The sequence below is a fragment of the Lissotriton helveticus genome, chromosome 3_1 (assembly GCF_964261635.1).
Source record: "Lissotriton helveticus chromosome 3_1, aLisHel1.1, whole genome shotgun sequence".
NCBI lineage: Eukaryota > Metazoa > Chordata > Amphibia > Caudata > Salamandridae > Lissotriton > Lissotriton helveticus.
In genome coordinates this window covers 1,918,487,874-1,918,557,507 of record NC_136061.1, presented here as the reverse complement: position 1 = coordinate 1,918,557,507, position 69,634 = coordinate 1,918,487,874, and the positions used below count along the sequence as shown (strand labels likewise).

General features: G+C 46.0%; 1 protein-coding gene across 1 annotated transcript; it reads right to left on the bottom strand.

Annotated features, from left to right (window-relative positions):
* Window positions 1-22,380: 22,380 nt before the first annotated feature.
* Window positions 22,381-52,021, bottom strand: MESD (mesoderm development LRP chaperone). The gene is made up of 3 exons (XM_078682927.1): window positions 51,800-52,021; window positions 32,254-32,486; window positions 22,381-28,422 (listed from the first exon to the last, which is right to left on the bottom strand). The coding sequence occupies exons 1-3, from the start codon at window positions 51,944-51,946 to the stop codon at window positions 28,155-28,157; spliced, it is 648 nt and encodes a 215-aa protein (XP_078539053.1). The 5' UTR covers window positions 51,947-52,021; the 3' UTR covers window positions 22,381-28,154.
* Between the last annotated feature and the right edge of the window lie 17,613 nt (window positions 52,022-69,634).

Sequence of the window (69,634 nt, the reverse complement as noted above, 5' to 3'; positions counted from 1 at the left end):
TGATAATGCGCCAAATGACCTAGCAAAATTCAATGCGACTAACAAAAAATGCGAAACACGAACACCAAAAAGGTTGCGATGCTCCAAAGCGCGACACCAAATTAACCGAAAACCAGCGACAGCCCTGCAATTCCGATGCGTCGTGCGGGAAAATGCACTATAAAAGCCCCAAAAAAACCACACCAAAACCTATTCAAACTGCGTAGAACCATGGATGCACCCTGACCGAGTGCAGAGGCCAAGCCGAACCCCACAAGCCCCACGGAGGACCAGCATGGAACCCTGTGTGCAGGGAAGGGCAAGGAGAAGAGGAAGACAGGGTTCAGTCTGCTGGAAACCCGGATCATAGTCACGGAGGTGATAGAAACCTACCAACAACTGTTCGTCACCTCCACTGCGGCACTGGCAACACAAACAGAAATATGGCAGACCATTGTCAACAATGTCAATGCAATTGGAGTGTCGAGGAGGTCAATCAGGGAGGTCAAGAGGCGCTGGCAAGAGGTGCAGAGCCAGACCAAACAGAAACTCGCCGCCAACAGTAAGGCAGCAACGGCGACTGGACGTGGGAGTCCTGCACCACAGGAGGAGCTGGATGAGCTGGAGGAAATGGTCACCAGTTTGGAGACAGTGGCAGTAGTCGGGGGCCTGGACACAGCACAATACGACCTGACGCAACAGCAACAGGGTGAGTAACGACCAGGGACTAGGGGGACGGGGGAGATGGGCACAATGGCACACATGCCCAACGATGTGTAGCACACTGCACACGCACACAATGACTATGGAACATGTCCCTGATACCCTTGGCACACTGCAGCACACATGCACACACCAAGTAGGCCCCCATCCACCATGTGCACATATGGGCCCCTTCCGAATAACCAACGACACCACCAATCCATGCAAATGTAATGAATCCAGAAAAGCAGCGGCTCTGTGAGCCACACTGACTAAGCAAGTGACACTGCATGACGGATAGCATGGCAGCAGCCAAAGTACATGGCATGGTGCAAGAATCGACATGGAGGTGGCCCAGTGTGGATCACATCCGTAAAGGAGCAGGTCACACTCTGACATATCTACGTGCACCTACAACCCATGCTGTCCAATACACGTAGTAGACAAACAATGCACAAGGCCACAAATTCTGTCTAAGAGCACAAATGACCCAAGTCACAAACATGTCAGCCCCCGAAAAGCACACAATTCAAAGGCACACCATCTCAAAGGGACAAGAGTCCACGAAATCAGAGCTGCAGGGTCGACTCCCCCACATTGCAGCACAAACACATAGCAACCACAGTACATCACCAATGATGGCAATGTGGGACAAAGTGCAACACCTACACCACAGGACAGAGGACACAACAGGTTCCGCTTGAGTGTAGTAACTGGCCACTCACATCTGACATTGCCTGACACTGTGTGATGACAATGTGCAGGTACTACCACACATCTGTCATGTACTCGAAAAACCCACTGTCTGCCATCAAATAGTCAGGTCCACTAAAACAGTCACAATGTGGAGTGTCATGCAGTCTGTATGTAAACGTCTGCAAAGCAGGCAACATACATGGGAAACTCTGTTAACCTGCATCTCCCCTTAACATTGCAGGCGGACAACCAACACTTACTGCAGAGCAGAACACAAATCCCATCAGTGATGATGAAGAGGACAACCTGCACATATGTTCAGACACCCTCCAATGGCTAATGGACAGCCTCCCCACCCCCACGAGCAGGGCAGCCCAGCTGCCTCGAGGTGACCCGACCACCTGCACAAACCACACAGCAGGAAACACACACCACCACGGCTGTGTCCCAGGACCACCATGAACAACACATGGAATGTCAACGCCGTGTGTTGGGTTGCCAGGTGGAGTTGGCTGATCAGCTGCGGGTGGGTTTCGAGCTTGTGGCAGCCAAACTCGATGCCATATGTGGGAGTCTGAGTCCCATCAGGGGTCACTTACAGTCCCTAACGGACACACACTGTCCTCACCATGCTCCACAACAACCCTTTGCCGACATCGCTGGGGCCATCTCTCGGATACAAGAACTGTCTAGTCAGACAGGCACCAGTGATCACCACACAGAGTTGGCACAGATGCGCAGGACAATTGAGATCATAGAGCAGATGCAGGCTGGAAGTATGGTTGCCACAGCTGAACACCAGCGACATGTAGCTGGGATCTACCATGCCTTGCAGTTCATCATCCTGTCATTGCTCCCAGATGACTGCAGCGGGAACTTTGACACACACATCTCCAACCCCAGATGTGTCAGTGGCACACAGTGATGCAGCCCTATCACCTTCGCACCCTGCTGTGCCAGTGGCACACAGTGATGCAGCCCTATCACCATCACACCCTGATGAATCCGTGGCACACAGTGATGCAGCCATTACCCCTCCACACACACCGGACACAGAGGAAGTATCAGAGGACTGAGATGTGGATGGTAATTACTATGTGAGGAAGGAGGTAGTAGCATCCATCACTGCCATATGACCTGTCCCTGCCTGGTTCAGCCCTATGCATCATGCCCTGGGACAACACCTTCCACAGACCCCTGGAACACTCTGCAACATACACCTGGACAATTACACAGTTATCCTGCAGTGCACTGCACTCTCCCTCTCCTAAATCACTTTTCAATCCCAAAAAGGCTCAGATTGGCCCACCACTGGGTTCTCATGTAATGTGGCTTGGCATGGCCATGTACAGCTCCAGATTTCACCAGAATGTGAAGAAACATTTGAAATCACACAGATGTGTCATGACTATGTTCACTCAAGTATGAAAGTATGGATGGATGTATGTATGGACAATGATTGCACAAGAAGGTACACCCAGGTAAATGACATTAAGGTGCATGTTGAACCCTGAGCCACATGGCCAGACTGTGAAGGTGAGTACTAGCTGTGGCCTCATTGCACATGAATGACAATCTTGCAACCCACTAACATAGGCACATGTCCATGTATTGAATAGGGCTGTGTGTAGGAATGACCAAATCGGTAGCAGGCCAGAAGTGGTGTCCTACATCACATGTGACAAGAAGTTCACTTCGCATACCTAGTCACACACATCTGTGTGGACACATTCTGCTTAGATTCATAGCATTGCTCCACATGGTCAGAGGTTGGACACCATAATCACATTGCTGGAGAAAGATAAGTGCACAGGCTTGCCAGCAACTATCTCACACACAGTGTTTGGCTCACAGAGGTGGAGCAGTCAAAAGGGACCCACCCCCATTGTGCATGCATCACTCAGTCCCTCCCTGTGTAGGGACGATGCTCATTGTGGCACATGATTTTTAAAACTAATCAACACTCATCACAGTTGGACAATAGTGCAGTTGCGTAGACTTTATTGGCATGTGCGTGTCAGTACGGACAAAGCAACGGCCACAACATGCAGGGACATGTTTGAGACACTTACACGCAGCATGGGAACATGTCGAGGTGCAAGACATGGGGAGGCAAAAATGTACCTGAAATCATTACGGATGGCAACGGTCTCAGCCCACCTTGCTTTGCTGGACGAGTCAAGTGATGTTTGGCGTCTGCCCATTGCCCCGTGTTAGGGGACACGACTCTCAGCCAATGGGGTCTGCATAGTGCTGCGCTACCGGACTGCGCCGACTGTCTGCTCTGCTGACAGTGATCAGATAGAAGGGTCCAACAAGGTCACATGTCGTGCTACATTGCCATGTGTGTACACTCCCCCCAGCAGTATGTCCGAATTGGGAACGTTGCCAAACGACGCTGGGCTGCTCAGACCATGGATGTGCATCACCTTGCACAGGTGTGTCTACACATGCGTAGTTCTACGCACATGCATTCTGAGTCCAGACGAAGGCAGACATGTCAACTGTTGTGGTGGGATATGCGACCATTCCCCATGATGCAACAAGGTGTTGGGACCTGTGCTGTGGGTGACAATCCAATGTGTTTGCAGGACGTAGTTACTCGTCCATGAATGCCAGCGCAGCTTCAGGGGCAATGTGTTTCAATAATAAGTCGTTGTCTGGTTCAAGGAACACCAGGATGACCCAATCCATTAACTGGTCCGGGCAGATGTGCTCAGTCCACGCCGTTTCCCCAATCCGCAACAAAGCCGATTAGGGTAGCCCCTCAATGTGGTCACTGCACACGAGGAGTTGTGCAATCTCCCATGCACAACTGCCAGCACATACACAAAAGATCAGTACATCCCATGCTCGGGTATCCCGGTGATACACCTGTTCATGGGCCAACTGGGAGCGCACTGTCAGGTCATAATCCAACTCAGCTACCGTTGCGTTGGATAGGCAGACCTCCATGGGGCACTCGAATGTGCATGATCGACAGTGGAACCAGGGCTGGACGCAGGTGACATAAGCAAGACGGAAACTCAGACGGTAACTGATTTGCAACACTGCCATTGGCACAAATCCCAACAGATGCAGCATTTGTGCACGGTACAGTTCCACGTGACAGGGGTTGTGCATGTGCCCGGGAATGCCTGCCATTGCATTTGTTGGTCTCGTAGCACCGGCACTCCTCAGACCGGCGCCAGTTCTGTGGATGATATGCCGCAGCTCAGGGCAATGAGTTGTTTGTGTGTGCAACGTTTGGATGCATGGGTAGTTTTTGACCAATGTGTCAAAGGTATCCCTTGCAGGTATAGGTCATGCAGGGACAAGTGTGTGTGGGATGTGGGCACGTTGGTTTTTCATTAGCGCCGTTCGTGATGTGGGAGTCGTCGGAGGCTGGTTTGGTATCTCACGCAGGGTGTGCCAGCCGCATTCAGGACCAAGGTCGGAGGGTCGGTTGGCCTTCCGCTTTGTGTGGGGAGACAAAGGAGCTTTCAGTCCTAATTTTAGTCTGACTACAGATTGTATTTCTGAAATGTGATGTGCCCTTTGCGCTGACTTTGATGACAGGCCTGTGATTTGGGGTGCACGAATTTCGAGACACACGCAGCTGTTGGCATGTTTGCATGAGCCAAGGGCCCGATTGGCATTGCGCTCCTTGTTCAGTCTCACTCTTTCGTTCTCTCTCTCTCCCTGTACTTTGATGAGAGCCTGACACACCTTCTTATCTTGGATATTGTCTTGCAGGCTGTGAGTCACAGATTGTCCAGGGAGGCCCGCCATGACTCTTCAAAATAGTTGTTTGGAGACGAATTAGTATGTGACATTTTGTTTGGTCTTTCAATGGTGCATGAATGAATCAGGATTTCTGTACTCACATGTATGTTGATTTCTGCAATTGTGCAACATCAGGTGGGTGCTTTTTTTTCAAGTTTTCGGGCCGTGAATGTGCAGTGTCTTGTTCCGGGGGAGGTGGGGTATGCCTGGAGTGGGGGTGGTCCTGGGTGTGGTGGTGGTGGGTGTTGTGGCCCTCTTGGGTGTTCGGCCCGCATGATCAGTGGCTCCATGTTATGTATGTTAACCTCCATTTATAACGCACACGGCTACTCGGAAGCGTCCCGGCGCGAAGCCAAATGGTGGAGACAGAGGGGGCAGACCCAGCTGGAAGATTAATTAAATAGCAAAGTTTTTAAATGTTTTTAAACAGCCTGAGGTCGCTGATGTTACGCAGTTCAAAGGGCAAGCCATGGCCGCTCTGACCGAGAGGGAGCTACCTCCCATTCTAGCCAGGCGGTCCCTGGGTACAACAGCGAGGCATTGACCTGTAGAGCGTAAATGTCTGGGCGGCACATAGAACGTGAATCGTCTCCTGAGATACTGAGGCTCTATCTTATAGAGAGCACTATAGGCAAGCGAGCCTTAAACAAAATACGTTGGTCAACCGGGAACCAGTGCAGATCCTGTAGAGTCTACCTCGCGCTAGACCTCCCAGGAGTACCCAAATAAGGCTCTAGCGGTCACATTCTGGACAATCTGCAGCTTTTTCAGCTGATAAGCTGGACGACCAATGTACAGGGCATTGGCGTAGTCCAGACATGAAAGGATGAGAGCACGGGTCACCATTTCTTTAGCCACTTTGGGCAATAGGGGCATAAACTTCTTTAGGTGTTTGAGTGTGCCAAAGCACACACCAACTAGTTTATTGATCTGAGGCAGAAATCCTAATCCCTAGCTGAACCAAACCCCCAAATTTTTTGCAAAAGCTCCTCGTAGATTTAGGCATATGGTAACATGCCGGCCAGTTGTCCTCTCTGAAATGCGGGGGAAAGGATCCATAAAGCAGCACCTCAGATTTCTCCTCATTGCATTTCAGTTGGGCCTGCGCTAACCATTTAAAAACTGCTGCAAGACAGTTTTTGGCAATGGTCGGGGAGAAATCAGTTTTCTTCCACGTGAAGAGGAGCTCGGTATCATCCGCATAAGCTATAATCTTAGCGCCCAGCTCCTCTGCCAAATAAATAAGGGGCGTCATATAGACATTAAACAAAAGAGGGCTGTGTTGAGCCCTGCGGAACCCCCGTCGACAGACTTCTCGGTGTTGAGGAGAAAGGAGGCAGCCATACTTGCTGTGCTCTATTGGCTGGAAAGGATTCAGTCGAACTCCCACACCTGACCTAAGATGCCGATGTGAGACAGCCGTGCCAAAAGTTGGCGGTGTGGCACGGTTTCAAACGCGGCAGAGGTCTAATAGCACCAGAGCTGCGCTGCCGCCGGCATCTATAGACCTTCAGGTGTGGCTCTGAGCTGGGCTCCCTTTTGTGGTGCTGACTGTCGTCCGACTTTGCACCAGGTCAGAGCATGTGTTACTTTCCTGCTGCTAATGCGCCTTATCGCATGTTTTGTGATCTTATCGCCGATCTGGCTGGTCGTTGAGAATGTTGCTGAGTGGTGTTGTTGCGGCTTTTGGCACTGGAACACCTACTCTGCATCTCATTAGCGATAGTTGCCGGGGTCGTCAATGGCAATGTTTTTTGTGGCTGCTATCGCTGGTAAACTGGTGATGTCGGCTGTTAGCACCTGCTTGTGAATGGGGTGATAAATTTATCGCGACTTTGTCTGCGATAAAGTGTCGTCAACTCGCCGATAACGCCTTGAGAATATGCCCCCAAGTCTTCCAAACCATTTGCGTTTTTATATCAGTTTTATCCTCAATCCTGTTTCTTTCCTCCAAGGCATTGCATTGTCTTAGACCTCTTGGCCCCAAAGAATGCAGAAAAAATACCTTTCTTCTTGTCACGTCAAATCCTCTTTGTCAATAGTTAACAAATAATGACAAAAATAGTCCTGCCATTTGTGGCTCCCCAAGATTAGGTAGAAAAGGAGGTGTGAGAGTAAAAGTCTCAGCAGCACATATATCTCCTCAAAAGCTGTGCAGTACGAAACAAAGAATTGTAGTCTTCTTTTTCCGTAATCAGAGACACCTTGTGTGCTCCAACAAACTGTGCTCACAATACTAACCACTCCACAGTTCTATTTAATAGAAGTGGTACATTACATATATTTTCATTAAAGAACACAGGGGCATATTATCAAGGACAGGCGATACATTATCGCCGCTTTTATCGGCAGGAAACTGCCGATAAAGCGGCGATAATGGCCTTGATAATATGCTCTATGAATTCCAATCGAAGCCCATGTTAGATGTGTTCACATCTAACATGGGCTTCGATTGGAATTCATAGAGCATATTATCAAGGAATTTATAGAGCATATTATCAAGGCCATTATCTCCGCTTTATCAGCAGTTTCCTGCCGATAAAAGCGTTGATAATGTATCACCTGTCCTTGATAATATGCCCCACAATCCCCCATTCTTTTTGCGGAACAAGTGTGTCAAATGTTCCCCTTTCAGAAACAGTTTACAGCATGCAACAGAACCGTACCTAAAAGCATGATTTTTCTCAGTCTCATCAACTGTCCATGCAGTGACTGCACAACCTTTGCTGCAAAAGCAAGTGCACCAAAGATTCTCCTTCCAAAAGCAGTTTACTGTGTGCCGTACCTCACCGAAAAGCACGTTTTTTTCAGTCCGGTCAGCTATCCATGCTGTGACTGCACAATGCTCGCTACAATGGCTCCTGCCTCCATGTATTTTCCTCACTTTTCCAAATTGGTCGCATGTTAATCACACATGCATGACCCCACGTATGTGCTCCTTCACACAACGTGTATCATATTCCTTGAAACTACCGGTCAGTGGATCGCATCGGTGTTGTCACAACAATGACCGCTAACCTGCATTCGTACGTCCAACTGCCACCACCTCATAGATGCATTACTGCGTGTCAAGCCGCTCCACCCTACAAACAGCACCCTGTACCATATTGAAAGAGATGCCTGTCCGTACGCTTCATCGACAGCAATCTTTCAGTCGTTTGTAATGAAGAAAACTCGTGAAATCCTTCTCCACAAATGTTCACGGTTGTCTCTTAACTCCGGCGTTCCTCCTGATAAATCCTGCAATGCATGCAAGGTCCTCCACAGAGTTGAGTTCATCGCCAATTTTTTGTGAAGATGCAACACCACTGCCATTGTTACTCAACTCTGCACAGGGAGAAAACGGGCTCCCTCTGAGTAATAACGCCAACTTCAACTGCCATCCATTGAACACCCTCATTACATACATATAATTCCATCCTTAAAGTATCAACCATGATGACATCAGATCAGTTTGCTGCAAGAAAGCAGGTGTTGCTGCTTGCTTGCAGCAAAATGATCTGATGTCATCACTGCACAAGCACTGCAAAACAAGAGGAGAGAGGTGTATGTATTAAGGTATAGTGGAGGGCTCCCTGACAAAATAACAGTGAACAATCTTGTGAAATAAAATGCTCACTTTGGTGTTATTAAGGATAGCACAGTGGCTGACCTAATTAGAAGAACTAATAATTGGCCATAAAGTCCTGCGAAAGATGTACAAATATACCGTAAAAAACAGAAAGTAAAGGAAATATGGGTGTTATGCATTCGGATTAGGGCTAAGGTCCGTCCTGTGGCACACCTCAATATGTGTGCATTCGGATCACGTGAGTGCTTGAGGCATGGCTCCTCAAAATGAAAGGCAAGCACTCAGAGAAGGCAATTGCTGTGGGTGACAGCAGAGATCACCCGATCCACTGAGGGAGAATGTCTTCAGTGACTTGCTGGTGACAGAAGGGGAAGTCGGAGTAAAAGGAGGACTGGAAGGAAGGCAGCCATTTTGAGAACATCTGCACATAACCAGCAGAAGAAAGTGACACGCTCTTAAAGAAGCACCATGGGGCCCAAGGAGTGTATACAAAGGGGTTTGAATAAAATCATGGTTTTTATAGAGAGCGATGAAACAATTGAGAGACAAAGAGGGGGAAGAGAACCAATAAAAACATGTCTTCACAGTAATAAATCAGAACCAAAAGGGATACAATATAAAACAAAATAGTCTATATGTAGTGATAGACATAAGGCAGAGTCAAACTCCCTAGGGCAAGAAATCATTACATAAGAAAGCTCCAATCCTCTCTGTAGTTAAGTCCAGCTCTCATAGTGTCCAACTGCAAAATCTATATGCTGACTCCCTGTTCATGTGTTGATATCACTGCAATAACTTGCCATCGTATGTCATCTTCTTTGTGTCCTTGTTGAATGTAATGTTCAGCCAAAGGGGTAAAGTGGACCTTTCATCGGATACAGCTCATATGTTGATAGATGCAAATTGTGGTCGGCTGAGTGGCCTGGCCAATGTACAGCTGACCAAAGGGGGTGAATATAGAGTAAAGTATGTTTGTGTTACAACTGGAGAAATCCTCGAGGGGTATTCTGATATTACCATGAGTGAACAACTTGGTATCTGTGGAATGGAGGCAAACAATGCAATGACCATATTTACGATGTCTAACGACAGGTGGAAGACCCCAATGGTAATTAAGTGCAAGAGAAGTCTTTTAAGATGGAAATGCTGCAAGGATTAAATGATCCTTCAAATTCTGTCATTTTTGAATCCAATGCAAAGTCTCGGGATGTTCCTTTGACATGTTGGAAAACATAATTTTCAAAACAGAAGAATTTGCAAGTGAGTGCAAGTCTGACTAGTTCATGAATTAACACAACGGGTACTTGGTGTAGTCTGGGTCTACTGTTCAAAAGATTGGATATGACATTAATACCTTCGCTCTGTGGTATGTTGGTGTATAATGACTATATCAAGAGTGGCCAGCAGACAATCAGACAGGGAAAATGCTAAGAACTCAATCATGTTAATGAAGTGCAGCGAGACAAGGTTTCTTCTGCATTGCCTTTCTCTGTTATGGCAAATCCAATAAAGACCTGATTATCCACCTGGTGTTCTCTGGTACAATCAATATGAAAACTAAGGGCTCGATTTGGATCCAACCAACAGAGGCTTTCCTTCTCTCAGAGGGGTTATGTAAAACAAGGAACGCCAGAGGGTGATGTTCCAACCAACACGAATTGGAGCCACTACCGTTGAAAGAAAAAGAAAAAAAAAGAGGCTTGAGTTCACAAGAACGGCTTGTCAGGGTAGAAAGTGGTACACGGGGAGAAGGCTTAAGCTCGTTCAGCCGCCATGCGATTTGATGACAAGAGAGTAAGCAGCCTGAGAGGACAGTTTGCAGAGGTTTGAAGGGATCCCCCACGAGGAATGTAAGAACCAAGGGGCATAATTACAGGGAAAGGGCAGGAATGTGCTGTATTCGTCCAATATGACGCATTCCTGTAATGACAGGATTGCATCATATTGGATAAATACGGTGTTTCAGCAGCCTTGTGCGCCAACATAGTCCCCCTTGCACCATGATGTAAAGGTGCTTGTGTTGTAGCCAGTTTTGTTTTTGTGCAGGAAGGGGCACCCTCTTGCACAAACAATCCATAAAAGAGTATTCCTCTTTCTATGCGTGTTGCAGAAAGAAGAACATAGAAACTGAAAAAACAAGGAAAATAAACATGTTTCACCTCATTACACCTCACCTGAGGAGGCACATCTTTGTTGGCACTTTCACAGGTGTACAATGTTTTGTAAATCTGGGAATGTGTCAAAAACCATGGGATTTGTGTGGGAACTCCCATCGCAATGCCCGTGGACTGCCTCCCTCGCACAGAGAAACGCAGCATTTTGCGCCGGGTTGCATTAATCCATATTTTTTAATCCATTCAAAGCTTTGTACCACATTGCATGAGGCAAGTATGACACAAAGCTCTTATAAATATGCCCTCAAATTTAAATCCCACTGGGGCATAATGTGACTTAAACAACAATGGAGTGTCAGTAAATCGTAAAACAGAAGAAAGAGCTGACAGATAACCTTTAATGGTGCCCAAGGAGACAACACAAACAACACCACTTTAGACAGCTTGACATGAACTGGGTGAAATTGCTTGGTAGTGCACAAAGCCACAAACTTGTCCCTACAACAGGTGTATATAGTCCTGCTTGACAGACCCCTGGCCTCCAAGATTAACAACCTCAGGAGGAAGATTGCACGCACTCAACTGTTGCAGCTCAATCTCCAAGCATGGATATGGAGCGCTTTTAGATAGAGGCTCTGCACTGCTGCTGTGACAGGAGATTCTCCCAAAGCCTAATCAGAAGACAAACATTCATGCCTGAGAGTTCTCAGATACCATACTTTCTGCAGTCAATCACAGGCCACTAAGATGATATTGGACCTGTTGGTCTTGATCTTTTTCAGAGCACATGGCAAGAACAGTATAAGCGGGAAGGCGTACAGGAGTCTAAGGTTCCACTGTATGCAGAATGCACCTCTGAAACGCCAACGCACAAAAGTGCTTACATTGCGTGTTCTCGGCAGTAGTGAAAAGACTGAGCTGGTTCTCCCTATTCAAGGAAGTCTTTGAACCATGAACAGATATATTTACCATTCTTGATCTGTATGGCATTAAACACCTGAGCTTGTTCACCCTAGCATTTAGGGATCCTGCCAGGTGGAACACAATTAGAAAAATCTCCAGGCATTCCAGCCATGTCCAAAGGCACAGGTCCCACGATCCCAGCTCACCCTGCTTGCTGCAGTACCACACCGCAGTGGTGTAGTCCACAAATACCTGCAACAGTTTCCCTATGATGGAAGGAAAGAAATCTTTCACTGCACGTAAATGGCTCATAGCCCCAGCGGATTTCTTTGAAGTTGAGTTTCTGCCAGAGACCAGACACCTCTGATCTACACCTCTTCAAAGTGGCCACCTCAATCCAGAAGCAGTTCAGCAGCCACGACTGAGAAGCTCTTTTGCAGTCGCCTCAAAACTCTGTACCTGACCAGAGAGATCAAATTGATGCTGTGCCCACTGGGACTTCAGATCCATCTGCAGAGCCCACATGTACCATCTGGCATGATTGACTGGCAGGATACAGGAAGCCATCACTTCCATCAGCCTCAGAGCCATCCTCACTAAAATTCATGATCAAAGTGGAAACAATGAGATCATGGCCCAAATGTCCTGGACTCCGTGGGATACGCGTGAAACTGCACCATATCCACAATGGCTGCAGTGAAGGGAAGCATCTGTGGAGTCAGGTGTTACTTCGGCACATTGACAGTGAACCCCAGTGATGTCAGGAGGTTCGTTGTAGTCTGGAGGTGGGCGATGACTGCCTGGGGCGAGCCTGCCTTCAGTAGCCAGTCGTCAAGGTAGGGGAAGACTAGGACCCCCAAACTCCAAAGATGTGCTATGACCACCACCATCACTTTTGTGAACATATGAAGGGCACTGGTAAGGCCAAAGGGGAGCACAGCAAACTGAAAATACTCCTGGCTCACTGTAAACCGCAGGTAATGCCTGTGGGCTTGCAGGACAGGGATGTAGAGATAAATATCCTTCAGGTCCAATGCTACCATCCAGTCTACAGCTTCTTGGGCAAACAAGACTTGGGCCAGGGTGAGTATCTTGCATTGGTCCTGCCAAATAAAGGCACAGCGAGAATGAAGGTCTAAGATGGGACAGAGGTCTCGGTCTTTTTTCGGCACCAAGATGTAGAGGGAGTAACAACCACCACCATCTTCTTGCAACAGCACCCTTGGTATGGCCCCTTTAGCCAAAATAACCTGTATTTTCTGCTGCAATAGGGACAGATGTTCCTCCGTCAACCGGTCTGAGGATGGTGGAAGGTGCAATGGATTTGTGAGGAATGGGCAAGAGTAACCACACTGAATAATTTGAGGATCCACTAATCTGACATTATCATCTCCCACCTTGGCAGAAAATTGTTGAATCCTGCTTCAGACATAGATGTGGTGGCTGTATGCCATCAAGGGCATGCTAAATTGGTTTTGGTGCTGTGGCAGCTGGAGGAGCAGAAGACTGGTATGCACACTGTCCGTTGTCCACGTGCTGTGGGCACTGAGACCACAAAAGGGCTGAGGGTTGGGGGGGGTTGCTGTATTAATTGCACCTGCTGGTGTTACTGAAAACCCCTACCATAGCCACAGAAAGGGGCAAAACGAGTAATGCGGCTGATGTGGAGTGTGCAGTGGCCCTACTATCTTTAAATCGCGGACTGGTCCAGTCTGCTTTATCCCCAAAGAGATGGGAACCATCGCAGGGCAGGTCTACGAGACTGGTTTGGACACTGCCCAAAGAAACACAGGGGATCGCGTTCAGGCATGTCTGTGAAAGGCCACGCTGGTTCCTATGGCTCTACCCAGAGAGTCCTAGGTATTTAGCCCACAGCAGATGTGAATTTGGCCACATCACAACTGTCCGCAATGGCCGGACAAAAGATTCCATTCAATTCCTCAAATACAACAGGCAACACCTGGGCCACTGAGTCAAACAAAGCGGGTAGCGGCCTATCAAGGACATACTTGAGGACGAGAATACTCGCTTTCCATAATTCTCCATCTTCTTCAATTTCCTCAAAGGGTGGAGTAGACGGAAACAAATTTGACCTTACTGGCTTACTCTTTTGCTTTAACAACGATGGCTGTGTAATTGCATCAGGTACAAGGAATGAGGTTTCTCTCTGGAAAAGGAAAGGTTAAAAATTTTACCAAGTATATCAGCACTTTCAGTGTATTAGTTTGGGCTCAAAGCAATTTGGAAAGATTATTTGGACGGGGTTTTGCCTTGGGCTGGAGAAGGGGATATTTTCTTGGCCAAGGTTTCAAAGGGTTGCAATATTTTCATAGAAGAACAAAAAGGGACAGATTTCGGTTTTAGGGTTCAGACAATATTTCCCCTCTCCCAAAGAACAATGATCGACCTGATTCCACTGCATCACACGCAAGAGCAGTAGGTGTTCAAGCAGCCTCGGATAAGACTAGCTCAATTGTTTAACCCAACAAAAATGGTGGGTTTTGAAGGAAGACACAGATTAGACATAGGATTCACAGATACACTAGTTCAAGATTCAAATGCGAGGAATGAGTGTTGTCAAAGCCCCTTTCTTACTTGGAAGCATTTGGAAGCTCAGGAAAAGGTTAAATAAGGAGCCAATGTAGAAGAAAAACTATTTAACCAGGATGGGTTAATTCTACAGGAATGCATAGCCAGGTTGTAAATGGAGGACGGCATTTCTCTGTTATGGTTCAATCACAGCCTCAAGTTTAACCACAGTCTGTGTCAAAAACAAATGGGGATTCAATTTTCTCCTCTGCGGATTGACTTCAGCACTGTTGTGATTCAAGAAGGATCTCGAAGCAGGTTCTGGCCCACTTGAGAAATTCACCTAATAATTTATCTTAACAATACTCTAATTAGGCCTCTGAACAAACTGAGTTTCACAGGATAATTTTAGTACATCAGAATTGCTTTTAAGGTTCAGTTGTATAGTCAACAAGGACACATCTGCTTTGGGCTAACTCAGTAAGTGTCTTTTTTTTGGTTTTCAGATTAATCCAGTGAAGTATATTCTTTACAGAGGTCGGTATGGAGCTATTAAAGAAAAAACTAATGGTTTTATTATAGGACGCTTAGTTTGCTTTTAGGAAACTACTAGGTAATCAAAGGGCAATTCGGCCCTTGAAGGGTAGTGCCGGGAGTTTGGGAGGGAGGGGAGCTGTAACATTGTACGAGGTTGTGGTATGCCCAGATCCTGACTTAAGAGAAGAACTATTATGATGGTTAAAGATAGCTTTTAGAACAATCTTTTGATGGAGTGTGCAGTGTTAAAGTTTGGTAAACTTCAGTTGTATCTGGTGTGCCCCAAGCTTTCTAGAGGGGCTTCAGAAAATTAATCATTTTCCTACATTATGGTTACAATCAGTGGCGGACGGTGACATTTGCAAGTGGTGAGGCGAAAACTGATTGACATACTTCACCGTAGCGAGCGAGCCCGAACATTGGCCGATCTAACTGCCAACTTAGCTGAATGTTAGCAAACGTATGTAGTCTTCCGATAAAAAAGACAAGTAAGAGGACATATAATTCACAAAAGGTTTGCTGAAACTGATCAGACATCAAGCAGTTTGTCAGCAGAACCGAAGCATTTACAACAATTGGATTGGCTGGGGTTGGTAAAGTCTACCAGTGAAACGTTATGCTCAATAATTTGGAAACAACTGAGCAGAGTAAGAAGTATTCCAAGTTTCGAGTTTCCACCGTTTCAGACCCGAGTTCCAGGACCCAAGGAACAATGTCCTTTCCTCTGTAAAATATATGTGTGGTGTTGCTCCTTTGGTTAATTCCAATTACATTGCTTAAACCTCAGCAAGTACAGATGCATAGAGATAGTTTAATATTGCAAAAAAGGCACATTTCTATATCAGATCCCGGTTCTCATCAGGATGTGTAAGGGAAAGAAATGTACACAATTATGTAGCAGCAAAGAAGTATTAAAGAAGAATTGCAAGTAGGGAAAGAATAACACCTCATACACATAAAATACTTCACTTGGCTCCGCTCCCTGTGATTCTGAGCAAATCACTTAATCTCCCCGAACCTAGCAGAAATGAATGTGCCCTTGTGTAACTTAACTGGGGCTCATGTAAAGCGCTCCAAAACCTTCGGGTCGATTTTGCGCTATATAAATCTGCAACAAAATAATATTTGAATCTAGCTGTGTTACTTGACCTTGAAAGCCTTGACTTCTTGACTCGCAGGGGTGGGGATGTGTGTGCTTTGTTTTGTGTATAAAGATTATCCAAAAGCCTAAACTAAACCCAGGATTTCAATGCGCACACGTTCATTGACAGCACGCAGACTGGCACAGCATCATACACTTCGAAGGGGGGGTTGTTTTTTGACACACACTCAGCACTTTTCATAGCGAGGGCGCAACACCTCGGGCCCCTTCTATATTTAACAAAAGCAGAGGAGGGCCATTGGAAATCTGTGATTTTGCGGCAACACCGTTTTACATATAAGTGTCGAGTTACTGCATTTACCAAATAATCAGTATACTGAGGCATAATCTCAAAAATATGTTTCTGGATGATCAAAAGTTACGAGAAATGCAGCGTTTTCATGCGCTGTGGCCGGCCCTTCTCAAAGATTGACTGCCTGGTCGTCTTTCAGTTATTCATTGTTGTTTTGGGGGTTAAACTCCGGTTCTAATGAGTCAAAACCTTTGCCCAGAAAGCCCACTGACTGTGCAATAATGAAGTAACAACAACAAACGTTAAGGGAGGGTCGCAGGGGATTTTAAAGACCCCACTCTGATACATCCCCAATCAATATTAAACAACAATGAGTATCAGAGGGTCTCGGGAGCCAAGACAGGAAATGCTATGTATAAATCTAGAGAGGACTGCCTTCATCTACATACCCATGATGTACATGTCAACCTCACAGTGAGCCTACTCAGTGATCATGTGAGGATTCCCATCAGTCACCACACGGAACCGCCCTTCATCATTTGGGTTCCTGTTGAGACCACTCCTGATGTTATCCGTTCTATTTTACACGGGAGGGTCTGATGACAAAGTACCCTCTCATGAGCGACTAGATTAACGTGATCTCTTTTCTCAAAGTGAGGTGATGTTACCAGGAGAAGGGGGACTGATATCGTAGTGCAAAAGTTTATAACAAAATTTTTAAATGTGTGTGAATTAAAATTGGATGAGGGGGTGCTAAATGTATCTTTATTCTTTCGCTACCCACTCTACCAATGTTAAAAGAAGTAGATAAGAATAATCCAATGATTCTTGGGTTATTTCATGTATATAGGGGTCAACATGTTTCTGCAATGTATGACAATAGTTGTCATTGCTTTCATCAGGACCATTATATAAACATGCTACTACGAATATGTGCTCTCAACCAAATGAAAATGAGTGCTCAAATCAATAAATTAAAAATAATGAGTGTTTCAAACTCGATACTAGAGTCACCTGAATCCACTAGTTGTCTGTATCGGTAGTTTCAACCTTCCAATGTGGATATTGGATATTGCCCAATTGGAGCCGATCGGGTCAGAAGCAAACGCGAGGTACCGACGGAGAGAGCGGTGCTTCCCCCTTCATCCTGAGCCGTGGCCAGGTGGGGTGAAGTCCATACATCCTCCAATTGGGCAATATCCACATTGGAAGGTTGAAACTACCGATACAGACAACTAGTGGATTCAGGTGACTCTAGTATAGAGTTTGAAACACTCATTATTTTTAATTTATTGATTTGAGCACTCATTTTCATTTGGTTGAGAGCACATATTCGTAGTAGCATGTTTATATAATGGTCCTGATGAAAGCAATGACAACTATTGTCATACATTGCAGAAACATGTTGACCCCTATATACATGAAATAACCCAAGAATCATTGGATTATTCTTATCTACTTCTTTTAACATTGGTAGAGTGGGTAGCGAAAGAATAAAGATACATTTAGCACCCCCTCATCCAATTTTAATTCACACACATTTAAAAATTTTGTTATAAACTTTTGCACTACGATATCAGTCCCCCTTCTCCTGGTAACATCACCTCACTTTGAGAAAAGAGATCACGTTAATCTAGTCGCTCATGAGAGGGTACTTTGTCATCAGACCCTCCCGTGTAAAATAGAACGGATAACATCAGGAGTGGTCTCAACAGGAACCCAAATGATGAAGGGCGGTTCCGTGTGGTGACTGATGGGAATCCTCACATGATCACTGAGTAGGCTCACTGGGAGGTTGACATGTACATCATGGGTATGTAGATGAAGGCAGTCCTCTCTAGATTTATACATAGCATTTCCTGTCTTGGCTCCCGAGACCCTCTGATACTCATTGTTGTTCAATAATGAAGTAATACTGTCACAAGATGTGCAGCATTAGGCTACATAATTGCCTTTCTTTGCCACATAAATTAGGCAACTCTGCTCTGCTGCATAATTCGGTCACGTTCGACACAATTTCAGTGGTCGTCCTGAATGAAGACAACCTTCAGATCAGAAGGTTTGCTATAATATTATAATGCTAGACAGTTGGCTGCCACAAGACGTTTTTACATACATTGGGTACATGTACGAGATTTAGAAGTGTTCCACTTCCTACTCAATGTCACCACTTTATTGTTATCTATCTAAACAAGTCTTGCATGTGGGGGATGGGCAAAACGTAACGGGTCGGGTGGTGGGAGTTTGAAAAACAATGCAAAAGGGCGGTAATCGCCATTGTGATCACCATCACGGTTCACCTCATCACCTCAGTAGTTCTCGTCGATGTCCCCAGTTGCAGTAAGGTAACAGTCATAGTCAGCTCCACGATGAGGCGGATGCGGGTTTCAGAAGAGTTACCACCAGACCACGGGACCACCATCAGGACACGAACACGGAACACGATGTTTGAAGCGGGCAGCCAGCACTCACTGTGTGTGGCAATGGCTGCGGGTGCGGGGTCCGGGGTGAGAGTGACTAAGGAAGTGACGTCACATGACCCACGTCATGCCAGACGTCATCAGGCAGGCAGGTCGGACTGACTTACTCCAGCTAAGGATTGGCTGGAGCAGCCAAATTCCCCGCCCCATTAGGAGGCCGGGGGCTGCGGCATGAGGCAACCCCCGGTTTCCCAAGGGGGAGGGCTAGTGCGCATGATCCAGCTGGGCAGAAAAATGGCCTGTCCTAGGCGCACTTGCGCCGCGCGTCTGCACAGCCCCCCCCCCCCCCCTGTTCCCGATGGTTTCTGGTCCGGCCCGGTGACCGGCCGGCCAGAAACTACATGCTGAATTTGTGCTGAGCACAGAGTGTGGCGGTCCCGGGATGGCGGCAGTGCGCATTGGGAGGGCAACGCCCTGACGCCCCAATGGACGCACCGCCGCTGGTTACAATCTAAACATAGAAAAGCAACAAGTTCAAAGACTTTAGGTAAAGATTTACTGCCACGAGCCTTCAAAATATATAAATCTGGATCCTGAAACAAAAATGGCAGAGAACTGGCAGGGCAGTATTTCTAAATGACACCAATGAATGTTACATGTTATGAATCCGAGTTACTGACTCAGAGAAAAAATAATGCGATGAACTTGTGGTCATTAAGTAGGCTTGCTCAGATTTCCTGTGCACCAGGATTATTCTGGCTTCCATATGTTGAAGCTGCATGATGACTAAGGCACAAATTCAACACGTCCCCACATTACCACCATCCACAGTGAGGTTGTACACTACAATATACTTCGGTCAGACAAACGATATTGAACACTTTAATTGCAGGGTCTGCCAGAGGACATGCCCCAAGATATAAAACCCAAAAACCTTTAGTATCGTCCAGCGTAAGGGAGTCTGAATTGAATATCACTAATCATTTATTTATGCTGCGTGGGAGTCTGCAATCCCTGTATTAAAGTCAGTCTCTAAATTTCCTTATTACAGGCAAGTAGTTCCATCTCTAGTTGTCCGTAATATAGAAATGACATAGCTGCTTCACTGTAATAACTTATTACAGTAGTGGTCTGACTGCAAAATGCCTGCTTCCAGAGCCAAATAGGAAAGGCATGACACAGAGTGCAACTAAATCAGCAGTTTAAAAAAGAAACCTGGCTTTGCCTTCTTTTGTCCAGGTAAACAGTGATAAGCAGAAAGAAGATAATAGAAACATGCTTACTTTTTGCAAACTTTACATAATTACAGGAAAGATAGAATTTCTCTGACTGCGACTACACATTCAGGGCTACAGGGTTTTTTTTTTTTTTAAAACTGGATTTGGATATATGTTTTTGAAACACAGACTTTTTTCAACCCTGAAGAATAAAAAGTTAGCTATCTCTTTGAAATGAATGAGCAACACACCAAGGATTTAAGTGGTTTTCAGGAAAGGTGATGTGACCGTGTATTAAAAGCAATAAAGTACCCCAGCCGTACATTATAAGGATTTTGCAAGTCACCTCAGAGTTCCATGAATTTATAAAGGAACACTGTCTACGGCCTCATTCCTCTATAAGGTCATGGAAACTATGAGGTGACTTGCAACATCCTTACAATATACAGCAGGGTGTACTTTATTTCATATTTTATTCACTGGTGTCAATGGAAACACTAGCTGAAAGCAGGTGTACACCCATTGACTAAGTAGTCCTTCTGAAATCCAGCACCCATTCTGAAATGTAAATTTTTTTTTTAAAAAGGTCCCAAGACACACAATCCACAACCACACCAAGTGTAGCACAAGCTAAAATTAAGAAGACAGTCGGAGAAATAAAGAGGTTTCCCATAGCAATTTTGAAAAAAGCACACTTCCAACTAGAATGTGGTACTGTATAGGAGTTTATGGTAGTGGATTAGGGGGTTGCAGAACTCTTTTATTGGGCCACTGTTGCCTAAAATGTCATTTTAAGACTTGTCCCATTAATTGCCCGCCATCAAACACTGTAGAGTTGCTCTGTAGTGCAGCTTTTAAAAATTTGACCACCTGCTAGCCTGAAATCCAAACCAATCCAAATAATCTTTAAACATCCAACGTTTCCTCTTGTCAAAGAGAGCCATGATGTTTACCATGTGGTGTGAATGAGCGTTGTGTGAGCGGCACTGTTTCTGGCTGCAGCTCAGAGCGAAAATAATTCAGTACCTAGAGGAGCATCTTTACACAAGCCAATCTATTTGTACTGGAGTCCTGCAGCTATGAAGATGAACATTATGACTCGTGTCTGTTTTGATCAGAGCCACATCGGCTATTTTGGGTTTTGCTAGGAAATTAGGAGCTAGGGCAATGAAGGCCCTATTTCAAATATATAGAGCGAAGTGTATATCACTAGCAATGTATGGGGCCGATTTGTGGGGCATTAGAAATACGAAGGCCATCCAGATTGTCGAAGAAAGGTTTTTAAAGAATCTCCTAACTGTCCCAAAATCAACAGTCAATTACATCGTCCACCAGGAATGTGGAATTGGCTTTGTTGAAGATGCAATTGCCATGGCACCCCTACAGAAATGGATAGCTACTTGGCTAAACCCTAATCTAGTGCTAAACCATGATATTTTGAAAGATTGTATGTCACTTGATCGTGGGCTGTGTATACCCTGGCTCAAATATGTCCAGAAGCTGTCAGTCAAGCTGGGCAGACCAGAATTATATAATTCCCCGGAACATTAGAGAAGGGAGATATAAAATGGTCCAAGGAAACATACCTGCGCATAGCCACCATTGACAGAGAAGAGAGATGGAAAAGGCGACAGTAAGGGCCCACCAGCTATGTAAAACAACATTATCCATGGAACCATATCTAGGCTTTGTCACAAATACCCTACCAAGAAGGTAGATGACCTTGGGCCCTGTACCTGTGATAATTTTTCGGGGCAGGACATAATACACTTTATATTTTTCTGTGAGCACCTTACTGTCATTAGGAAGCATTACATTTTTCCAATTTTAGTTAACAAAAGTTTTATGCAAGTGAGACCAGCCCTTCTCTATCTGCAAATGCTGACAAATGAATGGGAAACTTTTAACATTGCTAATTTTTTATCTGCAGCTGTAAGAACCCTGAGGAGAATAACCTAATATTTTATAACTATGTATATCTTTATTATTGTGTCAAAATGTAATCAGTCTGTACTATTTTTATTTATTGATTTTATATCTATTTATGAGTATTAACTGCATTTTATATATCAAGGTTGTACATTTGCTGACAAAACTTGTTTGTTAGAATGCTTTTATGGTTTGCACATAAACCGAATAGATATTTGACTGACTCATGTCCTATTACTTACCGGTAATCTTCATTACTCCGGGTCCCGTTGTCCTCGTCCCCTTCATACTTACTATTGAGATAACCTATCTCCCAGACAGAAAAAAGAAAAGCAGGAATGCTGGTACACCCCTCACCCTCCCTACTGAGAGTATATAAGGGTACAGTACCCAGCATGCCTCCTGGACCACCAAGCCCAAGATGAAGGCCGGGAAGCCCGGTAGGGAGGGAGGGATGGTATGAAGGGGACGAGGACAACGGGACCCGGAGTAATGAAGATTACCGGTAAGTAATAGGACATTACCCCCAGGTCCCTCCTGTCCTCGTCCCCTTCATACTTACTATTGAGAATACCCAAGCAGCAACCGGCCATCATCAAACAACAAACCACCAGGACACAGCAGTACAGCAAAATCCAGCAATTTATTGAAAACAACAGCACAGTAGAAGGAAAACAAGGGGAATCAGGAACACATAGCCCGAAGAACCCCCAAACCAAAGTTAGTGTCATCCCCCAGAACATTCTAGATACGGTAATGCCTAACAAAGGTATTAGCAGAAGCCCAAGTGGCGGCCCTACAAATCTCAGAAAGGGACACCCCTCGAACCTCCGCCCAGGAAGCAGCCATCCCCCGAGTAGAACGCCCCTGAACCCCAGCCGGGGGAGGAGAACCAGAAAGAGAATAGGCCAGAACAATAACCTGCTTCAACCAACGCCCAATGGAAGAAGAAGAAGCACGGCAACCCCTGGAAACAGCCCCAAAAGAAACAAACAGGGTGTCAGAAAGCCGAAAGGCACGGGTCCGATCAACATAGACCCGCAAAGCCTGGCAAACATCCAGCAAGGACCAAGGAAGGTCGTCCTTGTCCACCTGAGCCGAATGCAAAGCCGGCAGGACCAGCTCCTGAGAGCGATGGAATTGGGAGGAAACCTTAGGAACGAAGGAGGAATCCAAACGAAGGACCACACCATCAGCAGAAAAGGACAGAAAAGGCTCCCGAGCCATCAAAGCACCCAGCTCCCCCAGGCGACGAGCAGAAATTATAGCCACCAAAAAAACAACCTTGAAGGTGACAAACTTCATGTCAACCTCCTCTGATAGCAGCCCACTGAGCCCGGAGAGTAGAGACAGACAAACGCTTCTCGAACCCATCCCAAAGGAACTAAAGAACATCCGGCAAAGGACAAACCAAGGGAGACAACGCCAGGCCAAGACACCAACGTTCAAAGTTACCCCAATGCCTACCATAGGACTGATGGGTAGAAGGCTTCCGAGACCGCTGAATAGCCAAGGCTAAATGCTCCGGGAGACCCCTATTCCGCCACCCTTGCCTCTCAACCGCCAAACCGACAGCCGAAGCCGTCGCAGGGGCAACATCGGAGAGGATCGCAACGGAGACAGAGGGAAGGGGAAGAACCACAGACCCTGAACAGCCAACAGCATCAGAGTGGGAAACCAAGACCTGCAGGGCCAGAAAGGCACCACCACCACCTCCCGATCCTCCATCAGCAGCCGAGACAGAAATCGAGAAATCAGAACCAGAGGAGGAAAGGCGTAAAGCAGGCGGGAAGGCAAAGGAAGAGACAGGGCATCCACCCTCCCCCAAGACCCCTCCTGAGGAATCCAGGAGATGAACCGGGGAAGCTGCGCATTGAGCCGGGAAGCAAAGAGGTCCAGAAAGGGAAGACCAAACCTCACGCACACCTGATGAAAGGCCACTGGGGTCAAGGCCAACTCCAGGGAGGCAGGAAAAAAACGACTGAGGGCATCCGCCACCCCATTGTCCACCCCCCGGACATGTACAGCCACCAGGGACAAAAGATGGCACTCCACCCAGCAAAACAAGGGGGACACCACAGCGTTCAGGGACCGAGAACGGATACCGCCCAGGTGATTTAAGTAGGCCACCGTCACCGAGTTGTCCGACCGAACCAACACATGCTGGCCCATCAGAAGGAGCCGAAACTCCCGGACAGCCCGACACACAGCAGACAACTCCCGCCAGTTCGAAGACTGACGACCCTCCAGGAGGGACCAACGACCCTGAAGGGACTCCGACCCCAAAGTCGCCCCCCCAGCCCAGAGCGCTGGCATTCGTCGTAAGGACCATCGGAGGCGGAGACTGCACAGGCAAGCCCTTGTCCAGATTGGACGACAGAGACAACTAACGCAGGGCAGGAAGGAAGGATCGACAGGGACACAGGAACCCAAAGGGACAAGTCCCCCGATAAGGGATCCCACCGAGCCAGTAGGTAGGACCACAGAGGACGAAGATGGAAACGCGCCCAAGGCACCGTGACCGCCATCAGACCCAGAAGGCGCAACCAAAGACAGACCTGGAAGGACCGACCCACCAGAAACCGATGTGCCAGGGAACACAGGGTCACAGCGCGAGCCACTGGCAGGAAGACCCGATTCAAATCCATGCGGAAACGCGCCCCTATGAACAGCAAGTCCTGAGATGGCAGAAGCTGGCATTTGGGGAGATTCAACAGGAACCCATGGTCCCGCAAGGCCGAACACACCAACCCCTGATCCCTCAACAACAGATCCGCGGAGGGAGCATGCAGGAGCCAGTCGTCCAGATACGGATAAACCATCATCCCCTGGAGGTGCAAGAAAGCCACCAAGGGAGCCACCACCTTGGTAAACACCCTGGGGGCCGATCTCAGGTCGAAGGGAAGAACCATGAACTGGTAATGCACCCCCAGAAGACAAAACCGCAGGAAAGGACGAGAAAGTGGATGGACAGGCACGTGATAATAGGCATCCTGAAGGTCCAGAGTGCACATGTAATGACCCCGGAGAACCAGAGGGATCACCCGCTGAAGAGTCTCCATCTTGAAAGGAACCCGCAGCACAAACTTGTTCAGGGCCTTCAGATCCAGCACCAGACGAAAACCTCCCGTTACCTTGGGGACCAGAAAAATGATCGAATAGAATCCCCGACCCCGCTCCAAAGGAGGAACCACCTGCACAGCCCTCTTGTCCAACAGAGACTGGACCCCCCCCCCGAGATAACTCCTCCCTCTTGACCCGACAGGACGGCCAGGGAGTCGGACGGACCCCCGAGTCTGGAGGAGGGACGGAAAACTCCAGGAAGTACCCCAAGCGGATAACGTCCAGGACCCACAAGTCTGAACAGGAGGACATCCAGGCCGGAAGAAAGAACCGAAGCCGACCTCGGACCAAGGATTCGACCTCGGACCCCAGATAGTCAGGAACGAGGCTTCACAGGAGGGGACTTCGCCTTCTTGTCCTGACCCCGACCAGGCTGAAAATGACCACGACCCCTGGAAAACTGCCTGTGAGAGGAAGGACAAAAGAAGGGCTTTGGCTTAGAAGAAGCAGGAGCAGCTGAGGACTGCTTGAAAGACGAAGAATGTTTCTTCTCCTTGAAAAGCCGATGCAACCTGCCCTCCAACTCCGCCCCAAACAACATGGAACCCTGAAAGGGCAAACGCAGTGCAGCAGACTTCTGGGCCGAATCCGTCTTCCAGTCCTTCAGGACCAAGTTCCTACGAGCAGCCACACAAGCACCCCCAGAGAGGGCAGAAGCACGCACAACGGCAAAAAAAACGTCAAGACAGAAACTCCACCTGACGCTCAACATGAGCCAGAATATCAGAACAGTCAGTGGCATTATCCATGGAACCATACAAAATCTTCAAGTCCGAAAGCAGAGACTGAGCAACATAAGTCCCGTAGATGCCAGCCCGCAGAGCCAGATGAGAGCCAGAATAAACCTACGCAGGGAGGCGTCCACTCTCTTGTCCACAGGATCACGCACAACAGCATCCTCAGCCAATGAAGTGCGCCCCACCAGACTTGCCACAAAAGAATCCACAGGAACAGAGTCTGGCAAATCCTTGGCCATATCCTGAAGAGGATAGAGCTTAGCCATGAAGCGAGGAAGCAGAATACGTTCTGGATCCTTCCACTCCCGATCCAAAACCTCCTTGACACAAGGATGGACAGGCATAACCACAGGAGCAGTGTACTGGAACTGGCGAAGCAAGGAACCCCGAGAAGTACCCGGGACATCATCAGCAGGGAACCCCATATTTCGCCTTAACATGACTCAACAAGTCCAGCAACATGTCCTTATCCACATATTTGCCCTTAACCACATCACCCTCCAACCATCCATCCATCCTCAGACCCAGAGGAAGAAGGAGGAGGCGGAGCACGACTGGACCTGGATCTGGACTTGGACCCAGACATGGGACCCCCCCCCCCCCCATCTCCAACAAAGTCTCTTTAATCAGCTCCTTCAATCTAGCATCACCACGCCTGGAACGACGCCTGGATTGCGCAGGAGAAGGAGACGAGGAAGAAGAAGAAGAGGAGGACTCCACAACATGCCTGCTCTTCTTCGCATGTTTCCCCATGACAAGGCACCGGAAAGCAGCGAGGGACCAAAGCCCACCACTCCCAGCAGAACACAAAACGTAGAGCAGGACCCTCCAGAAGCTCGTGGACCACAGGGAAGGCAATGGCCACCAAAAAACAGCAAATACAGCGTTCCAACAGCACCAGAGAGAAGCAAAGCACCTCACTCCCAGCAAGCCACAAATAATGCAGGCACAGATCAGGAACACTGAAATATAAGAAAGGAACATCCGCGACGCCGTACTTACGAGGAAGGACCGGCAACATCCCCAAACACAGCCGCCAGCCGTCCTCGCCATCGAAACGCCTGACTTCCTGCTTCAAACAAAGGAAGTCAGGCACACTCCGGAAGGCAGCGCCCCAGCCGCACAGGGGCCGCCACACCACCGGAGCAACAGGAAAACACTGCTGAGACTCTGAAAAGCCCGGTAGAACAGAGACTCGGACCGGACACCCCCAGCGCCACCACAGGAAAGAAAAAAAGGAAGAACTCCGGAGCAGCCAGGAGGCATCCACAGGGAACCCCTTAAGCCCGGCAGGAGGGGAAACCCAGAAGACCAGCCCCACCCGAAGCCCAGCAACAGGTAAGCCCCAGGAGCCAACAGGCTCCTGGATCCATGCAGAAAACTGTCGGAAGACAGAAAAAAGAACAGGAGGCATGCTGGGTACTGTACCCTTAAATACTCCCAGTAGGGAGGGGGAGGGGTGTACCAGCATTCCTGCTTTTCTTTTTTCTGTCTGGGAGATAGGTTATCTCAATAGTAAGTATGAAGGGGACGAGGACAGGAGGGACCTGGGTGTAATGTACATGGACCCCCAAAGTCACATTATTACAAAATGTTAAGAACACAACCTGTTTGTATGGCTTTTAAGCATGGGCACTCCCACTCTTGTTTTTTAACCGTAAAGAATGGTGTATAAATTCACAAGCGCCCCAATACTGTTCCAAACCGTAGACACAAACCCCTCCCTACGTGAGAAAAATAACAGAAATCCATCAATGCAAAGGTTTGTAAGTGTTATTCACATTAGTATTCTTTTCTTTATCAAGGGGCAACAATTAGGAAACACACCAGTGACATTCTTAACACCACATCTTCAAAAAAGTATACTCTGATTCATCTGGTTGGATCACACTATGAAGTTTTGGCAGCATTGCTTTTCAAGGCAGAAATGAGAAATGTAACATGTGATAAGCTTCTTGGCACACACCGTGTAACTTATCAGAACCCTCTCCATAGCACAGACATTCTGAACTGCTAAACACAAGAGGCGAGTATAAGGAGATTATGGTGTGTTCTCTGATTTTAAATCCCATAAATGTTGGCCAAACAATGGGTGAAAAATGTAACTTTGATCATTGCCCAATATAATTAAAGGAAGACGGGCTTACAAGGACCTGTGATGTGGCAGTTGAGCAATGTTTACGTAGAATTATTCAAATTGAATAGTTTAGCATCAGATGACTCCTCGGAATAAAAAGTCCCCTATGTCACAGTTGTGACAAAGGCAGCAAAATACTCACACCTCAGATCTCACCCGTTACACTGATAATTGTACGTTGAAACACTTATTCCGTGTCCTAACAGTATATATATATAAACCTTTCCCAGTCACGTACTGAGTCATCTGCGGCAGCAGCCTTCAGTGTCCATGTCACTGTCATCCACCCTACAGCACATCAAACCCTACACGGGAATCTGCTGAAGAGACCAAGGTTCTCAAAAATTGGCAATTTTCTCTGACGATACAGCTCCAGAGCGCTGCATATGGCATTTTTTACATCACAATTCCTCTTTCCGCTTGGCCGCTTGATTGTTTTCCTTGGCAGTTTTTAACTTTTTATCCTCGCCGCTTTTCTTTTTTTCTGGTTTCACTTTATTTTTGTCCTTTTCATTTTGTGTCTCTGGTTCTGCTCCTTTGCCAGGGTAAACCTGGCCCTCCACAGTCACATCGGCGCATCTGTCCTGCTGCACAAGGAAATCTTTCACTTCCCACGCGTAGCTTCCATCACGCAGCATAAAGATGGCCCGGTTGGAGGAAACAATAAACCTAGATTTGAAGGGGGAAAAACAAATGTAAACAATGCTAAATTCCTATCTTCTTAAAATTAAAAGCAATGGCCGAATTATGGTAACACATCAGCACATATGACACACACACACAACAGTAGATGCTATGGAATATGAAAAGGAGCAGTTGCAATAAAAACTAATTGGCAAAAACTGGCAAACTAACAGGCACCACAACAGCATCATAAATGATACAGATTCGCCAATGCAAAGCGTGCAGGACATGGGTAGCCAGAAAAAAATACAGCACAAAGAAAAACTACTGTACACAGTCCAATACACTCGGACAGCAGCTTAATGGTGAGAAGGTTGCACATTACAATCAATACGGCTCTGGGGTAGCCACAAAAAGATATCAGTTAGGGAGCAATGGTTTCACTATTGTGTACATTGCACGTCATCAAAAAGTACAGTTAAACAGTAAAAATTCCAGCAGTGGCGCAAGGTCCACACCCTCCACCTCCCGCTTGAACCTTAAGTATTGGTTGATAGACACTGAAAAAAAGGCTTGTAGCCTGGGTGCCACTGAACAGTGATTAGCTTTGCATTTCCCCCTGCAGACAAAGGTTCATAAAACAGGTTAATATGGAAAAGCAGTGCTAGGCTGAGAGGTGGAAGTTAAGGGCTAAGTGAGCAAAGTCGAGAAGGACAGAGAGCGAGAAAAATAAATAATGAAAATATTTAAAAAGAACAGAGAGCAGCAAATAGAGTGTGTGGGAGAAGAAAGATAGGATAGAAAAAAATAAGAGGAGAAACATGATGGTAGACATAAGCTGGAAGAGAACGGTGAAAAGGATGAAAACCCAAAGGAAGGGTGGAAGGATAAGAGGTTGGATCATGCGGTAAAAGGATCAGTTTGTGAAATGTTGGAAGGAAAGGTGAATAAAGGGGTGAAGGAGAGGTGAATAGAGGAGTGAAGGAAAGGATGGATAGCTGGATGGATGAGTGAAAAGATGGACGTATACATGTGTGAACAAACTCGTTATTGGTTGGATGGAATGATGCACTGATGAAATGGTGGATCGAAAGGTGAAAGTGGGTGGATGAATGAATGAGAGGACTGATAGATGGATGGATAGAATGTCAATTAATTATTGGAATAATGAATACAACTTATCTAGGAAGGGCCAGACTTACTTGCTTCACTCATTCGGTGTCAGAGGTTTGGTTGAAAGTAGGGGATATTTTAATTTTCTGGCTACTCCATTAGTCCCACACCACCGGTGGGGAGTGCGCAGATCAAGATGTGGTTGCTTGGGAGTTTACCACCCACAAACTATGGGCAATCTCAAGCTCTTCGTTACCCAGCAGATAAGTGACCAGAGATTTACTCCATAAAGGCACGGAATAAATCCCCTTCCATTGTGGTAAGATCTAAAGAACATCACCAAACTCAATGGGAATATATATCTAAGGGTTTCTCAGCTGGTTGAAAGGTATTCTCAGTCGAGAGGAAGAAAAAAAAAAAGCATTTGCACAGTGACCTGCTTTTCCTGGTGCAAAGCAGTAGTGTGCCCACAACGCCACACTGGGAGATAGCAAATGTCTACATGAGTTCCTATAGAGCGGACAGTTGCTGTGGTTCTGCAGCTTCATTTCAGACAGAGAGAGGGCCTATTTTTGGAGTTGGATGCTAGCCTTTCGGCAGTGAGGGCGCACACACATGCCTTTGGTGAGTTTAAAAAGACTAGAACAGTGGTTCTTAACTTGTGGTCTGAGGACCTCTGGGGGCCTGCAAAGCATGATCAGGGGTCCGCTGTGGTTTTACAATATTAAAATTAATAAACTAAAATTGAGGAAATAAAGACAAATAAAGAAACAACTAAAACTGTGAAAACTTTTTTCTATATTTCATTGTGAATGAAACAAAATATTTCAATATTTGAGCATGCGTTTGGTGTATATTTGTTTTTCTGTATTGTTTTGAGGTTCAAATCATAGAAATTGCTTAGGCTAGGGATCTCCGACTTCTTATAACGACACAGTAGGGGTCCCTGATTTCAGTAATGATTCAGTGGGGTTCCAAAAAATTCCAAAGGTTAAGAGACGCTGGTCTGGAAAATCCTACTGAAGGTTCGGAGGACGCAGTATGTACCAGGGGCACTATTGAGTATAGGGCTTACTTTCCCTGGTTGCACAATGGAGCACCTTCAAACAAGTGCGCAATGCGCAAACAGGGAAAATTAGCCCTATTATGTTGAATGCACCACCCCCAGGGCAGCCAAAAACTTGCGTGCCCTGGGGGAAGTATTTAAGTAAAATCCAGAGTGGCTTCTTCAAAGCCGCTCCATCTGTACTTTAAAGAGGAAAGAGAGACCCATTGCAGGTGGGTGTAGTGAAAGATTGCACCCGCTTGCAAAGGGATGTCTGGAGGGACCGTAGGACCTCCTTGACCCCCTCCACAGGGCTGTCGTCAGGAGGCGCACTGACGGTGCACCAACTTTTTGTGGCGCACTGGCAGTGCACCTCCTGACAGCTTCTTTACCTCTGTGCCAGCATCCATAATACAGCCCGGGTGCAGAGGTAAAGAACTCCGCTCCATTTGCATGGGGCTAGGCCCATGCAGATGAGGGAAGGAATGCCAGTTTTGGAGCGAGTTTTAGTGAAACATGTGCACCAGCGCCATCTGTATTGCTGAAGCGAATGCACAAGCGTCTGCTGCCCCTTCTGTAATGCCCTGGGGCGCACAAAGCGAGCACAAATGCCTGTTGCGCCACAGGACACTTCTGTCATATGATGAGGTTATTTATTTTGGAAGTTTTATATAGTGCTGGCTAGTCCTCTCTTGTCCAAATCTTAATACAGCACAACAAGGGGCTCAGGGCAACTTGGATAAGTGTGAGATTCTCAGCTCCCCCCGCCAAAGAAAAGGCTGAGTGCATTGTAAAGCTTGCACTAACTGAAAGAGAAATTGTTTTTAACAACGTGAATTTTCTCAATATTCACAAACTCCCAAACCTCACTTCCACAGCGCATCTGGGACACGCTTGGCCTGATATACCTGAAATAACACTTGCGGGGACCAAAAACCCAATCTACGTGCAAAGCAATTTACTGCTCCAATGGTTTTGATAAGTTCTGATTTCTCACCCTCAATTAGGGAATTCCAGTTGTTTTTCAGATCGAATAAAACACCTAAGTAGGGAAAGGCAGACACTTTCCCTAGTCAGTATCCAGACAAATCACTTGCTAAACCTAACCGCTCCACAGAAATCCTCCGACGCTACGCTACGACGCCCTGAGGAAGCCCCAGGCTTATGGGCCGTTAGGGGGCGAAACACGTGTTGGTTGTATTTTAAAAATTCCTTGTTGTTTTCCTTGAATGGCTCTGAAAAGTTAAATGGTCATGTCTCAAATCTCTAATTGTGCGAAATAAATACCGGATCATACGGATTTTTCGTAATTATTATAAAAAGATTTCCTTGTCCTAGTACATCTCTCTGCAATTAGAAAAGCTGTAACCAGGTACAGATGCAAATAAAACCTAAGTGGCTTACTTTGGTGAGTGCTATTCAGCGGCACAAGTTGCTTACATGTTCAAAGGCGATAAAGTCCTGGTAGCAATAGCATCCGGCTTTGAGGAAAAATGCAAGGAACTAGTACGAATCAAAACTGCTGCTTCCCCTGACAGTGACATATAAAAACAATCCTCAACTATGGCTGTTAACAGCACATCCAACTCTGAGATGCTGTAAGCTACTTGTGGTGGTTTTCAGAAGTAGTTACAACTCAGCATCCACTTTGGGATTGGTTGTTTATTGAGGAAAACATGATCGAAGCGACAAAGCAAACATTGAAGCAGTCAGCCTACCTTTGGATATCATAGTTGGCATTGAAGAGGCTGCCTTGCCAGAGGCTCGTAATCTCTTCAGTCTCCTTTTCTGTCGGGTTTCCAGACACTGTGGCGAAAACCATCAATGTCTTTCCTTTTTTTGTAAGTTTGAGGACACTTTCTGGATTTTTGGGGTCTATTTTGGAAAAGTCTACAGGTGCAGCGGGGCGTTTATGCTCAGGCAGGTCTCCTTCTTCAATGTCATCGTCTTTCTGTAATGACAAAAGAAAAGACATTTGCTAACATCACCACTGAGCTTCAAAGACTATTCAAAAGTCTGCTATATCCACCGGTGATCTCAACATCTGACTGTGTTGTAGATTCTGATGAACAATGAATCTTGAAAACATGAGCATATTTTTAATAGAGCGCAGAAAGTGATGTAAAAAAAATAAAAACCCCAACACTATTTCAAAAACTGATGAATGAGGACGGATCTGCTCACCATGAACGCCAGCCTAGGCGTGTGCTCTCATTCAGTTTAGCACTCCAATACTTACACACGTGTTCAGGGAGAATTTATTTCAAGACAAATGTGAAGTTTTATCATTCATATATTGATGCTAATGCTACATACACATTGTTAGCAGCAGAGACCACAAAATTGACACAAAGGCACGCTGGATATATCTCCTCTTCAGATTGAGACCCCAAAAGAGCATCTCAAGATAAATATAAAACACTTATGGCACTTCCAAAATCCACAAACGCCCATAGGAACAAGTATACCTAGCCATCCATTATGTCACAAAACCGGTTTTATTACATGCAAATAACTCCTCTACAAAGCATAGTTGTTTGACCAAAAATATTCCCAAATTCATGCAATTATACTCCTTGGTGCGCTATGTTGTCATAATCCACACAACAATAATTTTATAACTACTTCCACTACCTACTTTTTGTCAGCAGAGGTCAGTCACCACACACCATTCATTATACATTTATAAAAGATACTCCAGCAAGAAAATATCAAGCTAACTAACATGCCCTAATACAATGAGCCTTTCGGGTCGTAATAGGATTCCTAATCGGTTAGTTCAGAGGTACACGGGCGAAACTACTGCATCAGCATCCACCCATAAACACGAATCTCACTCGAGCACCCTTCCATTCAAACCACCACAACCCTTACAACCTTCCCCAGGCACACAGAACTCACTCCTGCCACATGCATTCAATAGAAGCAGTATACAACACACCTTATACAGATAAAGAACCAAAATACAACCATATTCTATTTTTTAAACTTTCAATTGATTTTCATATTCTGCCATTCTGTAGATTTTAAAGACAATTAACTTAACACGGAGATCAACGATTATGTATAACTATTGTATGTGACGTTTATTATTAAGCAACACTTTATTCTGTTCATGGCATTATCTTTTTTTCATGGAATGAGAGTTTTACTTGTCTGGTAGAAGCACAGCTAGCCGTTCATTCTGCTCAATGATTCCTTTGTTCTGGTTTGTAGCTACTCTCGGTCCTTCCAATCATCCATTAGTGAGCCCTTCCTTACGTTCTTAGTCCAAGGTAAGTGATTGCAGATTGTTTATCTCGCACCATTTGCCCGTTTTTAGGTCTCGGCCAGCGTAGGCTGCGCTTGCGCAGTCTCGCCGAAGAGATCTTAGGTTTCTTAGTGTGCGGCTTGAACCTGCCCCTTTTCTCCATTGGCTGGCTTCCTAAACGGAGGCCAGCCATTGGAGAAGAGGGGCGTCTGTCCATTTAAGCCCCGTCTTTTTGGGATTCGGGGGGTTTGTTTTTTAGTTTCTTTCTCTCCTCTTCCCATTGGCTGGAAGAATACATTCCAGCCAATGGGAAGAGGAGAGAAAGAAAAACACGCCCCCCCCAGTCGGAAAATGACTGGGCTTTTCAGAGAGCCATTTCGGCTGGACCTCGCTACTACTGAGATGCGTACTCTCACAAGCGGGTCAAGTTCTGGGGTCCTGGGCCGCACTGGTGTTCCACTGCATAACGGCAAGCTGCGGGGGTAAGGTGTGGGGGCGGGGGGGGGACGCTTACTTGTAAATGTTGCTGCTGTCCTGGGGAGTCACATTCGTCACCGTGGCTCCCTCGCTAGGTCTTTGGAGAGCAGCGGTGGCACGCCCATGTCGCCATTTAGTCTCCCGATTGCAGAGAAGTTCTTAAATTGATTACTCGGCCAGACGGCAGTGCAGACTAGCACCGGCATGCTCAGTGGCTGCACCGGGTGTTCCGATTTCAGGAACACTGCATTATGTGGGTGATGATGCCATGGAGCGCTTGTTGATGTGTTCCCTTTGTGTTTACTGTACTGTAGGCCTTTGCGGGCAGAACGTAGAATGTGGTCTGTTGAGTCACTTTGGTCATGATCGACATAAAGCTCAGGGGGAGAAAAAGGCGAAATCCGAGCCCACATTCGCCAGTGGGACTGCGGTAAATAAAGGCGCGAAGACTTCTCAGGCCCGGATCCCTGTGACTGAGGTGAGTGCAGGAGGGGCGTTGGTTCTGTCAGTATTGCAGCAGGTGCAGTGGCACCGAGACCCACTTAACCCCCATCAGTGACTGTTGATGTATTTACTACCAAACCAGGGGTTGGGTCGGCTAATTTCCTTACTTGCATTAAGGGATAGCGCCTTTGTTACGCCACTGGGGTGAAGCGGGCTTTGTGTGTTGTTAACGCTGTGCATGCCTGTACACGCTGTGCATGCCTGTGCCTTTAAGCCTCGAGTCATTGAAACTGAGGGGGTCGTGCCACATTTAGGAAATAAATGTACATTTTAATGGTATTTGGAAAAGTCAGCCAGTACCCAAGATCTACCGTGCTTTTCTGCTGCAAACCCTGTTATCGACGGTGCAGGGTTGTGTTGCCAGATGTACAAACGTGTTTGGCTTTTAGCAATCTATAGATTAACAAACGTTGGGTTAGTTTACAGGCAATTCGGATATTCACCAGAGTCAACGCTTCTTAATCTGAGAAAGGCGGAATATCCTGGTAGCATTCACAAGCTGTTTAATTTATAGAACTGCATGCTAAATCGATGCGTCTGCCTCTTTCGGTCTTTTCTCGACAAGCGGTTATGCTTGTTCAGTGAAATAGCCTTGACATCACGCCTTTGGCAGAAATTAGTCAGAGGCGAAAGTGCATGGTTCATCGTGAGAACACCACATGTTTATAGAAGGCTAAAAAATAACAGCATGGAACCCTCGAAATCGGGTGATGGGGGAACCCTCGAATTCGGGTGATGGCGGGGGACGAGACAGTCAAAGGCCTCTGGGGTCGCTGGATCGGAGCAGGAGTCCTCTGCGGAGGGACAGGATACCCACCAACGTTCAGTACATCGGAGATCAAGAACAAGCAGCGGCGGCATTTCATGTTCCTGAAGCTCAAGCAAGAGAAGCGAAAGGTATTGGAGCAGACTGAGATTACTGGCTAGCCGAAGAAGTGCGAATCACACAGTGACATTGGTGGGGCCTGGGTCACATGACTCAAATTTCTAATTGAGCTGAATTGCACGTAGAACGGGAGTACAGAATGCTTATAATTTTTATTAATTTTGAGATTATCCAGAGCAGGTACTTTATTTGCAAAATCTCTGCTGTTGCTTTCTCTCCTCATACAGTGCACTCTCTGCCCTTGTCCCCCTGTCCACCAGTTGCTGCTGCCGGTGTGCTTCGTAAGAGGTGGGATGCTCCTCCCAACCAATTCCAGCGATCGTGCCACGCTTTAACTAGGAGAGTTCGCAGGGGGGGGGGGCGGCAATATTACTTTAAAGAATGAGGTTAAATAGTGTGTTTGAAAGCACAGTTTTTCTTAATTCTCTCCATGGTGCCTAGACTAGAACATTTTGCCGTGGGTACCCACATCTGGTAAGAATTACCCTTCACTTTAATTGGATCTGCATTTAACTACATCCACCACCACCACATACATCCACCACCAGTGTGCGTGGCTGTGTGTGTGTGTGGCTCTGTGTGTGTGTGGGTGGCTCTGTGTGTGTGTGGGTGGCTCTGTGTGTGTGTGTGGGTGGCTCTGTGTGTGTGTGTGGGTGGCTCTGTGTGTGTGTGTGGGTGGCTCTGTGTGTGTGTGTGGGTGGCTCTGTGTGTGTGTGTGGGTGGCTCTGTGTGTGTGTGTGGGTGGCTCTGTGTGTGTGTGTGGGTGGCTCTGTGTGTGTGTGTGGGTGGCTCTGTGTGTGTGTGTGGGTGGCTCTGTGTGTGTGTGTGGGTGGCTCGGTGTGTGTGTGGGTGGCTCTGTGTATGTGGGTGGCTCTGTGTGTATGTGGGTGGCTCTGTGTGTATGTGGGTGGCTGTCTGTGTGTGGGTGGCTCTCTGTGTGGGTGGGTGGCTCTGTGTGTGTGTGTGTGCATGCAAATGCAATAGGTCTCGCATTTGCGAGAGATTAAGCGATTGGCATTGTAAATGACAATGCCATCTATTTATATGTTTTCAAAACCAACACATAAATAAAAAGTGTGACATTTACTATGCCAATAGCTCTAACTTTTGCAAAGGCGAGACCGTTGCATTGTAAATGCTTGTTTAAATATTTATGAGAGAAGCCGTGGCTTTTGTATGAGCCAACCTTCACCACTCCATGTCAGAGTCAATCTTTAAATACTTTGGCGCTTAGCCCACCCAACAGTCTTGCAATGTGCCATCTGGCCACTGCCTGGCTTGTACTGCATACCAGTTTCTAATATTTAAGGGGGAGCTGGGCGGTCCCCTCATATGTAGAAGGCAGCTGTCCACCCCCCATTTCCCAATAACATAATTCTATGGCAGACCAGATGCGAGGATCATGCTTCTCTTTCTTTACTACAGAAATACAGCAGCCAAAGTAAACAGAAAACTTTAACCTACATATCACATGAGCCCCAACAGCTCCATCTCTCCACCAATCACAGAGATCATATATGTCTATATAAGTCCAAAGAACATCATTTCTTCCTCTTTCTTTGCCAATACATCAGCTGAGTCAAGTACATTTTACCTTGTCTCTATTGACGTAATGTTAACGATATTATATGATTTGATATAGTAATTTTATTATCGGTACTTGGAAATATTAGCGGCAGAGTGCTCTCACTTGAAGTGACATTGCCACCTCGGTCGCTTGGTCAGCGAGTGGAGTGGGTGGGGGGAGGATTGTGCTACACGCGCCACTGAGGATGAGTCCTCTTTCGATTTCTCAAACTTGCGCATGAAGCCCATCTGCGAAATTATCTTCCGATCAACTCCACAAGCTGCATATAAATCGGTGCCTCCCTGCCCCCAGAGACCGCACGACAGGGTGCAAAAATGTTGCTGGGCCATGCCCTAGGAGAGTTTTGGGTGGCTCCTTCCATATTCAAATAAAAATCCAATATTTATCTTTTCTGGCCGGGGCACTTCCTGACCTTGGAGTGTCTCAGATATTTTCACACCAATTTTCCAGGACTACTCTCCCCCTGGAACCAGGTGTTTAAACGCAAATACAAGGTACACCATGTGGTGCCGGAGACTCCGGCCAACAAGAATCCACTCTGCGATGCCAGAGATATATATAGTTCACCTCCGTTTCACCGAACGGGTGCCCTGCATGGAGGTTGCACATTATTTCAACTTTGGCCTTTTTTCAGGGACGGACAATTTTGATGTTGAGCTCCAGTCTGTGGTTTCTACAATACTTCACGTGGATATGCACCCTGGGAAGAGGTGGCGTCTAACGCTCCTCCAACTTCTATCCCACCGCAATTGGGCAGTCGTGGACATACCAAACGAGTGGATACAGAGGCAGAAATAACGCTGCTGATACCTCTTACTCAGGCAAATGTTTTTCCTTCTTCAGAGATTATGGTGGGGGCGGCAGGGTGTGGATACACTTATTTCTGCACAATTAGTGTTATTACTCCAGATCAGTGGGTGTTGCACTTTCCAGCTGGAACTTTACTCCTCCCCACATCAGGAGAGGCGACCCTATCTTCTTTTTTTACAAACGGAGAGCAATGTCCTAGATTAGATTAGTTATCTGCTGAGAATAGGGGCAATAACAGAATCATCTCCCCATCCACACTGATTTGTCAACACGATATTTTTGGTCCCAAAGAAAGATCAGGGTTTTCAATTAGTACTAAACCTCTGGGAATTCAATTAGTGGATCGTGTATCGCCACTTTAAATGGAGGGCATACATCTGCTGCAAGAGTAAGACTGGATAGGTCCATCTCGACCTCAAGGACACTTATTTAGCAGTTCCCGTTTTTGCCCCCCATCGAAGGTTACTTCAGTTTCAATGATGCCACCAGTGGAACGAGTTTACTGCCATGCCTTTCAGTCTTTCCTGAGCTCCTTGCTGATTCACAAAGCTTCTTGGTCCAGCATCTTCGAGAACGAGGAGTACGACTGATGATATATTTATTTAAAACAACTTCCTCATGGCACAGAGCAGAGACTTGGCTCTTTTTTATCTATTGTGGATGACTCAGCTCCTTCAGGATCTAGGGTTTGTCATCAACATGGAAAAATCAATAATGATTCCACCTCAGACAATGGAGTTCCTGAGTTTTCAGGTGGATTATATCAAGACCCAGCTTCTGTTATCATTGAAGAAGTGGGTGTCCATCAAGAAAGAGTTAAGGAGAGCGCTTGCCTCTCAGACTATATCATTGAGGATTTAAGCTCGCCTGGTAGGACTTTTAATTTCCTCCATTCAGACAATTTTTCCAGGGGGCCTTCACTATCAGGCCTTCAACGTTTGAAGATCTTACATATTCGCTCAGGACTGGAACACACAGAACAGATAGTGCTGTCCAAGGTAGCCAGGACAGAGATGTGCTGGTGGTAGGAACATATGGATGCCAGGAATTTCAAAGCTGTTTTTGCCTAGGTTCCGGCGGTAGTAATAGAATCAGATGCCAGTTGGTGGGGTTGCAGAGCCCGTTGCGGCTCTGTGCAGACAAGGCAGATTGTCCCCAGAAGAACATCATCTCCATATCAACTGTCTGGAACTGCTGGAGGGTTCCTTTGTAGTTCGTACTTTGTCCACACGCAAGGCTATTTGCTGTTTTCTTCAGAGAATGGACAAAATATCAGCTGTCCGGTACAAGATCCCGTCTCACGGTCAAGATGGTCAATGACTTTTGCCATTATTGTCTCCAACATCACATATCAGGGATGGCCGAATACATTCCCTTCCAGTCCAGTGTAATAACAGATTGGAACGTTCAGTTCCTCTGCGCCTCCAGCGATTGAAGGCTTCATACCCAGATTTTTTATCTTCTGAACATGAGTTAGGGCCCTTGCACGATCAATCTGTTTGCCTCACGCCTGAATAGACAATGCCCACTCTTTTTACACTAGGAAACAAGATCAGTTCAGATGCCTATTTCCAGTCCTCAATCGGCAGGTCTGCTATATTAATTCCCCACGTTCTCCATGATCCAGAGGGTACTTTCACAGGTGAGTCGACAAGCGGCAGAGTTGGTTCTGGTAACCCCTTATTGTAAAGCTCAGTCGTGGTTTCCGGTAGCGATGTAGCTGTCATGTACCCCTCCGGTGCGATGTCTCTCATTTTCAAATCTTGTCTCGGTTCCAGAGTGCCTTCCACATCTATTGGCGACTCAGGAGCGCTTGCCCTCATGGCTTGGAGACTTGCCAGGAATTTTGAAGAATGCAATGTTCTTTCTATCACAATCTAGGGCTCCCTCTATGCACAAACGCTAAGGAACTGCCTGGTGTAGATGGGTTTGTTGGTGTGGTAAGCGGAGTGAGGATTCCTTGGGATCTGTGAATTTCCTGTCGGATATTGCTAGTCAAGATCTGGCTTATTGGACAGTGAAAAATTTCCGTCCGGCTATTTCATCTGGCCATCTTCATCTAGATGGTAAACAGGTAGGTGAGCATCCTCTGCTCTTCAAGTTATTAAGAGTTATTAGAATGGTCCATCCTCCTCAATCAAATTATTCCATGGTGTAGTATGTTAACGTAGTTTTACGTTTTATCAGAGGTTGGCTAAGTAAAAAAGGTATTTCTCGCAAACAACTGCTAGCAAATCTCACTTCCTGTAGACAGGTCTCGGATGTACGTGCCTTCGATTTGGCACATAGAGTATTAACTCCTTCTGGGTATCTTTTACAATATCTAGACTTACTAAAACTGCTTCACAGTGTATTAGTTATCCGGCCTTTCCACATCATCAAAAGTTGTGTGGTCAAATGTCTGAAGGGTTGTGAAGACTGTCACCTTTATTTGTTTAACTTGTCTGCTTCTCTGTACAGTGCTCGGATACCCTAACTGGTCATGTTCGCGCCATATAAAACTTTTCAAACAAACAAATAAGGAATTATTTCACCGGTCAATTGCTTATTTCCCTGCAAAAACCTTTCAGCCCAGTCTCTTCAGCTACCCTGGCTCAATGCGTTAAATGGCTGTTGACCGAGGTAGGAAGTTAATGTTTCCCTTTTTGGGGCACATCCAGTGCGAGAGGCAATGGTCTCTAAAGCTTTACTACTAGTTCCCGATTGGAGGACATTATGGCTGTGACTAATTGGTCTTATGACTCCACTTTCAAAGTATTTTATCATAAGCCAATTGTGGATGTTGCATCAAATATAAATATTCAACTTTAAACTTGCATAACATGAAGCCTACGATCCTGCCATAGGATACATTATTTTCTACCTATCCCTTCAAGAATTTTCAATTCTATTAAGGACACGTAGACAATGATTATCCCACCTTAGGATCTACATATTGTTTAACTATGGTTATCTGCCTTATTCTGATGATATGGCTTTAGTTTATATATTGTCACTTTATTTACGACAGTACATTTTACTGTTAGTATTATGCTGTTTCCCACCTGAATTTGTGATGGGATACTTGAAGGCTGGATATTATCTCTATTATTTATTGTCAGGAACAGATGCCAAGTTGACTTGAGGTGGCCTGATTTGTTGCTGTTGGTGCCCCTGGTTCCTTGTGAAGGATGCTCGACTTCGTCTTTTGGAGTTGGTCTCCGTGGAGTGGTCCTGTTGGTGTTCGGCTGATGTTTTTGTTGGGTTTAAGTTTTGAGGACTTACATACATGACCACTGTGATTAGTGGAGAAATTGAGCTGTTGGGGCTAATGGGATATGTAGTTTAAAGTTTTATGGTTACTGATTTTCTGCTGTATTTCCGAAGTAAAGAAAGAAGCATAATCCTCACCTTCATGTCCTTAATAGAAGTGAAAATTCTTGATGCGATAGCTAGAATTATTATTTTTTTTTTAACGTTGCACTGAGTATAGGGATCAGTGATTACATTTAGTTGTCAACTAGTTCTTTCCAATATCTGGTGATGTCTAGACCCTCTAACACCATATAAATGGAAGTTCTTATTCCCCACAGTCTCTTAAGGAGAGGTCCAGCTTTTCAAAGCCCATATCTGTAAGTTGTACCGTCCTATATAGACATGATGAAGTAGTTTATGCTGGATTAACCTCAGCCAAGCCTTAATTGCTACCATGCAATGTGTTTATTCACATTCCAAGTCCTCCAACAGGTCATCCTCTTTTCAACATTATTGTTAATACATCTGGGGCCTTACATACTCTTTTGCAGTCACAAAGTCGGATTCTTTGCAACCGCAAAATAGCCTTTGGGCATGTAGAAAACCCAAATTGCAATTCCGTAACGTGTCACCTAATTGCAATATAGGTTTCGGAGTACACACCAAATTGGCTGGGGCGTGTTTAGGGAATCCTTTCCAAACTGTGATTTGTTAAGGTTTGAATCAATAGCTTACAAACCACAATTGCAGTCTCAAACCATTGCTAGGTTGCCATGCCCTCAAAGGAGGTGATAACTCATTCGCAATCAGGAAGGAATCCTCAAGGGACAACATTTTTTTTTTTTTTAATAGCTACTGGTCCTCCTTTTACGGAAAAGGGGCTACATTGAAGAAGAAAAAACTGAACATAGCTTTATTTAAAAGCAATCACAGACATGGTGTTTGGCTGACCCCAGCATTGCCACCATTGCTTTGATGGTAGTGTATTGGACAGCAATTTGCAACCTACTTCATTAACATTCACAAGCACTATTGAAGTATGACCCACTAGGCGATATTTTGGGAACAGACCTATTAATACAGAGGTTGGTTCACAAACGAATAATGCTTTAGATAAAAGTTGATGCACAAATTGCAATTGCGATCACATTTCCAAATGGGTTTTTTGGAGGTAAGCCTCCGGTGAATAATATTTTAGTATTTTGTAGACTTTGGATATTGCTTTTTTCCATGGGTATATAGTCCGGACTATTTTCTAACTGAGATATTTATTTTTAGTGAGTCGATCGTGCCTTGTATTTTCTCAGTGCATGTAGGGTATACTGTTTTAATTAATTAATGTTGTCATCCTCCCAGACATGACCGATTTACAAAAGCATTGTAACCGAATATGGAAACTAGTAAACTGTCAAATGAAACAGAAATAAAGTTGAAAGACCGCCTTAAAAACTTTAATTCTAAATGGAAACCACCTTCTCCCAATCGCTCTTCACAGACAGTGTTTCTTAATATTAGTCACGTCAATTCTTTACAGTCTCACTGAGTCCCAAATAATAAAGATACTTGCACTGGTATTTCGGTCATATTCACCACTATATTCTCTCCTCTTCCTTGATGGTTCACAAAACCCATGCTCAACCATTAGGAATGCATTAGGGCTCGGTTTGTTTGATTTTGAGATAATGGCATTGTATATGGTAATGTGCACTGACAGCTGCTGATGATTGTGCCAATTGAAAGAGTGGCTGGTGTACTGTCAGCTGTTGGTGTGTGTGTGTGTTTAGTGAAAGTTGCACTGACATGGTTTATTGTGTGCGTGGGTGTTTAGAGGCACGGATGCATGGTGGAGTTTTTTTTGGGTGAAAGCGTACATTGGTGGTTGTTGGTGTTTGTGCATGGTGAAAGCATTCATTGACGGCTGGAGGTGTGGTGTTGTGTGTGTTTTCTGTGTACTGGTGAGTGTGTGGTGGTGAGTCTGTGGGGGTGAGCCTGGGGAGAAAGTGTGGTGGGGAGTGCGTTGTGGTGAGTGGTGACGAGTGTGTGGTGTTGAGAGAGTGAGGTGTGTGGTTTGTGTTTGTGCTATGTGTGTGTGGTGTATGTGTGTGGTGTGTGTATGGTATGTGTGTGTGGTGTATGTGTGTGTAGTGTTTTCTGCACACTCACACACTGCCCCTACACATTCACACACTGCTCACCCACACACTCCCAATGTCACCCTGCATAGTCACACACTGTTTATACTGCACTCGTTCTGCACACTCACACAATGTGCACCCTTACACACGGTCTCTGCAGTCACTCTGCACCCACTGTCACTCTACACGCACTCTGCACTCATTCACTCTGAATCTGCACCCTGAATTCTGCACTCTGTGCAGTCTGAAACTGCACTCGCATTCTGCACTCTGCAGCCTGAAACTGCACTCTGCATTCTCAATCTGCACTCTGCATTCTCAATCTGCGCGAATCTGCACTCTGAATCTGCACTCTGAATCTGCACTCTGAATCTGCAATCACAATCTGCAATCACAATCTGCAATCACAATCTGCAATCACAATCTGCAATCACAATCTGCAATCACAATCTGCAATCACAATCTGCAATCACAATCTGCAATCACAATCTGCAATCACAATCTGCAATTAAACCCTCCTGCTATACATATTCATGAAGGGGAGGGGAGGGGAGGGCGGACATCTGCACGCTGTGTCCCATCATAGAGGAATGTACCATGTAACATGGGCCGTACCAATGCAAGGGGGAGCTCCTTGGCTACCAGATCCGCACTTACATTGAGCTAATTAGCCCCATAGTAGTTACTATCGTGACACCCAGTTCCTTTTCTTTCTACCATGTCCGCGTGGAAGTCGCAATTGCGTCTTGAACAGTTGACATAAAGTCTGGAAAACTGCATTGTGGGAGCTGTAGTCTAGTCGCACTTCCATTAGACCGATTCCGCGGAAGGCAATGATCTGTAGTGGAAAATCCCCGGCCTAGACACGCTGCTCCCAAATCCTGTCTAACAGAGCTTGCCACAGCAGAGTGCCTCGATACGGTTTAGTGTAGGCGCTTGACAAACACATTTAACTCTACATTGGAGTGGCAGTGCCAGATTCTTTTGTACTGATAGGGAGTTTGCAGAGAGGCATCTCTCGTGCCTTTATATGACAGCCCACTCATCCCAGGTTATCAGAGGGCACGACAAGGTCTTCAGTCCTTGCTAGGGCATGTGGAAATGTTTATTTTATTTGTGTTTGCTGATTGGAAGAGAAGAACGCGCGCACACAATGGGCACGTGACGGCTTTGTGGTGGTTGGTGACACACGGCCGGGAGGCTAGAAGCGCTGTTAGTTGCATGTGCCGCTTTACACAGACAACGGGATACACACTAACTAGTGCTTGTTTGGGAGAGTGCCAACAGCAGCACATGGTGGCTGCTATATTGCGCGTGAAATTCGATTTCCTTGCACACCCCGAAAATATTCGCGGGGTGTTCTGTACCTAGCATTCCCATCGAGTGCAGAAGGGAGGAGTCTGGGCTGAATTTGTATGAAACATCCGACAATGTTAGTGAGAAGTCCGGGGCTGCTTTAAATGACACTTCCCTGAGAGCTTCCACTGGCTCTTCTTTTCTATTTTATTTTAAATGCACGGTGTTGTGTAAATAAAGTTGACCGTGTGTCTCCATCGCTGGACACGTAATTTACAGATGGGCGTTTCTTACAGAGGTAATTTTTAACTAAAATGCACATTTCTGCAGAGTGACCGCAAAGTCCAGATGTCCTTCATATGCCCTTGTAAAAGCTTCACTTTAATCAACTTGTAAATGTCCACGGATAAATTAAAAAAAATAGAAGAATAAAGAAACATTTACGTTTATAAACACCATATTTGCTGGTTTCTCGCACGCGCCCGCAAAACTCACTGCTGAATGGTGAACGCGCCCCAGCCATCTGGATTCACTTACCGAGGGACCCTGACAGCTCCTAATTGATATTTACGGATTGCCGCGCTCGTAACCGCAGACAAAATGCAGGAAATGCCCAACTGGAAATATATATGGCCTATTGCGTTAAGGGTATTACAAACACGGCACCGCGAGGACCAATCACCATAAAGATGGTAACATAAAGCACTGAAAATGCTCGCGCACTGAGGAATTTTTCAAGCACGATCCAGAAACCCCTTCACAATACGGCTCGCAGCTCCGCCCCACTTCTGACGAAGTGGTGACGTCGCCGAGCCCTAAAAATGTATTGCTACCTTATCACTATCCAACCCGATTCCTAATGTATTGACTTTTCCTCGCACCTTGTAAGTTGCTCTCAAATTACAAACCGTGCCATCCATTCCACAGCAGATTTCATAATAAGTATTAGTCATAACACACACCAAACTAGATCGGCCTAGACCTCTTCCATCCATGTACCTTTTCAATTTGTACTTACCCTTACTTAATCACTAAACTCTCAAAGTCTTCTTCTGTACAGCATTGGGAGTACTCCTGTGCACCAACAGTGGGGCTAGCAATGATTCCTTCCAACAAAAGCCTAATTTGATAGCCAATTGAACAGATTATTTAAGAATTCTCTTCACTATCTCTAAATGCCCATACATCTTTGGATGGTGTTACGCTGACCACTTTCACTTAATCAACTCATAATTAAGTATTTGCAAAGTAAATAGGTCTTACCTTTGGGACCTATTGGCTTTGCCAAAAATAATAAGAATAATATAATAACTAATGTGACATATGCAAAGTATGTACAAATCATGGGTTCCATTTCCTTTACTATTTTTCTTTTTAGGTTTCGCCCTGGCGTTGCAACTGCGTAGCAGTTGCTCCGCCCAAGGGCGAAATCTAATGTTAGCTCTATAGTGGCGACTTCAAACCGCCCCTTCTTCCATTGGCTAGCTCCATAAATGGAGGCTAGCCATTGGAAGAGATTGGCCGTCAATCACGTTTTCCAGAGAAAACGCGATTCTGGGGCGTTTCTGGGTCTTTTTTTAAGCCCTGCCCCTTGTTGCCGTGTGTCCCGGGCCGCGCTGTGATTGGCTGCAGGCCCGGGACACCCCCGTGACGTAATTTCCCGGGCCGCGCTGCGATTGGCTGCCGGCCCGGGACACCCCCGTGACGTCAGCCAATCACAGCACGGCCCGGGACCTGACTTGTTTTTCTCTTGCAAGTAGTTCTTTTATTATTTCCCCACAAAAACGAGGCGAGTCCCCATCCCGGAGTTTCTACATTCTTGGGTTATAGGCTTCATATCTTTGCAGATAGAGTGCAGCTGTTTTACAGAATTACCCAAAGTTCTTACAGTCAGTCTGTCCCAGACATTGGACGGGAACCCCCGGGTCACTTTTCCACGTGCAATGTATCGTTTGCTACCTCTTGTATTTTGTTTGCCTCTGATACATGCACAATTGTCACTATTGCCTCGTGTAAAGTAACGTTTGCTTTTGTAACATGCTCACTTGTAGTTTTCTCCTTATGTATCATTTCGGTTCCTATTGTGAAGCGCTCTAACACCTTCGGGTATATAAAAACGCATAAAATAAATTAAAAAACTATAAATAGCCCGTCCCGCAGCCAAGGGCAGACCCACCGGAGGCGCGGCCGTCCACCCTCGAGCTGCAGTGCCCACGACTGCCAGCAGGTGTCGCTGTGCTAACCTGAATAACGGGGCCGTGAGTGAGGCGCCGTGGGAAGTGCCCGTGTGTCGCTGGCTGAGAGGAGGAGGGTGCTCCGGGCTCACACGCGCACTCACGCCGCAGGCTCAGCAGAGCTCCGGGAGCAGCGCGGCTCAGAGCGCAACAGGCGGGGGCAGAGCTCGGCGGAGGCCCGGAGAGGACCTCGGAGGAGAGCCCGGCTCGGTCACTGGTTGCGGGAGCAGCTGTTGAAGTTTGGGCAGAAGCATCAGCGCAGACACAGGATGCAGCATGAGGAGCTGCGCGCCTCCCTGCTCCGACCACGCTATGGCTGTAAGTAAAGCAGATAGCAGGCTGGCACCACCCCCCCCCCCAAAAAACAAACAAAAAAAAACAGTATTTATATATCTGCATTCATTATCTAGGAGAACCTGTGGTTTTAGTTTGTGTACCGGGGGTGTTTTGTGTTTTTCCGCACCGCTCAATGTATGAAAGTGTTTTTAAATGAGTTGTGGCCCCTCCTGTGCGCCTTCAAGGTGCGTCTCGTGAAGCCCCGCGGCAAGTCAAGGGGTGCAGGCGTGGGGGCTGCTGGTCTGCGGAAGGTCACGCGCAGGGAGGCACAGGTGTGCTGCGGCTTCCTCGGGCGCAGATCGCAGGCAGGTGGGTCTGTAGATTGGCTCTGCAGGCGCGTGGCTCCCTCTCCGCGGAGGATCAGCCGGGATCCTTCACGGTGTGTGCTGGCGCGGGGGCGAGGGAGCCGTGCAGGAGGGTTGACCCCCTCCCAGGTCTGTGGGTGGTGGCTCCGCTCACCTGACCCGAGCATCCGGTATGTGATCTCCCAGGGCGCCCGCGGCAAGTCACACGTGGGATCCCCCCGAAGATCTGCACGGCGCGGCTCCCTCTCAGGCTCCTGTGAACTCAGCAGCTAAACCTGCTGGAAGAGGTGCTGATCATCAGTGGTAGAACACACATGAACATGTTGGTCCAGGCTGCACGCCCTGGTAGCACCGCACGTGACACTTTAAGACCGTGCAGACCACACAGCGGCCTCTCTGCACCTTGCAGCAAGAAAGCTGGGGCTGTCCTACTTGTGTTGAGTGAGTTTGTCGCTGTGGGCGATTGTTTTACATGTTCCACTGTGTCTCCGAGACAGGAAGCACATGCGCGCGGAGTGAAAGGATGGGGCTACTAAGTACCTGTAATGCCTGCTGTGCCCCCGCACTCCCTGCGGAAGAGCCCCCAGAGCTACTTCGTGTCACCCACCCGCCCCCAGGCAGCCCTTGTTTCCGGTGATTCACGGCTCCGTCTGCCAGAGACACGTCCTGGCGGCCAGGTCTGTCACCAGAGGTCACAGCAGAATAATGCCTGCTGCTGGACTAATGCAGCGCGCTTAAAGGCCCTCGCCGCCTTTTTAAATAACGAGCCACGTTTAACATAATTACCCATGCCTTTAACTAGGGGAGGCAGTGCCGTGTGTGAAGGCAGACATGCCGTGTGTGTGGGAATGTAAAAGCGACTCAGTATTTTCATCATGACAGATAGAGTTCGTAGCCTGTGACCTCGGATGCGAACGTAATCACGTTTTTGTATTTTCTCTTGCCCTGCGTGTGCTCTTTCTGTCTTCCCGGTCCTCCACGCAGTGTTGTTTCAAACAACCCGTGACAGGGTGTGACAAGACAAACAAAGGCACCGCCCCCTTGCCCCCCCCCCCGTCACCTCCACAGCCAGCCTGCTCTCCCTCTGCGAGGTGATTTAAGAGTGCCCGCCAACGCACAACAGTGCATCTTGAAATACTGCCAGGGACAGCAATGTAAGGTGTTTTTTCATTCAAGCTATAACCTTTCTGATAAAACCATAACGCACATGGTTAGCCGCTTCCTAAAACCTACATCGGGCCCTATGTCTTTTATTTATGTTATAAAAATGAACACATAAATAAAAAGGACTATCATTCACAATGCCAATAGTTCAATCTCTCGTAAATGCGAAACCTATTGCATTGCAAATGCTTGTTTATTTGGCGATTCAAGTTTGCAGAGGCCACTTGGATGTGTTCTTTAATAGAAAATCATTTTTACCTATGCGCAACTGCTTTCTTAAAAGTGACACTGCGTGGCAGCATGAAGGACAGGGAAGTAATGGAAAAGGTTGGAGAGAAGCACCAAAAAAGGGGCTTAGGTGGGGCAGGTGCAATGGCCAAGGACAGAAACAGATCGGGGGTGAAGAATATATAAAGAAAGCTCAGAAGGAGGAAGCAATGGATAGGGTGTAGGGAGGAGAAAGCATGAGTGGAATAAAAAGCAGCTCACAAGAAGAAAGCAAATGGGTAAGGCAGGAGCAACATGGAAGATGGATGGAATAAGGAGTAGCTCACGGGGCAGAGAGCAAGTAGGGGGGCAACATGGAGCGCTTGAGAAGGGTCTGGCAACTTAGTAAGGAGTGAATTGCGTATGGAGAGATGTCGAACACACAACATTTGGAGAGATGCTGAACACACAGCATATGGAGAGATGCTGAAAATAGCATCTTGTGGAGCGTTTAAAGAAAGAAAAGAAAAAAAAAAAGAGTTCCCTTAATGTGAGCAGGGGAAGGATACAAGTTAACACAAGGAGATGATGGACGGAGCGCTATAAGCAAATCAGACCTGACCCTGTGCCTCATGGGAACAGTCCAGCCCAGCCCAAACTGCCAAGCCATGTCTTCCCTGGACCGGAAACAAGCATCCTGGGACCAGTTACGGGATAACAGCCCTCATCAGCCAGGCTAGCTTGAATCCAGTGGCAAAGTGAGCAAGGGACCCATGTCTGGGCATACCCTGCAACTTAGGGTGAACAAAGCAAACACAAGGAGATGATGGACAGAGCGCTGAAACTATGAAGACACTTACCCCCAGTCACATATCTGAGTTGAATCCACATCGTTCTTTAGCTCACTTTGCCACCCCAGTTCAGACAGAGCTATATGCAAATCAGTCTTGACCCTCTGCCTCATGGGAACAGTTCAGCCCGAACTGCGTAGCCATGTCTTCCCTGGACCGAAAACAAGCATCCTGGGACCAGTTTCGGGCTAACAGCCCTCAACAGCCAGGCTAGCTTGAATCTGGTGGCAAAGTGTGACTGGGGGCGAGTGTCTGAAAAGTTTCAATGCTCCGTCCATCATCTCCTTGTGTTTGCTTTGTTCGCCTTAAGTTCGCAGGGTATGCCCAGACGTGAGTCCCTTGCTCACATTGCCACTAGATTCAAGCTAGGCTGGCTGATGAGGGCTGTTAGCCCGAAACCGGTCCCAGGATGCTGGTTTCAGGTCCAAGGAAGACATGGCTTGGCAGTTCGGGCTGGACTGTTCCCATGAGGCACAAGGTCAAGACTGCATATAACTGTCTCTGAACTGGGGTGGCAAAGTAAGCTAAAGAACGATGATGGATGCAACCCAGGTCTATGACTGGGGGCGAGTGTCTGAAAAGTTTCAGCGCTCCGTACATCATATCCTTGTGTTTGAAGGATACAAGTTAGCCAATCAAAAGGATGGTAAACAAGATATCCTACAGAGGAGATACAAACGCAAGAAGAGAAAGATGAGCCATTGAATAAGAAGAATGCAAATTCAAATTACAAAAAGTCTACCAATGGTAAGCAGCTAGTGTGCTTCAAGCCAACTGTAATTTTTTGCGTAGTCTACAAGAGGCTTTCGCCTACCAGGAGGTGAGACCTAAAAAGAGATCTTGTATATTCACTTGATGTCATTGCCACAATGCTGTTGACTTTGAGTTGGCTCACGCCATGCATTGCCATACATTGGTGTGAAACTGTTACGTGTCAGGTATGTAAACACCCCGCCCCCCGTTCAGTTTTTTTCATTCTGAAATTTGTAAAGAATCTTCTTGTATAAGGAAACAAAATCAAACTATGAGTACCAAAGTAAAAAATAAAAAATAAACTTTATATGCCGCAACTTCGGAGCTTGCTGTGTAACATTATTTCTTGCAAGTTCATCATTTGGTCAAAGGCATTTTTTCCCCGAGAGGTAATAATTATGGCTAACAGTTTTAAATCTCGAGAAACTGCACCTCACTCTAGTAGTTACAGAATTATGGCATATAATGAGCTGTGATACAGCTGACTCAAGTGATCAACTTGCAATGTGCAGCAGTTATACATTCACTGGACAGAAGGCCCTTGGTAAATAATTTGTCACAGGGTGAATCAGAAGAGCACTGGCTCAGCGGAATCGCTTCTGGGAATCGTGGGTTTTATACTTTAGTGTCTACGTTTAGCATGTGCGAACCTGCTGACACGCAGAGGAGCGCATGGAGAACACTCCATCCAGGCCATGAAACATTCTCCCTCCACCCTTGCTACAACTAATAGTGTTTAAATAGTGTTCTGGAGTACCAGTACGTGTTCTCATCTCCCAACTCCGGGAGTAAACAATTTGGTTTAACAGGAGCACCCTAAAAACAATACATGCAAAGGGTTTGAGAAATATTTTTAATTGAAAGGAGGGGAGGCGACAAGCTGGGTTTCGCCCTTGAATCTAGCGGACTAAAGGCCAGTCTTGATACATGTGACTCCGGAGGTGGTTTGCGGTTCACAGGAACGCCAGGGCAGGGCTCAAATACTAATGCGGAAAATTCCCTGATGTTGGGGAAATTCGCAAGAAGCTACATTAACTTCATTTTAAAAGCGTGTCCTTATCGTTCGTTGATACTGAAGTCTTCTGTCATTACTATATACTCTTCGACTTTGATCCAATAATTAAAGCTCTACAATTACTTCTAGTCTGGGGCGCCGTGCATCCCTGGGATCCCTAGATCCACATGTGTTCTCCTCTACCCCCCGAGCCCCTTTATTATCTTCTTCCCCGCATACCTCCCACTCCTCGAGCAACCGCGCCATGTCTGCATCATTGTAGTCTCGGATGTCCTTCTTTTTGCGGCGCTGAGTCTCGGAGGCAACGGTCAGCAATAGGACAGCGGACACAGAGAGCAGCAAAGGAAATGCTAGACGAGCAGACATCTTCCCAAGTGGAATAACGGGAACTACACGCACGAGAGCCTCGATAGGCTAGGAAGACCTCAAGACAGCGGAAGTAAGTATTCATAGGCTGCAGGAAGACGCGGACTCTCATAGGCTGTATAAGAGTCCTCATCAAAGTGAGGAGTTTGGTAATAGGCTGAGAAGGAGGCGGGATTTGTAGTCCATTCTAAAATAAATGCTGTGTGTCACGTCATACTTCAGAATGATCTCTTTGGTGCCCCCGGGGGACATATGCCCTCTTCTTTGCTCCCTGACGAGTTTTGGTGTCGAGACTGATACAAGGCTGCCAGCGTGTCTTTCTTCTATGATAGATAAATCGGAGATTGTGAAAGCTTGGTCTCCTTAAGCGCTAAACACAGTCTGAAAAACATAAGAATTGTAGCAGATTTCCAGGAAAACGGAATTTAATATAAGGGTACGGGTCTCTTGAAAGCTCTCTGCCGTGGAGATAACGCTAATCACTAGTATATGCAGTAGACCTTTGTACTATCTACCATGCCTATGTGACTCTTAGAGTATATCCATTTGTATCTCCTCCTTGTGTGACTTTACATCTTGTACAGTTGCAATTTTTTTCTGTTTGTATCCTTTATGTAACGCATGTAATCCTAAATCCTTATGTTTTTCAACTGGTTCTTATGTAAAGCGCTCTGACACCTTCCGGTAAAGTTTGCGCTATATAAAATCGCATAAATAAATAAATAGAGGATTCTGATAGGTTGTGTAGTGTCATCACTTCAGCGTGTGACTTTACCCTATTCCGCAACCTTCTCGACCGATGCCCCTTTAAAAGGCTGGGGCCGGCATGAAGGCAGAGAGAACTGAATGCAATGTCAGGAATGGCAGAAACAGCTCCAGTCTGTTTGAAGTAAAAATGTTTTCTTGCATTTGAGTTGTGAATTATAGCAGAAGTTGCAATATCATGTATCTCTGTTTACTTCCAACACAACACTGGTGACTAGTAGGCTATGTTATGCAGATTTGTAGATCACACTATCACCTGGGAGGTTATCCTGGAGCTGAGTGTCTTGGCAAACTTGGGGTCTAGTCAGTGCTTAATTTGTAAAATATGAAGTCCAGGTGCTCAAATATTTGTCGGAGACCACACCCACTTTCCACTGGCTCCACCCACTAACTCTATTGGCTCAGCCCACATCTTCAACTGGCATTGATGAAAGGCAGATGTAATACCCATCTGAATGTCAGCACGGGAGCCTTCCTCCAAGTAAGGTTTTCATAGGATGTTCCCCTGCCCTCTGAACCTTTTGAAAAACATTTCGGTATTTTGTGCAATCATATTGTTGTTCGAAAATAAATATGAATAAACTGCTTGTGCAAACAAGAGTGTAGACTAATAAGAAAGACTTCTACATTTGTTTATGAGATCCTTCCGCTTCAGTGGAGGGATTTGGAAGAGGTTACACAAAGAGGATAAAACTACTCCCTACTACACGAATAAAATAAACTAGGAAATGATACCTTGAAATCGGTGCTGCTGAAAGAGAGAGAGAACACTTGTCCATGCAGAATGTCAGTGTGCCAGTCGGTCTGCCTTAATTATAGTGGTGATGGTCATTCTGTTCCTTGAATGAATTGGTAGCAAGACGGTGCTAAACTAAGTAAATTGTATGCTGACATTTAATGGAGGCAGGGACAATGTTGCTGGACACCAGTGAAGTAGCAAATGGAAGAAGGCACTGTTGAGTTGTCAGTTGTGTGTTTTATCTACAGCACCATTCTCATGTGTCCGTTAGCAAGTGTGCTTCTAAAGGCCCCTGGTGCTTAAAAGTGTTCTTTACTGTTCTCTGTATTTTTAAGTGTTTGATGTGGCACAAATGGACTAAGAGCCAGCTGAGGTGGGGCTGTGCAGAGATCATTTTTATTTTAAAAAGGTAATCTCGACCAGGGAGTGTTGTACATAGAGGAGTGTGTTGGGGAGGTTGGAAATCAGGGACGAGCGGGACGTCATTTGGCAGCACACTGGTTGTGTCACATGTATGTTACCAGAACGATTCTTTGCGCCGTGTCATATCAATACACACGGTGGTATGATTGCTGGAGCCTCTGACTCGGTTCAGTGACCGTCTCCACAGACAGTAAAAGCAGCATTGTTATTACTTACTGCGGTTACTGTTGCTGATGACACTTTCCACACCACCCATGCAAATCACAAGACTTACATAGAGATTATCAGACACATTCTTTTATCCCTTTGGCTTTCATGGATTTTGTTTCTTTAGAACAGTGCCAGCCAAGTAAAAGTAAAGAAAGTACGTCATAGAGCAGTAGACACTTTAGAGTGCAAGGCCATGCCCTTTGGGCAGCCTCTGCGCATTGCATTGCACACGGTGTCCCGCCCGAGCCGGTGGCATAATTGCTAGGGCCTCTGAGGCTCTGACTTGGTTCAGGTGACTGTCAACGTGCACTAGTCAAAGCAGCATTGTTTTTTATTTCTCATTGCGGTTAGTAAACCCTAGAATAAAAAAAACGGGCCTAGCAGACAATAAAACAAGCCCGCAAAAAACGGCCCTCCGACTGACCTGTGAGAATGCAGGCAGTCAGCCCTTCAGCCCAGGGCTTAATTTGTGCCGGTGCTTTCCGGTGCTTAGCACCGGCACCTTTTTATCAGGGCCGGGTCTACACTGCCACTGACAACTTTCATCAACATGACGACTGCAGTGCAGTCTGCACGTCTGATGTGTCAAAGAGTAGATTAAATATAGATGTCTTACTGCGGTGTTGTTCACTTCACTCTCTTACAGTCTCCAGAGTCCCAAGGTAAAGAAGTGTGTTGCTGTGCAGCGCTTAGAGAGCGAGCCCGATAAGAATGCCATCTCCATGATGCGTTTACAAATCAATTTGCTTTCATTGTTGTTAGTGGGCGGGCCTAAGATTGGGCTGTCTGGGCTCTACTATAGCCGGGTAGAGGGCTGGGACAGCGTGCCGTGCGTAACTTTTTTTCATTCCAGGGACCGTTGACCAAATCCCAGCACCCACGCACTTCACGAGTAATCAGCACAGGAGTTAGCAGAACGTGGAGGCGGGAATTTTCAACCTGCAGCAGGCCTCTTAATAAGGCAGTGCCACCAGCAATACCCGCAGTGAGAAATAAAAAAACAATGCCGATCACCTGAACCGAGTCAGAGCCTCAGCGGACCCAGCAATCATGCCACCGGCTCGGGCGGGGCACTGTGTGCAGTGCAAATGCTCCAAGGCTGCCGGAAGGGCAGGACCTTGCCCGTGCTTAATTTATTATAACCCCTGTCTACTCTAAAGTGGCTGACGTATTTACTTTTACTTGCACTGCGTACAAGAAATCAAATCCATGAAATGCTTAAGTGGGATAAATATTATAAATGTGTGTGAATCTTTCTGTAAATGTAAATGATCATGCTGTGATTTGCACGGTGTGGGAAGTGCCACCAGCAGTAACGCTCGGGCCTGTGCAGCCTTCCTGTCCATAGACGGCAGTTCCTGGTGGTTCAGGAGCCCCTGTTTTGTGTGCTTTCACGTACACAAAACGTAACAATTTTTTTTACCAAACCGGGAAGCAATAATTCCAGCAACCATTCACAATTGCAACAACACACTTTATTTTGCGATGGGGTTGCAGCCTTTGTAGTGGGGGTTATTAAAATGCCCACAGTGAACATTAACACAATGCTGCCAAGTAGCGCGATGTCAAAAGTGACATCCTCAACGAGGCACAGGTTTTGGACAATTAATAGCAAGTTGCTTGGATGTTCAGGCACTACAACACCCAGAATGCAATATGCTGTCACATGTGTCTTTTGAAAAACAATTGGATGCCGGTGACACGCATGGGACGGATGCCACTTGTCAACCATGTCAAATTAAAATCGGCAATCACAGCCAACTAGTGGTGTGAGGCCAGCTTCAAACTGGCTGTTGGAGCAAACAGGGTGTGGCTGAAGGGCTGACTGCCTGCATTCTCACAGGTCAGTCGGAGGGCCGTTTTTTGCGGGCTTGTTTTATTGTCTGCTAGGCCCGTTTTTTTATTCTAGGGTTTACTAACCGCAATGAGAAATAAAAAACAATGCTGCTTTGACTAGTGCATGTTGACAGTCACCTGAACCAAGTCAGAGCCTCAGAGGCCCTAGCAATTATGCCACCGGCTCGGGCGGGACACCGTGTGCAATGCAATGCGCAGAGGCTGCCCAAAGGGCATGGCCTTGCACTCTAAAGTGTCTACTGCTCTATGACGTACTTTCTTTACTTTTACTTGGCTGGCACTGTTCTAAAGAAACAAAATCCATGAAAGCCAAAGGGATAAAAGAATGTGTCTGATAATCTCTATGTAAGTCTTGTGATTTGCATGGGTGGTGTGGAAAGTGTCATCAGCAACAGTAACCGCAGTAAGTAATAACAATGCTGCTTTTACTGTCTGTGGTGACGGTCACTGAACCGAGTCAGAGGCTCCAGCAATCATACCACCGTGTGTATTGATATGACACGGCGCAAAGAATCGTTCTGGTAACATACATGTGACACAACCAGTGTGCTGCCAAATGACGTCCCGCTCGTCCCTGATTTCCAACCTCCCCAACACACTCCTCTATGTACAACACTCCCTGGTCGAGATTACCTTTTTAAAATAAAAATGATCTCTGCACAGCCCCGCCTCAGCTGGCTCTAAGTCCATTTGTGCCACATCAAACACTTAAAAATACAGAGAACAGTAAAGAACACTTTTAAGCACCAGGGGCCTTTAGAAGCACACTTGCTAACTGACACATGAGAATGGTGCTGTAGATAAAACACACAACTGACAACTCAACAGTGCCTTCTTCCATTTGCTACTTCACTGGTGTCCAGCAACATTGTCCCTGCCTCCATTAAATGTCAGCATACAATTTACTTAGTTTAGCACCGTCTTGCTACCAATTCATTCAAGGAACAGAATGACCATCACCACTATAATTAAGGCAGACCGACTGGCACACTGACATTCTGCATGGACAAGTGTTCTCTCTCTCTTTCAGCAGCACCGATTTCAAGGTATCATTTCCTAGTTTCTTTTATTCGTGTAGTAGGGAGTAGTTTTATCCTCTTTGTGTAACCTCTTCCAAATCCCTCCACTGAAGCGGAAGGATCTCATAAACAAATGTATAAGTCTTTCTTATTAGTCTACACTCTTGTTTGCACAAGCAGTTTATTCATATTTATTTTCGAACAACAATATGATTGCACAAAATACCGAAATGTGTTTTAATTGCACTTTTGATTTGACCTTTTTCAAAAGGTTCAGAGGGCAGGGGAACATCCTATGAAAACCTTACTTGGAGGAAGGCTCCCGTGCTGACATTCAGATGGGTATTACATCTGCCTTTCATCAATGCCAGTTGAAGATGTGGGCTGAGCCAATAGAGTTAGTGGGTGGAGCCAGTGGAAAGTGGGTGTGGTCTCCGACAAATATTTGAGCACCTGGACTTCATATTTTACAAATTAAGCACTGCTTCAGCCACACCCTGTTTGCTCCAACAGCCAGTTTGAAGCTGGCCTCACACCACTAGTTGGCTGTGATTGCCGATTTTAATTTGACATGGTTGACAAGTGGCATCCGTCCCATGCGTGTCACCGGCATCCAATTGTTTTTCAAAAGACACATGTGACAGCATATTGCATTCTGGGTGTTGTAGTGCCTGAACATTCAAGCAACTTGCTATTAATTGTCCAAAACCTGTGCCTCGTTGAGGATGTCACTTTTGACATCGCGCTACTTGGCAGCATTGTGTTAATGTTCACTGTGGGCATTTTAATAACCCCCACTACAAAGGCTGCAACCCCATCGCAAAATAAAGTGTGTTGTTGCAATTGTGAATGGTTGCTGGAATTATTGCTTCCCGGTTTGGTAAAAAAATTTGTTGCGTTTTGTGTACGTGAAAGCACACAAAACAGGGGCTCCTGAACCACCAGGAACTGCCGTCTATGGACAGGAAGGCTGCACAGGCCCGAGCGTTACTGCTGGTGGCACTTCCCACACCGTGCAAATCACAGCATGATCATTTACATTTACAGAAAGATTCACACACATTTATAATATTTATCCCACTTAAGCATTTCATGGATTTGATTTCTTGTACGCAGTGCAAGTAAAAGTAAATACGTCAGCCACTTTAGAGTAGACAGGGGTTATAATAAATTAAGCACGGGCAAGGTCCTGCCCTTCCGGCAGCCTTGGAGCATTTGCACTGCACACAGTGCCCTCCCCGAGCCGGTGGCATGATTGCTGGGTCCGCTGAGGCTCTGACTCGGTTCAGGTGATCGGCATTGTTTTTTTATTACTCACTGCGGGTATTGCTGGTGGCACTGCCTTATTAAGAGGCCTGCTGCAGGTTGAAAATTCCTGCCTCCACGTTCTGCTAACTCCTGTGCTGATTACTCGTGAAGTGCGTGTGTGCTGGGATTTGGTCAACGGTCCCTGGAATGAAAAAAAGTTACGCACGGCACGCTGTCCCAGCCCTCTACCCGGCCCAGACAGCCCAATCTTAGGCCCGCCCACTAACAACAATGAAAGCAAATTGATTTGTAAACGCATCATGGAGATGGCATTCTTATCGGGCTCGCTCTCTAAGCGCTGCACAGCAACACACTTCTTTACCTTGGGACTCTGGAGACTGTAAGAGAGTGAAGTGAACAACACCGCAGTAAGACATCTATATTTAATCTACTCTTTGACACATCAGACGTGCAGACTGCACTGCAGTCGTCATGTTGATGAAAGTTGTCAGTGGCAGTGTAGACCCGGCCCTGATAAAAAGGTGCCGGTGCTAAGCACCGGAAAGCACCGGCACAAATTAAGCCCTGGGTCTAGTGAGACTACTTAGCCCCTTCGCAGCGGGGAAAATTCTGCCGCGGTGCGAGGGGGTGGAGGGTGGGGCTGGGCGTTGCACTCCCGTACTGAGGACGGCTCCTGGCCGTCATAAATCAAGGTGGGCGTGTGCTCATGACGGCTGGGAGCCGTCATGAGCACCTAAGGTGTTAAAAAGCCAGGGCTACAGCTTCTAGCGGAATTCAAGAAGTGAGGAGAAGGTTCTTATTTCTTTTTTGCAGATTTATATAGTGCGAACTCGACCCTAAGGTATTGGATCGCTTTACAAGAACACTAGTTACGTTACACAAGGACACATTCATTTGTGGTAGGCACGGGGAGATTAAGTGATTTGCCCAGAATCACAGGATGTGGAGTCGACCCGAGGCTCGAACCTTGGTTTCCCATCTCCACAGTAGGCAACTCTAGTTGTATAGTGGCAGTAGGTTTAGCAATGATGTAGAAGGCACGACCGCCGGATCTGGCTTCCCATATGCACCTCTGCCAATACCACGCATCAGGAGTTAATCACATTTTAAAGCCGTTGTCTATATCACCGCATTAGAGTGCATTGGTCACACATATGAAGGTCTCTGACACCATTTGGGGATCATGAGGCACTCCAAAAACAGCCTTGTGTGCAGCACTGCTGCTCTGCCTGCGAAGGAATTTAGGTTTTCCGGCGCTTGGCCTGGAGGACTCGTTGTCATGGTAACATGGCACACAGGGATAAATTGTCTCTTTGCTGTGCGCAAAAACAGATTGTGCTCCCTGTGTCAGCATCACCTGTCCAGCCTCTCTGAGACCTATGTGTGGCCGCTGTTTCTTCCAGCGTGGAAGGGGATGCTAATTATGTGGGTTGGGGTAAGACCCGCTGCTCTCCTGCCAGCAGGGACTCCGGGAACAGTTGGGAGGGACAGTTTACTGCCAGCTTGCCCTGTACTTCTTGTTCTTGGCAGCCACTGAATAACTCAGCCAGGAGCAGCCCAAGCTGAGAGCCTCGCGAGCCCAGGGGATCTGCGAGGATGACGTTTTAAGTTGGAAATGTTGGTTCTATTTGCATGCTGGACTGTAATCGTTCTGTTTTTACTGGTTACCAATTTCACTACAACCGGCACACTTTCAAACTTCATGGCTGGTTAGTGCTATAATAATAAAGTTGCAGTGTTCAGCGCAGCTCTGTAAATTCACTTTCTGTTTTTGTTAAGCATCCTTTTAGTATAATAAGATCATAACTGCCCTAGCACACTTACTATTACTTGTGAGAACATTGGCAAATACAGGACACCAAAAATACAGCATTACTTTTAAAATAGAAGAAGCATGATTCTTTTCAGAAACTGCTTTCGGTAAGTGTTAATGAAAGTCTAACTGCAGCCATTTAACTTTATTGGATGTAGAGTAGTTCAAACTACAGAGCGCCGGCCGCGGGGCAAGGCAGCACTATTAATCCGTTCAGGGATCGACTTTTAAGGAAGATAAAAAATGACTGGCAGTATGCAGCTGCACCTGGCGCTGAGGTGGGGGTGCTGCTGTGAATAGCACTCTCGTCTGAGCTCCGTTGTGTGCCCACCAGTTTTCAGGCAACTATAAAAATATTCAGGGAAGAATGAGGTAACTGTCGGGATTAATGTTCCTACTGGAGAGAGATACAAGTTTTAGTGGCAGTTTCGACTAACAATAAAATAGCACAGAGAGGTCCATTAAATACCTTCTGCAGAATGTGTACCATACAGATGGAACTCCCTTTTTTTGTCGATGGCGTAGTGGGTTATTGCTTTTGTCACAGAGATCCTTTTGATACTTGCAGTTCATTAGTTGCAATGACCTATAAACTGTCATCAAAAAGCTCAGCTGCATGTAAACTGCATGGTATAGATTAGAATGTTATGTTTTTCCCCAGTCTTTCATTATCATAATGTTGCTAAATGGGGTTAGTTTGGGTAGAATGCATTCCTATTAGCAAATCCAACCCCAAGCACTGTGGATGGTATTAAATCCTGCATTTGTGCTACTCTAGTTAAACACTTAATATGTGTCCTACTAGTATGGCTGATGTGATTCCTACACCTTGTAATCCTCTTTGTGTTATGTACCATTTCCTAGAATTATTTACACATGTATGATTTATTGTCTCTGCATAATGTGTGTGTGTGTGTGTGGATTAGAGTGCTCTGACATCCTACATTGGTATGAATAGCGCTATCAAATAAATGAAATGGACATGAAAGAGGGGCTGTGGAGAGATGGTTGTCACTGTAGCACCAGGCACTACCAGTGCTAATGCTGGCCCTGAGAGAGTGAGTCAGTGATGTCTGTCATTGTGCTTTTTGATGTTGTTAGTACACTAATGTGGTAGTACTGTTTGCAAGTTAAATGAAGTCATGAAGTGACTAAGTTGGTGTCCTGCACCACTGAACTAGAGGAACACCTTTATTTTTAAAGACATCTTGCAACAAATGTATGAAAATAGGATTATGTTTCTTCAAAATGCAAAACAAGTGTATAACATTACCATGCAGAGGTGCTGTACCATACCACTGCATTGAGAGGTATTTTTCTAAATGATAGTTTTCAAACATGAATCTAGAAACATTCATGCTTCCCCACACCTCCCTGACAACAATGCCAATAGCGAACTAAGAGGCAAGTCAGTGGTCATGTGCACCATCTGGGTGTCCTACCTTGCTAACACAGGAGAAAGTTTTGTACAGTGCTCATTTTCTGAACTCATGTATTTCGAGGTCCTCTTATATTCCATATTGAAGAAAAAAGAGGCAAAGTGAAAATTATTTGCCTAGGATCACACAGTTTGGTCAAGGGGAACATTGGGTATCATGTGCAATTCAGGGCTAGATGTACATGCTTTGCTTCCTCTACCACCACGGTACACAAACCCTAACCTACCCTGAACCATTACCGGCACCCTGCCGGCATCAGTGCTGCCCTCTGTCACACCACAGACCATACTTTGTGGCCCCTGGGAAAATGTTTGCAAGTACCCATGGTATAGATTGAGAACAGGAGTTGGATTTTTACCTTCTAAGTTGTGATAAAAGGTGTTTATTTAGTCAAGTTGCAATGGCCTGGCAATTTTGTGCAATTAATGTTATAAATTGTCCAGGGTACTGCAAGCAGCTCAGCTGTAGCGGTCAAAGGAGGTGTAAAATCATGTGCGATGATGTGGGAAGGATGTGCAGTGGATTTCACTGCTTGGTTTTGCTCACAAGAAAGTGTCACTGTAAGTGTCACTCATTTGGGGGCATATTTACAAGAACTGACGCTTCTGCATCGATGCGTCCGATTTCTTGCGCCTGCAGCAAGAGCCCCAATGACGCCAAGGATGCCCTGTATGTACAATACAGTTAGGCTATCTGGTTTTAGGTTTAAACCTATAATAACTGCTAAAACCCCACCGAAAGGAAAATAGCCATCACCTCTGTAAACATATAAACACTGAAAAAACACATTTGCAACCACAAGCTAAGTGCCATTCAAAGAAAGGAAAAGATGAGTGAAAGTCATTTTTATTTCTTCCCGAAGGGGCCAATGTAACTTTGTTATACAGGTAGCATCAAGAAAGACTGGCCTGACATTATTCTGCTTGAGATTTATTGTTTAGGTATGTCACTGAAACATTGTCTCTTCTTCCTTCTGCTTTTTTCAGTTTTCTGGTCTTTAGTTTAAAGATGCAGTGTTTAGAAGCATATTTTAGGTCTTATGTGGTTATTTTATAAACTGTAGAGAATTGGGAAATATCAAAAACATGTTTGAAATTTTGGCTACATTTGATTTCACCGGTAGGGAAAATGGCTGGTTTCATAAGCATCTTTCCCAGTATGTAGCATCACATTTATCCACTGACAGAGAATGGGTGAAAACCTTTGATATATCAGCCCCCTTTTCTAGTGAGTAAGTATTGATTGTAAGTGAATTGCCAAGCATCCCTGTCTTTAAACATTCATTTGTAGTGACAGGTATATGTGAAAAGAATGTGGTCACCAAGCATCTGAGATAGTGGTGAAAACATGACACCAGGCGTTTGGTAAACATGGAACACAATGTCACTTGCAATGCTGCTGAAAAAAGGTTCCTATTAAGTTCAATAAAGATTGGAGAGATATTGTTTGTATTTGCAGTAAAGCAGCTACGTATATAAAAAAGATTTATGATGGCCTGTCAAAATCGATACCTGAGCTGAAGTGCTTCCCTGTAAGAGATCCTTGTCACTTGCTAGATGGTATGCTGAAAGCATCTTTACAATCTTCAGAGTTAATGAAGAATGCTATTGACTTTGTAGTCCATTCTGGTGCAGTAAAAATGTATTTGGTCCTCATATACCCTGTGCACACGCTACCTATACACATGCACTATCAGTGCAGAAAGCAAGCAATAATTTGTCAGATAGCTCACTTGACAAAAAGCAGTACTAACTGTAATAAGAGAAAGAAAAGTAAACATCATTTTCAAGGAACAGATAAGCAACAACCTCTGTCGGGGCTTCGCAGAGGTGTAATCACAGCAGAGAGTAGTCTCCACCACTGTATGTCTGCCTCCTAATTTAGATAGGCGGACTTACAGGTCAGTTTTCACTGTCCGTAACCACCAGGAAAATCCTGATGGTATGGGCAGTGAAATTGCAAAATGCCTCACTCGCCATGAGAGATAACCCCCATGGCAAGAGGAGCATTATTTTCTTTTTCCTTTCAAAACCAAAATCCAGCTTTAAGGATTTGTTTTTGAAAATAAAAAATAAATTGTACCATTGCAGTATGGCTCCCTCATGTTATATGGACCCGTACGGCAAAGTTACAATATATTGGCATGATCCGCTTTGACGGCAGGTTCAGTCAATGCTTCAAATGTCCTCCAGGTAATGGACATCAAGACCTCTGCTATGGTTAGTTTATTATATGGCCCTGGCAGCAGAGGACACGATCGGCGAATTCTAAATCAGTCCCTAACTTCCTTAAGATGCATCCAGCATGGTGAAAAATGCTCTTGATAGCTGCTGCAAAATGATATTTATGTCTCACTGATAGACATTAATCTGCGCCACAAAATATTATTGGTTATCTGCATTATATCACCTCTTTAATATTGTTTGAAGATGCAGCCGCTGATTTTGGATTTCTTTTACTGCATGCATGCAGAAATCAGCTGTGCGCATATGCAAGGACTTGGATGCTAGTGTCCCTGGTTTACGCATGTCTAATGGGCCCTTTGGATTGTGCTTCCAGGTCTCTGCCTTCTGTGTAGGAGCAAGTTAATTATGGGCAGTATTTCTGGAGTTAGATTGTTGTTTAATATTGGTTATGTACCGTTTGGTAATATAACTTGCTGACTTTGGTATTTTAATGATATTTGGGATGGGAAGCATTGGCTCGCCTTCCTCTTCATCTTGCAGCAATCTCCATCACCACGACTTCCTCTAAGAACAGTAGGAGTTATTCAGAGAAAGACAGAATTAGGAAACTTCTTTTGGAATCATTGGTCTCTCTAGTGAAAAAGAAAAAAAAGGATATGCCTGTGAAGGAGTTGGGTTGGAGATAATCTATTTTGACCTTTCAGTGTCAAGGTTATTAGATCACCCCCCCCTATCCCAGAACATACATGGAAGTACATTGCAAAGGATATGTTGTCAGAATTATTGAACCATATCGGAGACAATATGGGTTTTCCAGCTGATGAGATGGCGGATTTATTCAAAGACACCATTCGAAAACAGTTTAAGAATCTAGACAGTGTTTGGGTACTTTTTCATCAAATACGTTATGGATGTTATCCTCAATGATTGGAGAGATCCGGACAAGATACATTTGCCCAGATTTATGAAAAAGCTATATCCTCTAGAGGAAATGGAGGAAAAACTGCCCAACACTTTTAATGTTGATTCTGTTATTGCTAGTAGAAGTTTGATAGAGGAAGAAAACATACTGAAGGGGCTTGCAGAGAAGACATGGAGTCTACTCTGGATCTCGATGTGGTCTGGTATTTATGGGACTTACACTGCTCAGTCATTCCTAACTGCCTTTAAAGACGCGTTTAAGAATATGCTGTGTTCTGATCTCTTAGGGAATATGGAGAATCAGGTAGAGTTTCTCTCGGGCATTTCATTTGATGCAGTTAGAGCTTCTGCACAGGCTTGCGGTGCTTCAGTAGCAGCACAAATAAATCTCTTCCTGAAGGACTGGAAGACAGATTCAGCAAAGAAAACAGCAGCACAAAACATGCCGTTTCAATGATCCAGATTTTTGGGCTCTGAACTATTTTTTATATTTAAGGAAAGAAAATATTTGTATTCCTTTCAAAAACAAAAATCTAAATTTTCAAACCCATTCCAACACAAATACTTCAGACAACCTTCTAGAAGACTACAGAATGCATAAGGTGGTTCTAGATTTAAAGAACAGTTTGTTCTTCAAAAGTTCCAAAGAAAAATAAAACAAGATTCATCTGAGGCAATGGTCGCATGCTAGGTTGGTGCCAGAATCCATTAACTCCCGGTGATGTGCGAAAAATCCACACCAGACAAGATGGTTTTGAACGTCATTTGGAGAGTTTCTTTCTCCTCCAGCTCCCCTGGGACCATTCATATTCCCATCCCAAAGTCTCAAGAGAAGAAGAGAGCATTGGCAGCGGGAATCCAATTGTTTCTGTTGAAAAAGACCATTGTTCCAGTACTGGAGGAGGAGGAATGAAGAGGTGTATACTCAATTGTTGTCCTGGTTCTGTTATTAAAAGGTGGGTTTCAGATTGTTATAGATTTAAAGAACTTAACAAACCCTACCAAGAATCATTCCAAAGATTCAAAAGAACTACCTATTGGTGACAGTAGACTTGATGGATGCTTACCTACATGTTCTAATGTTCAAATGTCTTAAGAAGTATTTGAGGTTTTATATTCAGGGACGGAACTGGCAATACAGAATCTTCCTGTTCGGACAGTGATCATCACTAAGAATTTTTATAAAGGTGATAGCCCCCTTTCTCCCTTTTCTTGATCTCCAGGGAATATTAAAATGTCCTTACTTTGACAATTGATTTCCTTAAGCCCATTCTGTCCAAGTTTTGAATCTGCATTTAGCGACGACCTTAACTATGCAAAATCAACATGCATATCTCCTCAATTTGCCCAAGTGTCAGCTCCAGCCCTTAAGAGAGCTTGTCTCCATGAACGTAAAGTTCAGCACAGAGCAGGCCAGAGGCTTCCTCCCGTTGGAAAGAAGTTCTCGTCTCCAGAATCTGTTGAAGTCTCACCAATCCCTCAAGGAAGCAACAATCTACAAATGGATGGAAGTTCAAGGTCATATGGTGACATTAGGGTTCACTGTTTAGAGGGCAAGGCTGCACTAGTGTTGTGGCATCCCCACAGACACTGAGTTTTATGAACAACGAATTTTGAGAGGAAGGTGCTGGTATCACTAGATATTAGGTAAGCTGTGCCTGGATACAGACAGTCTATTCTGGAGAGTCTTGATGCATAGAGATTCTCCTCAAGTCCTGACAACTGATGGCAGTACTGTGGGATGGGATGCCATGCTGGAGAGTCCGTCATTTCAGGCAGGATGGACTCTGGCAGTTGACAGCTGTAGCCAGAGCACTTCTTCATTTCAAATTGTAGCTGCTTTAGTCCAATGTATTGATAAGGCCTGACAACACAGTGACAGTGAACTATAACAATCATTGATGCAACACTCATTCACAGTCTTTGAACAAAGTGGCTTGCTCATTGGCATTGTCGGCGGCGAAGCATCTACTATGAATTGCACCAGTCCAGATCCAGATCATGACACTATAGAGGCAGATCTCTTGAAGCAGAGTTTTTTCCTCCACTCAAAACCTGAATCTGTCAAGGATAGTATTTTGAAAGATCTTCAGGAGGTTTTGGAACTTTTATATGGATATTTTTTCATTCAGAGTGAATGGTCTTCTCGCAAGTTTTTGTTCCAGGTTTCCAGAACAGGGAGCCTAGAGAGTGGATGCTCTATCTCTAAAATGGCTGACAAAACAGATTTGAGCTTTCACTTAATTTCCTTTAACCAAGAGGTAGTTGTGGAGGATTCAGAAAGAAAGGGTTTACACAGTGGAGGTTCTTCTCTTTTGGCCCAGGAGAACCTTGTCTTCACTTCTCAAGGAGATGGTTCTTCAGCCGCCTCGTATTATACCTCACATTCTTTCTCCTTTATAGGCACAGAGCCTGATACTGCCTTACCACCCCACTCTATCCTTTTGGTGCCTGACAAGATTAATCTTTAGAAGCAGGGGTTTCCATCACATTTAATGGATGTGGTGCAAGGATCCAGAAGGTCTTCTACTCTTAGATCCTACTGTAAACATTGGAGCACATTTGATTCATGAAGGTCTTCTCACAACAGTACTTTAGTGTCCGTTTCTGTTTCCCCTGCCAGGAGGAGTGTGTCCTCCACCAGCCTGTTCCCATGGGAGCTGGAGGACAAGAGAGGTGAGAGGGAGTTTCAGCTTCAGCTAGCCAAGTTGGATTACTATTGTAAGGCACTTGATGGTCAGGTGAAGGGGCAGCAATGTGAGTAATTACAATAAGCTGTACAATCTATTTTGCAAGAAAGCACATGTTCAGAAATTGTTTTAAGGGGCTGCATCAACATCTGATAGATTCCCAGCTTACAGTATCCAAGAAGCTGGCTAAGGAAATGGACCGCCAGCTCAGTAACAGGGCCAAGGTATCTGGGGGTATAACAAAAAGAGTGAACAGGGTCCGCACCAAAACAAAGGGGAGGACAAGGATAAAAAGAAAACGTTCTCTAAAGGCCCCCAAAAAGGTTCTATGGGGAAGGATTCCTAATTTGAACAGAAGAAAGGGGGGTTCCATTAGAAGAAGCCCTCTAGTCTTTTTTCCACCAAGTGCTATGAGTGCTACAGGTATGGGCACTCTAAGGGGAATCCTAACTGGGGTGAGGGGAGCAGCTTCTGCAGCAGCCCCCCACTTGTGGGCTAACCCTGGGGAACCCCAGTGTAGTGCTCGGGGAGGAGGTTGCTCCAGTTTGTGGGGTGTGGAGTGTAGAGGTTACTCTAGTGTCCCTGGGTGACAGAGAGATGGTATCTGTAGGAAGCTGTCTCTCTATATAGTGTACAAAAATTATGTACACTATGCAGAGAGTCCAATTGGTTTATAGAGGTTACATCAATCAATCAGAGAATTATAAGCAAACTCACCCGTGAGGGTCTCAAGGCGCTGGGGGGGGTCTGCCGTTCCGTTTAGCCAAAGAGCCAGTTCTTGAGAGAATTCCTGAAGGTGTACAGAGAGGGGGTGCGTCTGATGTCGATGGGGAGCTAGTTTCAGGTCTTGGCCATGATGTAAGAGAAGGATCTTCGCTCTGCTTTGGCTCTGTGGATGCGGGGGTTTCGGCAAGGACGAGGTTGGCGGATCTGAGGTTTCTTTTGGGTACGTGAAAGGCGATTCTATCATTGAGGTATTGGGGTCCGGTGTTGTGGAGGCATTTTTAGACGTGGGTGAGTATCTTGAAGGTGACTCTCTTCTCGATGGGGAGCCAGTGGAGCTTCCGTAGGTGTAGGCTGATGTGCTTGTGTTGAGGCTAAAGTAGATAATACTAACGCTCGTTTAGTGGTAGTGTGGGCGAGCATGGGTGTTCAGGCAGTTCCTCGGAACCCGGACCGCAGGGCTCGGGAGCAGTGGGGATTAGTCGGTTGAGGTGGTTGCGCAAAGATTCACCTCACGGTCAGGGACAAACAGCTGGAAGAGGAGAAATCAAGGCAGCTGGGGCACTCTCAAAGTGGGTCTCAGTGATGCTGACGCCCCTCGACGGCTGCCTGGTCTTGGTGCTGTGAGAGCCCGGACTGGACACTCACGATCATGTTTGACACAGGGCTTCCGGTACCACAGAGGTTGGTGCTGCACGGCTCTGTTTGGTCCTGGTGACTTCACACTCGGTAGGAAGACATGTCAGGCCTTTTAGAGCACGAGTACCATCTCCTGGTTATCTGCGGTGTCGGTCGGGCCGGGGAGCTGCAAGGCGGTGGACCGGACTCTGTTTGTCGGTGCCTGCTGTTGAAGGGGAGTAATTCCTCTACTCCAAGGAAGTTTCTTCAGGCAATTGGCGAAGCACTGCCAGCCCTCCAGATTTCTTGGAGCCTGCACAGCAGCAGGATGAGTCTGATTCTTCCACAATAGCTGGGGGCAGCAGTCAGGCTGGCAGGGTTGGCGCCAAGTCAGCCATTGCTCTTCGGTTCTCGTGACAGGACCCTTCTTTGTCCACTACTTCTCTTGATCCATAGGAATCTGAGTTCTTGGGTTCAGGGGTGCAACATTAATATGCAGTTTGGGGTAGTGGTTAAATGGAGTACCAGGTAGTAGCCAATAGGCTGCCTACTTTTAGGGTGACTACACCCTCTATATGACCACTTCCTGTGGGAAGTGGGCATAACCCTGACCCTAATAGGCTTATTCTCTCCAACACAAGATGGAGGATTTTGAAAAGTGGGGTCCACATCAGCTGGCCTGCCCTAGGGGTGGGTACACCTCCTAATGAAACTAATTTTCCTGCCTGCCTCGCCGCCAAAAAGTAGGGCCAGGACAGGGGGGGTGCACCTCCACTATCTGGATAGGCCCGGGTCGCATAACAAAGGTGGCAGGGCCTTTGAAGCTTCTTGCCCTGGAATGTCCATCCTGCTTGGACGAGGTGTGAACACCTCCGCCCAGAGAAGGCTTTGTTCCTGGCATTCAAGAATGTCGGCTTTCACCTCAGGAGGTCAAAAACCTGTCTAGGGTGGCTGGCTGGTTGAGACCAGTCAGTCAACACACTAGTAGTCAGTAGGTTTTCAGGGGGCATCTCTAA

What these genes read in the sequence shown, in the direction of transcription:
- MESD (XM_078682927.1), bottom strand. Translation starts at nt 51,946, where the DNA reads ATGTCTGCTCGTCTAGCATTTCCTTTGCTGCTCTCTGTGTCCGCTGTC. An exon ending in GGTTGCTCGAGGAGTGGGAG is followed by an intron (nt 32,487 to 51,799) that starts GTATGCGGGGAA and finishes TTGTCATTACAG; the next exon opens with AAAGACGATGACATTGAAGA. An exon ending in GCCAACTATGATATCCAAAG is followed by an intron (nt 28,423 to 32,253) that starts GTAGGCTGACTG and finishes CTTCAAATCTAG; the next exon opens with GTTTATTGTTTCCTCCAACC.